The 72,089-nt window shown below is 43.7% G+C and overlaps 1 protein-coding gene across 3 annotated transcripts; it reads left to right on the forward strand.

The window, feature by feature from the left end:
- The first annotated feature begins 10,613 nt into the window (after positions 1-10,613).
- Positions 10,614-40,823, forward strand: gpr174 (G protein-coupled receptor 174). 3 transcript variants are annotated; one of them, XM_052021875.1, is made up of 4 exons: positions 10,614-10,835; positions 30,256-30,371; positions 35,439-35,581; positions 39,008-40,823. In XM_052021875.1, exon 4 carries the CDS (start codon positions 39,364-39,366, stop codon positions 40,321-40,323), a length of 960 nt encoding a protein of 319 aa, XP_051877835.1. In that variant the 5' UTR covers positions 10,614-10,835; positions 30,256-30,371; positions 35,439-35,581; positions 39,008-39,363; the 3' UTR covers positions 40,324-40,823. The 3 variants fall into 3 exon arrangements, with proteins under 3 accessions (XP_051877835.1, XP_051877833.1, XP_051877834.1); XM_052021873.1 differs by lacking the exon at positions 10,614-10,835 and adding an exon at positions 11,315-11,500; XM_052021874.1 differs by lacking the exons at positions 10,614-10,835; positions 35,439-35,581 and adding an exon at positions 11,315-11,500.
- Positions 40,824-72,089: the final 31,266 nt, after the last annotated feature.

Genomic DNA, 72,089 nt, shown 5'->3' on the forward strand with positions numbered 1-72,089 from the left:
TAATCCTGAAATTACTACCCTCAAGGTCCTGCTTTTTAAACTCTTTCCTAACCCCCTGTATTCACTCCACAGGATCTCATCCCTTTTTCTACCTATATCATTTGTGACTTCTGGTTGCTTACTCCCCTCCTTGAGAATCTTCTGCAACTACTCAGAGATATCCTCAATCCTGGCACCAAGGAGGCAACACACCATCCTGGAGTCCCTTTTGTGGCCACAAAACCTCCTATCTGCTCCCCCCCCCACCAACTATCAAGTCTCCTGTCACTATAGTCCTTTCTGCCTTCACCCTTCCGTCCTGAGTTTCAGAGCCAGTCCTGGTGCCACTGGCCTGGCTGCTGCTGCTTTCTCCTGAATGATCACCTCCCCACACCCCCCCCCCCCACACATCCCCAAGTTTCGCAGTATCCAAAACGGTATACTTGTTTTCAAGGGGAATGACTATAGGGAATCCTGCATGATCTGTCCACCCACTCACCACCCCTACCTTTCCTGCTGGTAACCCAATTACCTGAAGTCTGCATCTTAGGTGTGACCACCTCACTGAAACTCTTCCCATGATGCTCTCAGCATCCTGGATAATCTTAAGCGCATCCAGCCCCAGGTCCTTAACACAGTCAGTCAGGAACTGCAGCTGGACACATTTCTTGTAGGTGTAATCTTCAGGGACACTGGAAGTCTCCCTGATCTTCCACATCCTGCAGGACAAGCACACTATGAATTGCCATGCTAGTGCACCAAGTGTGAAGACTACAGTTGAAAGACCTTACCTGTGCTCACCTTGACTCTTACCCCTGCACAGCCTCTTCACCGAAGCCTCGCAGCCAAAACCTCAGCACTTTGACTTCAAACACTGCACTTCAAACTCAAACACAGCAACTCTCAAATAGGCCTGTGCAAAATGGCCACTCTGCTGGAGCCTGACTGCCTTTTATACCTGTGAAACAAATTGTAAATGTTGCAGGATCCTCCCTTCTGTTGCTGAGGCTGCTGGGTCTCAACAAAACGTTCCTACCTGCAAAACAAATTTTAAAATGGTAGGGTCCTGGGAAGTGTTGTGGAACTGAGGGACCTATGTAGGAGTACAAGTACATAGTTCACTGAAAGTGACGTCACAGATAGACAGGGCAGTGAAGATAGGGTTTGGCATGCTGGCCTTCATCAGTCAGAGCATTTAGTTTAGGAGTTGGGACATTATGTTGCTGTTGTATAAGTCGTTGGGGAGGTCACACCTGGAGTACAGTGCACAGTTTTGGTCACCCTGTTATAGGAAATACATCATTAAACTGGAAAAAGTGCAGAGAAGATTTATGAGAATGTTGCCCGGACTTGAGGGATTGAGTTTAGGGAGAGGTTGGGCAGGCTGGGGCTTCATTCCTTGGAACGTAGGAGACTGAGGGGTGACCTTATAAAGGTGTATAAAACCATGAGGGGGCATAGATAGGGTGAATGCCAGGTGAACACTGTCTTTTTCCCAGGAAAAGGGATCCAAAAACTAGAGGGCAGAGGTTTATGGTGAGGGAGGAAAGATTTAAAGATCTGAGTGGCAACTTCTTCACGCAGAGGATGGTGGGTGTATGGAATGAGCTGCCAGAGAAAGTAGTTGAGGAGGTACATTAATAACATTTATAAGACATTTGGATAAGTACATGGATAGGAAGGGTTTAGAGGGATATGAGCCAAACATGGGAAAATGGGACTAGCTTAGGCGGGCATCATGTTCGGCACAGACATAGTGGGCCAAAGGGCCTGTTCTGTTCTATGTTAAATGCCACCCATATTATTTTTAGCCCGGCTGAAGCAGGTATCAGTTGTGGGAAGAGAAGACTAGGCAGACAGAGGGAAGAAAATTCTAGAAAGTACTCAAAAGCTCCTTGAAGAAGCTGACTGCCTCCTGTAAATGTCTGGAGCGTGACGATTCAGACTGGAGATGCAGTATTAGGGCCATGCAGGTGAAACACATAGAAGCCCTGCATTGGTGGTGGAAGGATTGCAACTCTTCACAAACCATTGACATCCTGCTCCATCTGTGGAAGTGTCCGCAGCTCCCACATTGGTCTCAGCCACCTCAGAACTCAAAAACTGGAGCGGAAGCAGGTCATCCTCCATCCTGAGGGACTACCGCAGAAGATTAATTTGCTCATCTTTCCCTCTCCTTAACAAATATTACTTTTGTTATTTATCTGTGAAACACTTCACAGTTTTGCCTCAGTTGCTACTTTGATTTCATAATTTTATATTTTATTCATTTTCACCTGGGATCATCATATTGTTTTTGCTCTCTTCATTTCCAACAACTTATGTGTTTTTTTTAGAGTTAGCATCAGACAGCATGGAAATAGGCCATTCAGCCCAACTTCAGCTCTTCTTGCCGACCAAGATTCCCATCTAAGCTGGTCCGATTTGCCTGCATTTGGCACATATCCCTTGATATCTTTGCTATCCATGTATCTGCCCAAGTATCTCTTGAATGTTGTTAATGTACCTGCCCAACCACTTCCTCTGCATTTGGAATATTGTGTTCACTTTTGGTCACCTTGCTTTCGGAAAATGCCATTAAGCTGGAAAGAGTGCAGAGAAGATGTATAAGCTGGGACTCAAGGTACTGAGTTATGGAGAGAGGTTGAGCAGGAAATTATAGTAATTATAGTATAGACCTGATAATTATAGACCCATTAGCCTAACATCCATAGTAGGTAAGATGCTGGAAAGCATTCTGAGGGATAAGATATACTTACATTTGAAAAGGCATGGGTTGATTAGGGGTAGCTAACATGACTTCATGCGTAGGAAATCTTGTCTTATGAATTTGATTTGAGCTTTTTGATGGAGTGATGAGGAAGGCTGATGAGGGGAGGGTGGTAGATGTAGTACATATGGATTTCAGTAAGGCTTTTGATAAGGTACAGCATGGTAGGTTGCTCTGGAAGGTTAGACCGCATAGCATCCAAGGAAAGCTAGCAAACTGAATACAAAATTGGCTGGATGGTAGGAAACAGAGGGTGATGGTGGAAGGATGTTTCTCAGACTTGCTGCTCTGTGACTAGTGGTGTGCCCCAGGGGTTGGTGCTGGGCCCACTGTTATTTGTCATCTATATTAATGATTTGGATGAGAATATACAAGGAATAGTTAGTAAGTTTGCAGATGACACTAAAATAGGTGGTGTCGTAGTCAGTGAAGAGGACTATCAAGAATTGCAGCGGGATCTTGATCGGTTGAGTTGGTAGGGTGGTGGCACGGTAGTGTAGCAGTTAGTGTAATGCTATTACAGTGCCAGGAGCCCGGGTTCAATTCCAGCTGCTGTCTGTAAGGAGTTTGTACATTCTCCCTGTGTCTGCGTGGGTGTCCTCTGGGTGCTCCAGTTTCCTCCCACATTCCAAAGACGTACTGGTTAGGAAGCTGTGAGTATGCTATGTTGGCACCAGAAGTGTGGCGACACTTGCAGGCTGCCCCCAGAACATTCTACGCAAAAGGTGCATTTCACTATGTGTTTTGATGTACATGTGACTAATAAAGAAATCTTATCTTATCTTAGGTGGGCTGAGCAATCAAAATGGAACCTAGTTCAGATAAGTGTGAAGTGTTATATTTTGGAAGGACAAATCAAGGTAGGACTTTTACATTGAACAGAGGAACCTTGGAGTAGAGTTGCATAGTTCTCTTAAAGTGTAGTCACAAGTAGACAAGGTGGTGAAGAAGGATTTTGGTATGCTGGCCTTCATCAGTCAGGGCAATGAACATAGAAGTTGTGAGGTTATCTTGTGAGTGTACAAGACATTAGTGAGGCCACACCTGGAATACTGAGTTCAGTTTTGGTCACTCTGTTATAGGAAGGATGTGATTAAACTGGAAAGAGTGCAAAAAAGATTTCCAAGGATGTTGCCAGGACTCAGGGGACTGAGTTATAGGGAGAGGTTAGACAGGTTGGGCTTTTATTCCTTGGAGCACAGGAGACTGAGGAATGATCTCATAGAGGCATATAAAATCATGAGGGGCAAAGATAGGGTGAGCGGTCTTTTTTCCAGGGTTGTGGAATCAAAAAGTAGAGGACATCATTTTAAAGTTAGAGCTGAAAGGTTTACTAAGAACTGAGGGACAACTTTTTTTACACAGAAGGTGGTAGATATATGGAACCAGCTGCCAGGGGAAGTGGTTGAGGCAGGTACATTAGTTACACTTAAGAAGTATGTGGACAGGTATATGGATGACAAGAGTACAGAGGGATCTAGGCAAAGTGAACCATAGAACCATAGAACAATATGGCACAATACAGGCCCTTCGGCCCACCATGTTGTGCCGCCCTTCAAGCCACACCTAAGACTATCTAACCCCTTCCTCCCACATATCCCTCTATCTTAAATTCCTCCATATGCTTACCTAACAATCTCTTGAACATGTCCAATGTATCAGCCTCCACCACCACCCCAGGCAGCGCATTCCATGCACCAACCACTCTCTGGGTGAAAAACCTCCGTCTGACATCATCCTTGAACTTCCCACCCAATACCTTAAAGCCATGTCCTCTTGTTTTGAGCATTGGTGCCCTGGGAAAGAGGCACTGGCTGTCCACTCTATCTATTCCTCTCAATATCTTGTATACTTCTATCATGTCTCCCCTCATCCTCCTTCTCTCCACTGAGAACAGCCCTAGCTCCTTTAGTGTCTCCTCATAATGCATACTCTCTAAACCAGGCAGCATCCTGGTAAATCTCCTCTGCACCCTGTCCAACGCATCCACGTCCTTCCTATAGTGAAGCGACCAGAACTGGACATAGTACTGTAAGTGTGGCCTAACCAGAGTTTTGTAAAGCTGCATCATCACTTTGCGGCTCTTAAACTCGATCCCCCAACTTATGAAAGCTAACATCCCATAAGCTTTCTTAACTACCCTATCCATCTGTGTGGCAACTTTCAGTGATCTGTGGATATGAACACCCCAGATCCCTCTGCTCCTCTACACTGCCCAGAATCCTGCCATTTACCTTGTACTCCGCTTTGGAGTTAATCCTTCCAAAGTGTACCACCTCACACTTCTCTGGATTGAACGCCATCTGCCACTTGTCAGCCCAGCTCTGCATCCTATCAATATCCCTCTGCAAGCTTCTACAGCCATCCAAACTATCCACAAAACCACCAATCTTTGTGTCATCTGCAAACTTGCTGACCCAGCCTTCCACCCCCTCATCTAATTCGTTAATAAATATCACAAAATGTAGAGGCCCCAGAACCGATTCCTGCAGGACACCACTAGTCACAGCCCTCCAAACCGAATGCACTCCCTCCACCACAACCCTCTGCTTTCTACAGGCAAGCCAATTTTGAATCCACACAGCCAAGCTTCCCTGGATCCCTTGGCCTCTGACCTTCTGAAGGAGCCTTCCATGCGGAACATTGTCAAATGCCTTACTAAAATCCATGTAGACCACATCCACTGCACTATCCTCATCAATCTTCCTGGTCACCTCCTCAAAGAACCCTATTCAGGCTTGTGAGGCAAGATCTTCACTTCACAAAGCCATGCCATGAGAGATGAGTTGGCCCAAATTGATTGGAGGAGTAAGTTAGCTGGAGGGACGGCAGAGGAAAAATGGAAGAAATTTCTACAGGAAATAAGGACAATGCAGGACAGATATATTCCAAGAAAAAAGAAGGTTTTGAATGGAAAAAAGGCACAGATGTGGATAACGAGGGAGGTGAAGGATAAAATAAAAGCAAAAGGGGCGGCGTACAAAGTAGCAAAAATTAGTGGGAAAACAGAAGATTGGAACGATTTTAAAAATCTGCAGAGAGAAACTAAGAAGGTCATTAGGAAAGCAAAGATGAGTTACGAAAGGAAGCTGGCGGACAACATTCGGAAGGATTCTAAGAGTTTTTTTAAATACATAAGGAATAAAAGAGAGACACGGGTTGACATAGGACCAATTGATAACGGTGCAGGAGGTATTATAATGGATGATAGTGAGATGGCAAGGGAATTGAATGAATATTTTGCATCGGTCTTCACCGTGGAGGACATAAGCAATGTGCCCGTTAGTCAGGAGTCTCACGAATTGGAGCTGAGTTCAATTGAGATTAATAGGGAGAAGGTGCTTGGAAAACTAAAGGGGCTTAAGGCTGATAAGTCTCCCGGACCGGATGAGGTGCATCCCCGGGTTCTGAAGGAGGTGGCTGTGGAGATAGCGGAGGCGTTGGCGATTATTTTTCAGGAATCGATAGATTCTGGCATGGTTCCGGAGGACTGGAGGGTAGCGAATGTAGTTCCGTTATATAAGAAAGGTGGGAGGCAGCACAAAGGCAATTACAGACCTATTAGTCTGACGTCAGTGGTGGGAAAATTATTGGAGTCTATCCTCAAGGAGGAGGTTACCGAATACCTAGAGGCGCAAGGCAAGATAGGACCTAGTCAACATGGTTTTGTGAAGGGGAGGTCCTGTCTGACCAACCTATTGGAGTTTTTTGAAGAAATCACAGGTAGGGTGGATAAGGGAGAGGCGGTAGATGTTGTGTATTTAGACTTTCAAAAGGCCTTTGATAAGGTGCCTCACAAGAGACTGATTAATAAGATGAGAGGTCATGGAATTATGGGCAGGGTAGCAAAATGGGTGGAGAATTGGCTGGTTGGCAGGAAGCAAAGGGTGGAAATAAAAGGATCTCGTTCTGGTTGGTTACCGGTTACTAGTGGTGTGCCGCAGGGGTCGGTGTTGGGGCCTCTCCTTTTTACCTTGTACATCAATGATTTGGATGATGGAATAAATGGTTGTGTGGCTAAGTTTGCGGATGACACCAAGATAAGTGGAGGAGTAGGGAGCATAGAGGAAATAGAAAGAATGCAGAGGGACCTAGACAGTTTAGGAGAATGGGCAAGAAAATGGCAGATGAGATTCAATGTTGAGAAATGTGCAGTTGTACACTTTGGAAGTAGAAATAAGCGGGTAGATTATTATCTAGAAGGAGAGAAGATTGATAGTGCGGTAGTACAAAGGGACTTGGGGGTACTTATACAAGATACCTTAAAAGTTAACCACCAGGTTGGATCGGTGGTTAAGAAAGCGAATGCTATGTTGGCATTCATCTCGAGAGGTATAGTGTATAAAAGTAAGGAAGTGTTGATGAGGCTCTACGGGGCGCTAGTGAGGCCTCATTTGGAATACTGTGCGCAGTTTTGGGCCCCGCATCTTGGGAAGGATGTGCTGACGTTGGAGAGGGTTCAGAGGAGATTTACGAGAATGATTCCAGGAATGAAAGGGCTTAAGTACGATGAGCGTTTGTCGGCTCTTGGACTGTACTCGCTGGAGTACAGAAGGATGAGAGGGGACCTCGTAGCGACATTTAAAATGTTGACAGGTAAGGATAGAGTAGATGTGGCTAGGCTGTTTCCCTTGGTGGGCGTGTCCAGGACCAGAGGGCACAATCTTAGAATTAGAGGGTACAGTTTCAAGACAGAGATGAGGAGAAGTTTCTTTACCCAGAGGGTGGTGAAATTGTGGAACTCCTTGCCACGCACAGCAGTGGAGGCCAGATCAGTGGGGGTGTTCAAGGAGGAGATAGACAGATATCTAAATAGTCAGGGTATCAAGGGATATGGGGATAAGGCTGGCAAATGGGATTAGAATAGTTTTTTTTTTCTCTCTCTTTTTTTCCCACCCCATTTCTTTTTCCCTTTTCCTTGGAGCAGACTCGATGGGCCGAATGGCCTGCTTCTGCTCCCTTATCTTGTGATCTTGTGATCTTGTGATGCTGGCTGTCCCTAATCAGTCCATGTTTCTCCAAATGCTCATAGATCCTATCTCTTAGAATCCTTTCCAACAGCTTACCCACCACAGACGTAAGGCTCACTGGTCTGTAATTCCCTGGACTCTCCCCACTACCTTTTTTGAATAAGGGGATAACGTTCGCTACTCTCCAATCCTCCGGTACCATCCCCGTTGACAACGAGGACTCAAAGATCCTAACCAATGGTTCAGCAATCCCTTCCCTCGCCTCATGAAGCAGCCTGGGGAATATTCCATCAGGCCCCAGGGACTTATCAGTCCTAATATTTTCTAACAACTCCAACACATCCTCTCTCTTAATATCTACATACTCTAGAACATTACCCTCACCTACACTGTTCTCAGCATCATCAAGACCCCTCTCCTTGGTGAATACTGAGAACCCTATTCAGGCTTGTGAGGCAAGATCTTCCCTTCACAAAGCCATGCTGGCTGTCCCTAATCAGTCCATGTTTCTCATTGAGAACCTCACCCACTTCCACAGCTTCCAGGCACATCATCCCACCTTTGCCTCTAATGGGACCTACCTTTACCCTACCCATCCTTCTGCTCTTTACCTACGAGAGAAAAGCCTTGGGATTCTCCTTAACCCTACTTGCCAAAGCCTTTTCATGTCCCCTTCTCACTCTCCTCAGCCCTTTCTTAAGTTCCTTCCTTGCTACTCTATATTCCTCACGAGTCCTGTCTGATCCTTGCTTCTTGCACCTTATGTATGCTGCCCTCTTCTTCCTAACTAGTTGTTCCACCTCTCTCATCACCCACAGTTCCTTCACCCTACGATTCCTTCTCTGCCTCACCGGGACAAATTTATCCCTAACATCCTGCAAAAGATCCCTGAACATCGACCGCATCTCCATAGTACATTTCCCTTCAAAAATGTCACCCCAATTTACACTCCCAAGTTCTCGCCTCTTTGTCTCATAATTCACCTTCCCCCAATTAAATATCTTCCCGTCCTATTTGCTCCTATCCCTGTCCATGACAATGCTAAATTGTCATGGTCACTGTCCCCAAAATGCTCACTCACCGACAGATCTGTCACCTGACCCGGTTCATCACCTAAAACTAGATCTAATATGGCATTCCCTCTAGTCAGCCTGTCAACATACTGCATCAGGAATCCGTCCTGGACATACTTAATAAACTGCACCCTGTCTAAACCTTTGGCACTAAGTAGGTGCCAGTCAATATTTGGATAGTTGAAGTCTCCCACTATAATAACCCTGTTACTTTCCCATCTTTCCAAAAACTGCCTCCCAATCTGCTCCTCAGTATCCCTACTGCTACCAGGGGGCCTACAGAATACTCCCAGGAGGGTAACTGCCCCTTTCTTATTCCTAACTTCCACCCATATTGACTCTAGAGAGGATCCTTCTACATTATCTACCCTTTCTGCAACTGTAAGTGTCCCTGACCAGTACCGCCACCCATCCTCCTCTTCTCCCCCCGTCCCTATCCCTTTTAAAACACTGAAAACCAGGAATATTCAATATCCATTCCTGCTGGGAAATGGGATTATTTTGAATATACATTTAGGTTGGCATGGACACGTATGGGCCAAAGGTCCTTTTTCCGTGCTGTACATCTCTATAACTCTCTGACTTTGAGGTTGGGACTTTTTCATTGGACCGTAGGAGAATGAGGTGTGATGTATAAAATTATGAGGGGCATAGATAGGGTGAATGTGCAGTCTGTTTTCCAGGGTTGGGGAATTAGGTACTAGAGGGCATAAGGTGAGAGGGGAAAGATTTAATAGGAACCTGAGGGGCAACTTTTTCACCCAGACTGTGGTTAGTTTCTGAAATGAGCAGTTGAGGCGGATACATTAACAACATTTAAAAGGTACTTGGACAGGTACATGGATAGGGAAGGTTTAGAGGGATATGGGCCAAACATGGGCAAATGAGACTAACTGAGATGGGAATCTTGGTTGGCATGGACAAGTTGGACCGTAGGGCCTGTATCCGTGCTGTATTACTCTATGACTCTGGCAGCTCCTTCCATTTAGGCACGACCCTCTGTGTGAAGGTGCTGCCCTTCAAATCCCTTTTAAATCTTTTCCCTCTCAGTGTGTCTAATGAGGATAGAACAACACTCCCCTTCACCCATACCCACCCATACCCACACACCCATACACACACACACACACACACACACACACACACACACACACACACACACACAATCCCAGGAATTAATCGGGTGAACTTTCTGTATCACAATTATATCCTCCGTTCGATGGGGGGATCAGACCTGTAAACAATACTCCGGGTGCAGAGTCTTCAGGGCTCTACTTAATTTCAGTAAACTGCCTTTTGTGCTCAAGACCTCTCGCAATAAAAAGCCAGTACAGTTTGCTGCCCTAATTGCTTGTGTACCTGCGTGCTAACTTTTCAGGGATTCAAGAACATGTATATCCGTGTCCCTCTGAACACCAGCACCTCACATGTGGTTGTTTTTCATGTGATTATTTTCTACTGAGAGAGAAAGAATTGCACCCTTTAAAAGATGGGTGTGTTGAAGCTGGTTGAAACTTCCTGTATTTATTATTCAAATACCCAATACCTGCCTGGTAGATTTGCCTAAAAATGTCTTCTCTAATTCCCTTCCACTATTTTGTAATGGACTCTATGGACGATGGATCCCTACCCTCCAACTCGTTCTATATCTACTACCGCTCTCTTCCTGCACCAACGTGCACAGCGTTGCACCACCTACACAGCTGCACCGGCACTCCGTGCCTTCCTAAATGGGCCAGTTTTAATTGTTCGCCGATTGCAGAACTGGATCAAAATATTTAATTGTAAACGGAACCAAATCCCTGTCTTGAGATTCTCGACATTACTCCTCACTTAAAATGAACGGAGTTTAACAGAAGAGACGGAAGGCGCTGAGGGGTTTGTTGATGATCCACCTGCGGAAAACCTGCCGCCCAAACACCCCTTCCCACAGTGGACGCTACAGGTTAAACACTGGGACAAGGGAGGAATCCTCCATGGACGGGGAAGTTGCAACAAAAAGGAAGCTCAGGGCCGGCGGCACTGCCAGCAGACAACTCCTGGGTAAGTTGTCAACGTGAATTGTCCCGGGCCATCGACTAACACAGTGAGCGGCAGTGGTGCACATGGATCCCAAAAACTGCCTGCAGTGTGGGCGGGGAGTTGGTGCTGAGCAGCTGGGACCGAGTCCGGGTCTGGTATTTGGGTTCGGGTCCCGGTCTGGGTAACTCCGCCCGCCCCGGGAAGTTCCAGGACGGGGGAGTTGGAGCAGGAGCCGGGGCTGGATCTGGAGCCGGGCTCTGAGGGTGTTCTGGTGCAGAGCCGGGGCGCTGACGTTTCCTTGTGCTCTGCGAAAGCCCCGACACATTTAAACTACGCCCTTTCGAAACTGCCCGTTACCCGATTTGCAAGCAGGTAATGAGACAGCGGCCGCCTGCAGACTTAATTTACATAAAACCACAGCAAGCATCAGCCGAGGGGAAAAAAAGGAAATGTAAAATATACACGCTTCACACACACTACGCTCCGAACAGAACCACAGAGATCCGCAATTACTGTAACACCAGTTCCAGTCTCCGTCGGCAGCCCCACCGAGGGGAAGTGTCTCTGAGTGTTCGTAAACAGCGGAAAACCAGACGCTAACATACCGGCTTCATCACTGGAGATTCAGGACAATTTGAGACAAGACTCCTCCACGGACAGACGTCGGCAGTACCAAGATCTCCGGGGTAATGTGCTCAGTGGCTAACTCTGATAAGTTATGGATTTAATCATTGCCAATATTTAAACCCTTATCGTTCAGCACGTTAACTCGGGAGTCCAAGGGCCGCTGTAAAATCCCTCAGTTTCTCTTCCGGAACAGTTCCACATTCATAACTGAAAACATGGCAAAAAGTCTGTAAGGAATCATTTGATAGTCACTGAGAGTTTGTTAAAAGTTGGGAGGAAACCAGGAGGACAGGCCCGTACATCATGGAGCGATCTAATCACGGATCAATATGAAATATTCTGTATATTATCTCGATTTTATGGAGATTGGAGTTATGATTAATAGTTTACAGTAGGAAGTGAGGGAAATCAATGTGTTGATAATCAAAGGTGACAAATATTGAAATGCAACTGAGTTTCAAAACTTTAATGAGCCCACCTTTTGCAACCTTGTAGGTCTGATTGTGACACATGTAGAGAAGAGGCAAACTTCTCAGATCTGGGGTTCACAGAACTGGTTCACCTCACAATGTGACCTAGGGCAGCCTAAGATTACTCCCTCTGTGTGTATATGCGTGCGTGTGTGTCTGTGTGTGTGTTGTCCCCGATGTTTATCAAGTTATCTTTACTGCTGTGTGCTGACACCTTTTGTCATGATAACAGGATTGATCAGGATGAAATGTATTTTGCAACGCAATATTGTGCATCTTCACCACCACAAATAAAATCCGAAGTTTGAAATGCAGAGACCCTTGGTCAGACCACAGCTTGGGGTGGCACAGTGCTGCAACTAGTACAGTGCCAGATACTCAGGTTCAGTCCTGACCCTGGCTGCTGTCAGTGTGGAGTTTGCATGTTCTCCCTGAGATCATATGGGTTTCACAGGCACAGGTACAGGCCCTTTGGCCCACAATGTTTGTGCCACCCATGATACCAATCCAAACTAATCCCATCCACCTGCACACTGTCCATATCCCTCCATTCCCTGCCTGTTCATGTGCCTGTCTAAATGCCTCTTAGACTTGTTATTGTATCTGATTCCACCACCTCCCCGGCAATGAATTCCAGGCACCTACCACTCTCTGATAAAAAAAAACTTGCCTTGTAATTCTCCTTGAAACTTTACCCCCCCCCCCCCCCCAAAAGCAACATCCTCTAGTATTTGACATTTCCATCCTGGGAAAAAAGATTCTGACTGCCCACCCTCTGATAATTTTATAAACTTCTGTTAGGCCTCCCTTAAGCCTCTGACACTGCAGTGATAAGAATCCAAGTTTGTCCAACTTCTTCTTTCCTCTCACATCCCAAACACATGTAGGTTGGTAGATTAACTGGCCACTGTACGTTGCCCCTGGGTGAGTGGTAGAATCTGGAGGTGTTGATAAGAATGTGGGGAGAATAAAAAAAATGGTATGAACACAGGATTGATGTGAATGGGTAGTTGATGATCAGCACAGACCTGGTGGGCCGAAGTACTCCTCTATGAACCTTTCAATGTTTGGGCACAGATTTCCAGAACCACTGATGAAAATCAAGACACTGAAGAGGATCTGCAGAGATCTGAGATAAAAACAAAAAAAATCCTAATAACACTCAGCATCATCTGTGAAAGATCAGGCAACATCTGTGAAAGAGAAACTGAGTTCATATTTCAGGTGAAAGACCCTTCATCAGAAACTGGCAAATTTCTCGTTTTCCTAGTTGTGATGTAAGATTTCCAAGCTGAACCTTTGGTTTTCTTTTCACATGTGCTACCTGATCTGCTGAGTGTGACCGGAATAATCTCTTTTCTATTATACTTTGTACTGCCCTTGAAGAGATGGAAGGGCAAGTTTACCAGAAAGGAACAAATACAAAGACAGAAAGTGCCTTTTCCACATGAGTAGTAGAAATTTGAAGTCTGGGAAAATATTTTTGATGTTGGGACAATTGCACCTTCCAAGCCAAGAATCACTGGATGTTTCATTAGGAAATCTTATCACAGGATATGATATAACTGAATTTCAGAACGGGCTCAAGGAACTGAATGTCCTGTTTCTGTTGTGAGGTGGTACATAACTATGTGGCAGCATGGGTTACAAGGAAGATGTAGAGAAGCTTTGCTAAGGACAGAGTAAGGGAATGGGCAAGGATATGGCATATAGAACATAGAATAAACAGAAGCCTCAGCACCAATGACTTGAATGAAAATGTAGATGGGCAGGTCAGTAAGTTTGCAGATGACATAAAGGTTGGTGGTGTTGTGGATAGTGTAGAGGGCTGTCAAAGGATACAGCAGAATATAGATCAGTTACCGATATGGGAGGAGAAATGGCAGATGGAGTTTAATCCAAGTGTAAGGTCTTGCACTTTGGGAGGTCTAATGTAAGGGGAAAGTATACAGTAAATGGCAGGATGCTTAACAACATTGATGTACAAAGGGACATTGCGGTCCAAGTCTATAGCTCCTCAAAAGTGGCCAAGCAAGTAGATTGGGTGGTCAAAGACATGCTTGCCTTCATTGGTCAGGGCATTGAATATAAGAGTAAGAAAGTCATGTTGCAGCTATATAAAACTTTGGTTAGGCCACACTTGGAGTATTGTGTACAATTCTGGTCACCCCATTACAGGAAGGATGTGGAAGCTTTGGAAAGGGTGCAGAAGAAGTTCACCAGGATGCTGACTGCATTAGAGGGCATGTGCTATAAGGAAAGGTTAGAAAAACTTGGGTCATTTTCTTTGGAGCGACTGAGGGTGAGGGGAGACCTGATCGAAGTTTATAAAATTATGAGAGCCATAGATGGGTTGGACAGTCAGAATCTTTTTCCAGAGTAGAAACGTCAAATACTAGAGGATATGCATTTAAGGTGAGAGGGGGAAAGCTTAAAGTAGATATGCGGAGCAAGTTGTTTTGCACAGAGTGTTAGGTTCCTGGAACGGACTGTGGGTGGTGGTGGTGGAGAGGAGATTTAGTTTAATTTGGCATTGTGTTTGATGCCAAAGGGCCTATTCATGTTCTATCTGCCCTTCTAGCTTCATCATCCTTTCCATTAGACATACTCTGATCCACCTAAACTATCTAATAACACTTGCTCCTGGTTAAGGAAAGGAAATTCAATGTTTTACATCCATTTCAAATCCTTCTGTGATTTTGCCCTCCCCACCTCTGAAATCTCCTCTGGTCTTACAATCTTTTTAGATATCTGCACGCCTCTAACTCATCAAATCAAATAAAGGTTATGGATGAAGGATTATCATCACATATACCAAACAGTCTTTCAAATGCACCTAGTTCATTATTGTTGCTTTAACAGAATAAGTAATATATGGAACACTAATTACTAACATTACTAAATTGATAAATAATAGTATATTCATACAAAAGCAGGAAAGGAATTGAGTCAATATAAATAACTTTTGGATTGAATAGAACACCCTCGTAAAAGTAGTGAAAACTGGGTGGTCATCAATCTAATACATTCTACTTAAAATATTTGGCGCCATAAAGACATTTTGGAACTAAGTTACAGCAGTGTCCAGCAGCTGACCACCACCAGATATGCTTTCTTATTGCAAAGGAATGATTGCAAAGAAGATTATTAACTGGAATTCAACTAATGAGGACAGTGACACAAAAAATATTAGTTACAAAGATGGTTGGAAGGGACTTTTAGATGGAGCTGAATGAACTTCTGAACCACCAAAAATGTATCATCATTAACATTAGAACCCAAGAGGATGAGTAAATTGAGTTGCAAATGCAAGTTACAGTTCAAAAGGTTAACGGAGGAACATATAAAATTAGATTTTTTTTTCATTTAGTATCTGATCTCAGGCATGCTGTCAATGGAGGGCAGAAAACTGAGACTGTGCACTTCCATAGTACAACCAAGGGATGGAGGGGAAAGTTCTCCTGAATCACCTTGCAATGTTCAGCAGCTATTTTTATTATTGGCTAATTACAGAATGATATTCATAAAGATATCAGTGTAGATCTTCAAAAGAAAATATAGTGGAAAATATTGTAGTGGTGTGGAAACTTCAGTTCAAATGTGTTCAATCAAACTATGTTGGCCGACATAAAAAGTTTCAAGTACCGATTGTGACACGATTCTTATCACTAGGTGATTGCTTTCTCTTTGCTTCCTTCAGAAGTCCCTCAGGATGGAGGATGACTTGCTTCCACTCTGTGTTTGTGTGTTCTGAGACCAATGTGAGAACGACAGACTCTTCCATAGATGGGGTGGCTGACAGTATGGGTGGGTGATTTAGTTTGTGAGGTGGTCTGCTCCTTCACTGTCTACACAGGGCTTCTGTGTGCTCCCAGTGGATGGCCTCGGGATCGTCAATACCATCCCAAATGCTCCTTTCCATTTTGAGCAGTCTTGAGCCAAAGGTTCCGAGAAGTCAGTGCGGACATTCTCAGGGTGGCTTCCAGCACATTCTTGAATCTTTTCCTTTGTGCACCTTATAATTTCTCACCATGTCAGAGGTTCAAACAAAGTGTCCATTTTGATAGTTTGTTGCCGAGCACCCAAACAACATACCCTGCCCAATGTCACTGACTGAGTGTACCTTGGGCCACAGTGCTAGGAATGCTGCTCTGGGCAACCACTCTGATGTTGATCCAATTGTCCTTCCAGTGAATCTGGAGTATTTTGCAGAGGAACAGTAGTATTTTTCCACTGCCTTGAGATGTCTACTGTAGGTAATACAGGTCTCATACCAGGGTCACTACAGCCCAGTCGACCTGAGTTTTAGACCAGGTCTGAGATTGTGATCTTCAAATATCTTCTTTTTCAATGAATCAAAGACTATATTGGCAATTTGAAGGAAATGGAGAATTTCATCATTGATGTCTGCCTTTGACGAGTGGTGGCTTCTGAGATATGGGAAGTGGTCCAAGAGAGTTTTGTTGTGAACCTTTTTTGTTGCAGAGCAGAGAGTTCCATTAGGGGCAAGTTAGTAGAGGACCTTGGTCATGCAAGTGTCAAGTGCAAGGGCCATCCTCTCATATATCTTGTAGGACAAGTTGATAATGTCTTGGTGCTCAGCCTCCAAGCTTGTCTACTGAAGTTCATGTGACTTTGTGGCTCTGTTAGTTCATGTTAGCCTTATCATTGATCAAAAAAGAACTTGGAACTATTGGATATACTCCATATAAATTCCTTGAAGATGTATGAGTGCTCCACCTTCATTTAATCTGGAAGAGTATCTGGGGCATTGCATCAGAATTTCACCCTGTACACCTCATATGGCACAGCAAGAGCCATGTTTGCTAAATGCCCTTCAAAGTTCAGGAGAACGAAAGTGATTAATCCTGTGTGAATTTGCTGCCTTTTGACTACACCCGTATTGTTTCTTACTGGGGAGAAAGTGTCTTGGACTTCAGATGCATCTTTTAGTGCGTCAGGGCACCGACCCAGGTTTCTAATCAAAGCAGATTAATTGCCCCAGTCGCAGTTTAGAGGTAAATATTGGCCACTGCAGTGATGAAATAAAACTGACCATTCTGGAAACATTCAACAGTTCAGCCTGTAAGGCAGCACCAGGTAATGAGCCCGTCTTTGTTTTTTTTGGGATAAGTGCTCAAGATCTGACCAGTTGTCTGACACAAGTCCTATCCAACTCCATCTGAGATAGAGCACGAGCCCAGCAAACTTGGACTCAGTGTGGCCAACTCATATCCATTAGATCTTCTGGGTAGTTTCAGATCATAAGAGCCAGTTTCAGTCAGGAGCTATGTTGATACCAACAGGGCAAACAAAAACAATGCCTAACCTCACGTAGTTTGCTCTCTTTCAGTTAATGTTGAAAAGATATTGATAGTTCAAAATATAGAAATTTGTCCTCAGATGATTTTTAATTCTTTGTGTCAAGTGTGGTCCAGTGGTGCAGCTAACAGAGCTGTCACCTCACAACCTCCTGACCTCAGTTGCTGTCTGTATGGAACTTGTACATTCTCCCTGTGACTGCAGGAGTTTCCTCTGGGTGCTCCGGCTTCCTTGCATATCCTAAAACTTGCCTGTTGGTAGGTTAATTGGTGAGTGGTTGAATCTATGATTGGAATGTGGTGAGTATAAAGTGGGATTAGTGTAGTATTGGTGTAAATCTGTGCTTGATGGTTGGTGTGATTGTGGTTGGATGTAGGGCCACTTTCTGTGCTGTATGACTCTGACATCATACAATGCCAACAAAATTAAGCGGCAATTTTGCAAAAGACCAAGTTGCCTTTATGTTGCATTTAGCTCAAATTTAGCATGTTCCTAATATGCTTCACAGCCAATTAAATGCATATGAACAATAAGCTTATGCAAACCCAGTAAAAATAGAAAATGCTGGTAAAAGTCAGCAAACTCCTCCAAGCCACAACATGATAATGATTAGACCATCTGTTGTAATGATTTTGAATGAGGGACAAACAGTGGCCAGGATATTGGTGTAACCTCTGTTTTGCTTGGAAATAGTGCTACACAATTTACTATATCCTACAGGTCTGAGTGCAGTTTGGTTATGTATCTCCACTGACTCAATTCTGGGTATTTGGTGAAGAAGTGAGAAGCAGAGACCTTAAACAATCCAAGCTTTTCTTGGCTTCTATCACAGTTCACAACATTTCAGCTTTATGACAGGTCAGGCTGTCTGAGGAGAGAAAGAATAGAGCTATGGTTTGAGGAAGACGTTAAAGCGTCAGCTTGGGTATGACATGGCAATTGTTCAAAGATCAAAGAGGATGTTTGTCTCACACTACTGTAGGATATAGATCATATGCAAGGTTGAGAGGAACGTTGGAAAGTGGAATTTAATCCAGACAGGTGCGAGGTGATGTATTGTGGGAAGTCAAATAGTATTAGGACATGTACGGTAAATGGTAGGACACAGGGGAATGTCGATGAACAGAGAGACCATGTTCAAAGTTCCTTGAAAGTGGCAACAGGGGTTGATAGGGTGGTGAAGAAGGGATATGGCATGCTTGCCTTCATAGGAAGGTGCACAGAATGTGAGAGTTGGAATGTTATATTGCAACTTTACAAAACGCTGGTTACGTCACACTTGGAGTATTGTGAGGTTCTGTGGGAAGGGTGTGGTTGCCCTGGAGAGGGTGCAGAAAAGATTCGCCAGGATGTTGACTGGACTGGAGAAATTTAGTTATGAGTAGAGATTGGATAGGCTGGGCTTGTTTCCCTTGGAGAGAAGGAGGCTGAGTGATGGAAGTAAATAAGATTATGAAAGGCAGGGTAGATAGTCCAAATCTTTTTCCCATGGTAGGGATATCAGAAACAAGAGGCCATAGCTTTAAGGTGAGAGAAAGGAATTTTAAAAGGGATCTGACAGGTCTGACATGTAGATATTAGAAAAGAGGTGGTGCTGAAACTTTTGGAAAGAATCAAGTTAGATAAGTCGTTGGGACCGGATGAGATATACCCCAGGTTGCTGTGGGAGGTGAGGGAGGAGATTGCGGAACCTCTGACGATGATCTTTGTGTTGTCCATGGAGACGGGAGAGGTTCCGGAGGATTGGAGGGTTGCGGATGTTGTTCCCTTATTCAAGAGGGGGAGTAGGGTTAGCCCAGGAAATTATAGACCGGTGAGTCTTACCTCAGTGGTTGGTAAGCTGATGGAGAAGATCCTGAGAGGCAGGATTTATGAACATTTGGAATAGTCATCATGGCTTTGTTAAGGCCAGGTCCTGCCTTACGAGCCTGATTGAATTTTTTGAAGATGTGACTAAACACATTGATGAAGAGAGAGCAGTAGATGTAGTGTATATGGATTTCAGCAAGGTGTTTGATAAGGTACCCCATGCGAGGCTTATGGAGAAGGTGAGGAGAAATGGGATCCAAGGGGACATTGCAGTGTGGATCCAGAACTGGCTGGCCCACAGAAGGCAAAGAGTGGTTGTTGAAGGGTCGTATTCTGAGTGGTGTACCTCAGGGATCTGTACTGGGACCCTTACTATTTGTGATTTTTATAAATGACCTGGATGAGGAAGTGGAGGGGTGGGTTAGTAAGTTTGCGGATGACACGAAGATTGGGGGTGTTGTGGATAGTTTGGAGGGCTGTCAGAGGTTACAGAGGGACATAGATAGGATGCAAAGTTGGGCTGAGAAGTGGCAGATGTAGTTCAACCCAGATAAGTGTGAAGTGGTTCATTTTAGTAGGTCAAATATGATGGCAGAATATAGTGTTAATGGTAGGACTCTTGGCAGTGTGGAGGATCAGAGGGATCTTGGGGTCCAAGTCCCTAGGATGCTCAAAGCGGCTGCGCATGTTGACTCTGTGGTTAAGAAGACATATGGTGTATTGTCCTTCATCAATCAGGGAATTGAATTTAGGAGCCAAGAGGTATTGTTGCAGCTATATAGGTCCCTGGTCAGACCCCACTTGGAGTACTATGCTCAGTTCTGGTCGCCTCACTACAGGTAAGATGTGGAAGCCATAGAGAGGGTGCAGAGGAGATTTACAAGGATGCTGCCTGGAATGCGGAGCATGCCTTATGAATGCGGAGCATGTGGAGCAGGTTGAGGGAAGTCAGCCTTTTCTCCTTGGAGAGACGGAGGATGAGGGGGGACCTGATAGAGGTGTATAAGATGATGAGAGGTATTGATAGGTTAGATAGTTAGAGGCTTTTCCCCAGGGCTGAATTGGTGGCCACAAGAGGACATAGGCTTAAGGTGCTGGGGAGTAGATATAGAGGAGATATCAGGGGTAAGTTTTTTACTCAGAGAGTGGTGAGTGTGTGGAATGGGCTGCTGGAAACGGTGGTGGAGGCTGATACGATAGCGTCTTTCAAGAGTCTGTTAGATAGGTACATGGAGCTGAGTAAAACAGAGGGCTATGGGTAAGCCTAGTAATTTCTAGGGTAGGGACGTGTTCAGCACAGCTTTGTGGGCCAAAGAGCCTGAAGTGTGCTGTAATTGTTCTATGTTCTATGTTCTAAGTATTTTTTGCATAGAAAGTGGTTGATATCTGGAATGTGCTGCCAGAGAAGGTGGTGAAATCAGATGCAATTACATTTAAGAGGTTTTTAGACAGTCATTTAAATAAGCAGGATACGGTCCCTATGCAAACAAATAGAGCAAAAAAGTCGGCCTGCACAAGGTGGGCTGAAGGGTCTGTTTCTGTGTGTACAACTCTGTTTCACTGTAATTACTCAGCAAAAAGTATTTATTTTTCAAAACAACAATTTCTCCTTCTTCAGGTATACCATGCCCAAAACCAGGGTTTTCTCACATTTTCGTTTAAGGAAAATGAACAATATTTTGAAATGATATTTACTTCCAAGTTAGGGAAACATACTTTCAATTTAAAATGCAGACATCTGACGTACAACTAGAATATAAGAGATTAAGTAAAAAATATCTGCTAGCTGATAAGTCTGTTTCCATACATGAGTGCAACATTTATGTACTATGGAGAATGTGTGTAGCTACTGAGATATAATGTGATATCACAGTTTGTTTTAGATGTTTTGTGTTTAACAGTCTAGAGAAACATTGTGAAAAAAATGTTCTTGGACTGTGAAAAATATAATGGATCTATCTGTTTTCAAGATAAAGTGAAAAATGTGAACACTGCCTTTGCAAAACAAGTGTCTTTTTGTATATTGCAGCATAACTGTATATTTGAACTGTTGCAACATAGTTGTGATTACAATATAGCCGCTGAACCTTTCATAATATAGGTACATTCACTTGTCAGCATATGCAGTTTTATCAACACAGTGGTGCACACAGACCCTATTCTTTTTAGTTCATTTTTCAGGATCTGGGCATCCCTGGCAAGTCAGCCTTAGAATATGAAACAGTAGCATAGGAATAGGCCCTTCAGCCCACCATGTCTGTGCCGACCATGATGCCAATCTGAATAAGTCTCATCTGCCTGTACATGGTCTATATACCTCTATTCCCTGTGTGATAATATGACTGTCTAAATGCTTCTTAAACATTGCTATCATATCTGCCTCCACCACTTCCCCCAGCAGCATGTTCCAATCACCTACCACTCTCTGTGTAAAAAAACTTATCTCATAAAACTCCTTTAAACTTTCCTCCTCTCAGCTTAAACATACGCCGTATCGTATTTGACATTTCCACCCTGGGATAAAGAATCCATCTACCTATCTATGCCTCTCCTAATTTTATATACTTTCAGTGGGAGAACATTTTGGGAACAGTAATCATAACTCTGTAAGTTTTCAGATAGTTATGGATAAGGATAAAACTAGATTGGGGAAGGCTAATTACAACTGTATTAAGCAGGAGCTGGGAAGAGTAGATTGGGAGTGGCTGTTATTGGCTAGGTCCACATCTGACGTGTGAATTATTTAAAGGTCAGCTGGTCAGAATTCAGGACCAAGATGTTCCCGTGAGGAAGAAAGACAAGGATTTCAAGGTTTGGGAACCTTGGATGATGAGAGATATTGTACATTTAGAAAACAAAAGGAAGCATATATAAGGTTTAGGAAGCTGAAGTCAGACAGGGCTTTTGAGGAATATTAAGGAAGCTGGAGTAATTTAAACAGGGAATCAGGTGGGCTAAAAGGGGCCATGAAATGTCTTAAGAATCCCAAAGCATTTTAAACATACATTAAAATCAAGAAGGTAACTAAGGAGGGGGTAGGACCACTCAAGGACAAAGGAGGGTATTTATTCCTGGAGCCAGAGGAAGCAGGCAAGGTACTAAATGAGTACTTTGCATAGGTATTCACCAAGGTGTGGGACATGGCTGCTAGTGAGATCAGGGAGGGGTATGTTGATATTCTAGGGCTTATTGATATCTAGAAGAAGGAGGTGTTAGATCTCTTGAAGAACATTAAGGTGGATAAGTCCCCAGGGCCTTATAGGATTTATCCCAGGTTATTGAGAGAAGTAAGAGAGGAAATTGCTGGGGCCTTGACAGAGATCTTTGTATCCTCTTTAGCCACAGATGAGGTCCCGGAGGATTGCAGAATAGTCAATTGTTATTCTTCTGTTTAAGAAGGGCAGTGGAGAAAAACCAGGAAAATATAGGCCAATGAGCCTTACATCAGTGGTATGGAAATTATTGGAAAAGATTCTTAAAGATAAGATCTAATCACATCTGGAACAGTATGGACGTATTAGGGATAGTCAGCATGGTTTTGTGGATGGGAGATCTTGCTTACAAAGTTGATTGTTTTTTTGAGGAGGTGATGAAGGTGACTGATGAGGGTAGGGCAGTGGATGTTATATACCTGGACTTTGTAAAGGTCCTTCATGGTAGGCTGATCCAAAAGATTAAGGTACATGAGATCCATGGAGATTTGGTAGATTGTCTTCTATGGCCAGGCAAATTTTGAATCCAAAGGGTAGTAGTGGAGGGGTGTCATTCTGACTGGAGGTCTGTGACCACTAGTGTTCCGCAAGAAGTCATGTTGCAGTTGTAGAAAATTTTGGTTAGGCTGCACTTGGGGTATTGTGTGCAGTTGTGGTTGCCCCATTACAGGAAGGATGTGGAGGCTCTGGAGAGGGTGCACAAGAGATTCACCAAGGCATTACCTGGATTAGAGAGTATTAGCTATAAGGAGAGGTTAGACAAACTTAGATTGTTTACTTTGGACTGTCAGAGGCTGAAGGACAACTTGATAGAAGTATCTAGAGTTATGAGAGACATAGATTGGGTAGATAGTCAGGGCCTTTACCCCAGGGTGGAAATGTATGATACTAGAAGGTATAGTTTTAATGTGAGGGGGGAAAGTCTAAAGGAGCTTTGTGAAGTAAGTTTTTACACAAGGAGTGATAGGAGCCTGGAATGCAGTGGAAGTAGATACAATAGCACTGTTTAAGAGGTATTTAGACAGGCACATGAACAGGCAGCGAATGGAGGGATATAGACCACATACAGGCAGATGTGCAGTTAAATTGGCATCACAGTCGGCAAAGACATCTGGGGCTGAAGGGCCTATTCCTGTGCAGTACTGTTCTATGTTCTATGTTCCATGTGTACTTCTATCAGGTCACCCTTCAGCCTCTGATGCTCCAGAGAAAACAAGCCAAGTTTAGCTAACCTCTCCTTATAGCCAATACTCTCTAATCAAGGCAACATCTTTTTTTTGAATTTACTCCCATATGCACAAGTACGCGTATGTACAGGTGCAATGAAAAACTTACGCAACAGCATCACAGACACATAACATGAGAGACACAACGTTCACAAGAAAAACATAAACATAAATTCTACACAGTTTTAACAAGGAAGAACACAATTGGAACAAAAAAAACAAAGTCCATTGTAGCGATCTTTGATAGATGTTGCCTTCTTGAGGCAACGCCTCATGTAGACAATACCGATGGTGGGGAGGGAGATGCCCGTGATGTGTTGGGCTGAGTCTACTACCCTTTGCAGCTTGTTACATTCCTGCACATTCAAGTTACCGTACCACACCATGATGCAGCCAGTCAGGGTACTTTCAACAGTACATCTTGCAGAAGTTTGTTGGAGTGTTCAGTGCCTTCCTTGCAATTGTATCTATGTGCTGGGCCCAGGACAGGTCATCTGATATGTTAATGCCCAGGAATTTAAAGCTGCTGACTCTCTCCACCATTGATCCCCCAATGTAGATAGACATATGTTCACTCTCTTCCCCTTCCTGAAGTCAACAATCAGCTCCTTAGTTTTACTGACATTGAGTGAGAGGTTGTTGTTGCGGCACCACTCAACCAGGTGGTGATTAATCCAACAGCAGTGGTGTCATTGGCAAATTTGTATATGGCATTGGAGCTATGCTTAGCCACACAGTCATGTGTGTAGAGAGAGTAGAGCAGGGGGCTAAGCACACAGCTCTGAGGTGCACCTATGTTGATAATCAGCGAGGAGGAGATGTTGTTACCAGTTCTCACTGATTGAGGTCTGCCAATGAGGAAATTGAGGACCCAGTTGCAGAGGGAGGTACAGAGGCTCAGGTCTTGAAGCTTGATGATGAATTTGGATGGGAACACCCGGGTAAATCTCCTCTGCATCCTCTCTTGCTGAATCACATCTTGTTATATGGCGACTTCACTCAAAAGTGTGACAGGGATTTGTGTGAAAATGTACCCGTCAGATCCACTTTAAACCCCCTCTCTCACCTTTAATACCACTTCCTAAGTTGCCTTTCATTACAGAGCTTTGCAGCAGAGAAACAGGTCTTTCAGCCCACCAAGTCTCTGCTGTCCATCATGCCTATCTATACTAATCCCATTTGCCTGCATTAATTCCATATCCCTCCATGCCTTGCTCATTCAAGTACCTGTCCAGATGCTTCTTAAATGTTGTTACTGTTCCAGTGCCACCACCTCCTCTGGCAGCTCATTCCAGATATGCCCCCTGGTTTTAGACACCCCTACCCTATCTATGTTTCTCGTAATTTTATATACCTTTATCCTGTCACGATAAAGTACGAAAGTACGAGATATAAGTATGAGAGGACACGGCTTTAGGGTGAAAGGGGAAAGGTTTAGGGGGAACATTAGAGGGAACTTCTTCACTCAAAGAGTGGTGGGAGTGTGGAATGGGCTGCCATCTGATGTGGTAAATGCGGGCTCGCTCTTAACTTTTAAGAGTAAATTGGATGGATACATGGACGAGAGAGGTCTGGAGGGGTATGGGCTGGCGGCAGGTAAATGGAAATAGCAGAATAATGTTTCGGCACAGACTAGAAGGGCCGAATGGCCTGTTTTCTGTGCTGTAGTTTTCTATGGTTCACCTCTCAGCCTCCTTTGCTCCAGGGATAACAAACCCAGCTTATCCAATCTCCACTTATTATTCAAATCCTTGAATGCTGGCAACATCCTAGTGAATCTTTTCTGCACCCTCTCCAACTTAATCACATCCTTCCTGTCATGTGACAACCAGAAATGCACACAATACTCCAAGTGTGGCCTAACCAATGGCTTGTACAGCCGTCTCATGATGTCCCAACTCATGCATTCAATGCCTTACTCAATGAATACAAACATGCCAAACACCTTCTTCACCACCCTGTCTACTTGTGTTATCAGTTTCAGGAAACTATGTATTGTACCCAAAGTATTTCTGTTCAACAACACTCCCTCAGGCACTGCCATTCACTGTGTAGGTATTGCCCTGGTTTAACTTCCAAAAATGCATCACTTGTGATTTGTCTGAGTTAAATTTCATCTCTATTCCTTTGCCCACTTTCCCAGTTGATCTAGATTCTGTTGTAACCTTGGACAACCTTCTTCACTGTCCACCACACTACCAATCTTAGTGTCATCTGTAAACATACTAATCATGCCAGCTACATTCTCGTCCAAATTGTTAATATATATGATAAACAACAGAGGATCCAGCACTGATCGCCCTGACACACCACTGCTCACAGGTCTCGAGTCTGAAAAACAACCCTCCACTATTACCCTCTGACTCTTTCCACTGAGCCAATTTTGAATCTAATTGGCTAGCTCACCCTGTATCCCATGCTATCTAACTTCTGGACTTAACCAGCCTTCCATGCAGGACCTTGCTTAACCTGCTGCTTAGCCCTCATCAATCCTTTTGGTTGTCCTTTCAAAAAACTCAAATTCATGAGACACGATTTCCCACACACAATGCCATGCTGAAGATCCCTAATCAGTCCTTGCCTTTGCCTCTCAGAATCCCTTTCCCACCACCGATGTTAGGCTCACTGGCCTGTGGTTCCTTGGCTTATCCCTGCTGCCCTTCTTAAACAGAGGTACAACATAAGCCACCCTCAAGTTCTATGGTACCTCACCCATGGCTGAAGAAGATACAAAAATTTCTGTCAGTGCCCCAGCAATCTCCTTTCTTGCTTCCCATAGCCTCCAAAGCTACAGCTGGTCAAGTGCTGGGGATTTATCCACCTTTATGCATTTCAAGATCTCCAACACCCCTTCCTTGGGAATGTTGATGTGCTCCAGGATATCACTGTTCCCTCCCCTGAGCTCATTTGCTTCCACATCCTTCACAGTAAATACAGACAAGCTGTATTTTTTTAAGCTCTCATGCATTTCCTGTGGCTCCACAAATACTACCTTCTGGAATTGCTTAAGTCCTTCTGGTAAAGAATTCCCACAGTGCTGTTGAGTAGGGAGCTGCAGGGTTTAGAGCCAGAGTGAATAACGATATATTTTCAAATAATGATAGAATTTGGAACAGTACAACACAGGAACAGGCCCTTCAGCCCATGATGTTCTACCAAACTAATTAAGCTAATGATGCTTAATTACACTAATCCCTTCTGCCTGCACATGGTCCACATTCCTCCATTCTCTGCATATTTGTGTGTCTATCTAAGCCTCCATTATTTCTGCCTCCACCACCACCCCTGGCTGCACATTCCATGCATACACCCTTCTCTCTATAAAAAGTCTTGCCCCGCACATCTCCTTTGAACATTGCACACCATGGTGTGTGACTTGCAGGAGAAACTGCAGAGGATGACATTCCCATGTGCCTACCATCCTTCTCCTGAGGTATGTCAGAGGAGCCTTGGTGAGGAACTGCAATGTAGTTTGTAAGTAGCACACATTGCAGTCACACTCTATCAGTAATGGAGGGAATGGATGGTGGATGTTGGGTTGTCAATCAAGTGGCTGCTTTGTTCTTGCTGCACTCATCCACACAATAGGAGAGTATTCCACCACACTCTGGAGTTGTGTCTTGTAGGTGGTAGAAATGATCTGGGGTGTCAGGAGGTGAGTCACCTGTTACAAGATAGCTAAAATATGTAGGTGGCTTTGTGATGATAATGACTTTAAATATCAAGGGTGGGTGGTTAAACTCTCTTGTGAGACATGTGTTGCAAATATTATCTGCCAATTATCAGGCCGTGCCTGAATGTTGTGTAGGTATTGCTGTGTGCAGATATGAATTGGTTCATCTTGCTGAGAAGCTGCAAATGGAATTGAACATTGTGCAATCATCAGTGAACACCTCCACTGTTGACCTAATGACAGAAGGAAGGTCATTAGTGAATTAACTGAAGATGCCTGGTCCTTGGACGCTTCCCTGAGGTGAGGTCAGTAATTGAATTTAAGTGGAAATTGTCTGGTAGAATGGGCAGAGAAGCAGGAAGATTATTCTGTCTACCAAACCAAGAGAATAGAAACTAGGGGACATAATTACAAAAAGGATAATTTGATGGAAGTGACAGGGAAGATGAAAGAACTGGTTTAACCGGCATGCAGGATCTGTAGTGTTATACACAGAGGCACAGAGTATAAATTAAATTAAATTTTATTTACAGCGTGGTAACAGGCCCTTCTGGCCCAACGAGTCTGCGCCGCCCATTTTAAACCCAAATTAACCTACCCGTACGTCTTTGCAATGTGGGAGGAAACCGAAGCACCTGGAGGAAACCCACGCAGACATGGGAGAACGTACAAACTCCTTACAGACAGCGACGGGAATCGAACCCCGATCGCTTGCGCTGTAATAGCGTCGCACTAACCGCTATGCTACCGTGCCACCCCCTAAGGAAGTTATGATGAATCTTTATAAGACATTGGTTCAGTCTGGAGTATTCTAGTTATGAATACTACACTTTAGGAAAGATGCAAAGGCTTTAGATGGTGCAGAAGAGATTCACTAAAATGATTTCAGGGATGAGGGACTTTTAATAGACTGAGACTTTAATATGCAGGGAATGTTCTCCTTGGAATAGAGAAGATTAAGAGAAATCTGATAAAGGGTTTAAAATAATGAATATAGCCAGAACAGGTAGAGAAACTGATCCCTTTGGCAAAGGGATCAAGAGTCCAAGGGAAAGAGAAACAGAAAATGCTGGAAATCCTCAGCAATTGAGGCATCACCTGTGGGGATATAACAAATGGCCCATTCTGATATCAGCAGGAGAGGCTGATGATCTGAAATTGTAGAATTCCACATTGAGCCCTGGGCACTGTAACATCTCTTCTCAGGAGATGAGGTGCTGGCCCTCATGCTTACATTGGGTTTCACTTGAACAATGCCAGGGGCCAAAGACAAAGGTTAAAGGATCCAATGGAAGTGAGAAGTAAAGTGATAGGCAACAGTAAGTTTGTGCAGCTGGAACAGAGGTATTCAGAACCTGTGTTTGACTGCTCCAATGAAGAGGAGCCCATGTTTCAAGCATCGGATACGTGCTCAAAACTGGAGGAGATTAAAGCTGCTTCATAGCAGGAGTGTTCAGGTGCCTAGATGATGGGAAGGGAAGAGGTCAAAGGGCATGCTTCAATTTCCTGCAGCTGCATGAAAAACTGCCATGACACAGAGTGAGAAGAGTGAAGCAGAGACCTGTGGAGGCACTGATTCCCTTGGAATGCTGAAAGAGACAGGGTGGGGATGTGTCTGGTGGTCACATCAATGAAGGTGGCAGAAGTTACAGAGGCTGATTACTGAAAGTGGGGGCTGGCTGGGTAGATAGTGAGGGAAACCTTAGTTGGACAGGATGAGAGGTGGAGATAGCAGAATATGGGCAATAGAATAGACCCTGTCAACAAAGGTGGAGAAGCAGCTCTGGTTAAGGAAAAACCTTTTTTTATGTGATGAATGTTCAAGAGTTCAGATGGAATACCAGAGGTGGTGTTGAAAACAAACTCAATGAATGTACTCGGAAGGGAGAAGGTATTTGTAAGGGAAGAGCTAGTAGGACAATGGAGAAAATGTTGGGGATTGGAACTCACTGGAGTCTGCTCACATACAGCTGGGATGCACTCAATGGCTTCCTTCTGCGTAACCATCCTGCGATTACATGGATCGGTCCAGAAATAATAGATAAAAGAAAAAAATCTCTACATCAGTGAGAAGAGGAAGTTGGAGACACTAGAGACTGCTGATGCTGGAATGTGGAGCAACACACAAACTGTTGGAGGAACACAATAAGTCAGGCAGCATCTATGGAGGGAAATGGGCAATCGACATTTTGGGTTGAGACCCTTCATCTGTATTGAAAGATAGAGGGAAGATGGCCAGCATAAAGAGGTGGAGGGAAGGGGTGGAGCGAGAGTTGCTTGGTGATAGGTAGTTCCAGGTTAGGAGAGGAGATAGGCAGATGGAAGAGTGGAAATGGCAACAGAGGCTAGAAGGTGATAGGTGGAGGTGATGGAATCTGATAGGAGAGGAAGGTAGAGCATGGAACCAAATAAGGGAAGTTAGGGAGGGTAGAGGGGAACAGTGGGGGAGGGGACCCAATGGGGAGAGTGGGTGATGGACAAATGGAGTGGGTGTAGGAGGGGAAAGAGACAGTAATGGGGACTGGGGTAAGTGTAGGAAGAACTGAGTAGATAAGGAGGAGACAGAAAGGGGGTAGAGGGGGAGCAGGTTAACTGAAGTTTGAGAATCCAATGTTCCAACTGTTGGGTTATAGACTACGCAGGCACTGGTGCTGTTCCTCCAGTAGAAGGGGAATGCTAACACATGGAGTGGCTGCAGCAGATAATGATGATTCATTTAAGGAAAGGCACGATGCATAATGAGTGGAAAGTGACCAAAGGAGAAGGTAAAGGTGGAGAGTGGGGAGAGAGGAGATAAGAGTGGTTGGAACCAAGTGTTGCAGGAGGTTTTGTATGGAATAGGATGACCAACAATGGTGATCCCACTGTCCTATTCCATACCTTTTAAACAAATCATTATTTGTAACAAGAACACCAGTTGTAAGATCGCACAACTGACAAATTCACATAAAAATAGAGCCTTGGAAAAACAGTCAAAATGAATCATCACTGATAATTGGGTGACAGGAACGTAGCCAAATAATATAAAGTTGTTTATGTTATGATCCAAAGTACATATCTTTTAAATAGTAAGTCATTGTTTTTTTACCTGCTGTCCTGTAGATAACTAGGCCCAGCAAAAACTACACTGTGAAATCAAGCCTGAAATTCTTTCATGAGGACAAAGTAAAATGAGACAACAGTCTGCATCAGGGCCAACAAATGCAAATCGATACCAAGTAAGTTGTGTCAACAAATGAAATTTCTCATATCTCTGATTTTATTTTATATATATTTTACCTGACTATATTTTACCAGTACTTGTAAAGTTATAAATTGGCAACACAAGTAGATAGGGTGGTAAAACTGGGGAAGAGCAAACTTGCCTTCTTCATTTGGGGCATTGAGTAGAAAAGTCAGAAAGTCATGTTGCAGCTGTACAAAACTTTGGTAAGGCCAAGCTGAGAGTATCATGTGCAGTTCTGGTCATTGTGTTACAGGAAGGATGTGGCAGCTTTGGAGAGGGCACAGAAGGTTCATCAAGATGTTGACTGGATTAGAGAGTATTAGCTAGAAGGAAGTGTTGGACAAACCTGGATTGTTTTCTCTGGAGCATTGGAGGTTGAGAGGGTGACCTGATAGAAGTTTATAAATTTATGAGAGGCATAGATAGGGGTAATAATCGGAATCTTTTTCAGAAAAGTCAAATACTAAAGGGCAGAGGGTTAAAGTGAGGGTAAAAGTTCAAAGGAGATTTACATACAAGGTAAGTTTTTTTTACACAGAGGGTGGTAAGTGTTTGGAATGCACTGCCAAAGGAGGTGGTGGAAGCAGATATGATAGCAACGTAAAAGGCATGCAGATAGGCACAGGAATAGGCAGGGAATGGAGGGATATAGACCATGTGTAGGCAGATGGGATTAGTTTAAACTGACATCATGGTTGGCACAGATGTCGTGAGCTGAAGGGCCTGTTCCTGTGCTGTACTGTTCTATGGTCTATAAATTATGGATTAAAGATCCAGGTAATGATTTCCATTGCATATTGTTCTTAAACTTGATAAAAATGGTGAAATTTTCACCATTATTATCATAAAGTAAACTGCTTGCAATTTATTTTATCAAATGTAAAATCTGAGTAGGTCAGAGGAAGAAGGGGATGGGGAAAAGTCAGATCCAACAGGCAGAGAGGCTTTGAGGAAGGAGAAGCAGAGTACAGGCTATAAAAGTGGTAAGGTGGATGGGCTAAAGTGCCTTTACTTAAATGCAAGAAGCATCAGGAATAAGGGAGATGAGCTGAGAGCTTGGATAAGTACAAGGGATCACGATATTGTGACTATTACAGAGACATGTAAGATTGGTTTGTAAGAGAAGCTTTTCACTGTACCTCGGTACAAGTGACAACAATAAACCAATACCAATACCAATAAATGCCCCATTCCCCCAGGGCAGTGGACTACACCTGAACAAGTTGTGGGTGACGAAGGTGATAAAATTCTGATAATCCGGCACTCTCGGGGATTTAGGTGGTGCTGGACCTGTGGATTTTCCAGACTATTCTTCCTATTAATACCCCAACCCACTTTTAACTTACTTAAAAGATTTTACGCACCATAGAAAGCATCCTATCTGGATGCACCACGGCTTGGTATGGCAACTGCTCTGCCCAGGATCACAAGAAACTGCAGAGAGTGGTGGACACAGCCCAGTACATCACGGAAACCAGCCTCCCCTCCTAGGACTCTGTCTTTACCTCTCACTGCCTTGGTGAAGCAGCCAGCATAATCAAAGACCCCACCCACCCGGGTCATTCTCTCTTCTCTCCTCTTCCATCAGGTAGAAGATACAGGAGCCTGAGGGCATGTACCACCAGGCTCAAGGACAGCTTCTATCCCACTGTGATAAGACTATTGAACAGTTCCCTTGTACGATGAGATGGACTCTGACCTCACGATCTATCTTGTTGTGACCTTGCACCTTATTGCACTGCACTTCCTCTGTAGCTGTGACACTTTACTCTGTACTGTTATTGTTTTTACCCTGTACTACCTCAATGCACTGTGTAATGAATTGACCTGTACAATTGGTATACAAGACAAGTTTTTCACTATACCTCGGTACAAGTGACAATAATAAACCAATACCAATACATGGCTAACACCAGGGCAGGAATGGATATTGAATATTCCTGGTTTTCAGTGTTTTAAAAGGAATAGGGAGGGGAGGACAAGAGGGGGAAGGGTGGCGATACTGGTCAGGGACACTATTACAGCTGCAGAAAGGGTGGATAATGTAGAAGGATCCTCTCTAGATTCAGTATGGGTGGAAGTTAGGAACAAGAAAGGAGCAGTTACTCTACTGGGAGCATTCTATAGGCCCCCTGGTAGCAGTAGGGATACTGAGGAGTGAATTGGGAGGCAGATTTTGGAAAGATGTAAAAAAATAACAGGGTTATTATCGTGGGAGACTTCAGCTTCCCAAATATTGATTGGCACCTACTTAGTGCCAAAGGCTTAGACGGGGCGGAGTTTGTTAAATATGTCCAGGATGGATTCCTGTCACAGCATGTTGACAGGCCGACTAGAGGGGATGCTATTACTAGATCTAGTGTTAGGTAATGAACTGGGTCAGATGACAGATCTATCGGTGGGTGAGCATCTGGGGGACAGCGACCACTGCTCAATAACCTTTAGCATTGTCGTAGACAGGGATAGGAGCAAAGAGGATGGGAAGATATTTAATTGGGGAAAGGCAAATTATGAGGCTATAAGGCAATAACTTGAGAGTGTAAATTGAGATGACATATTTGAAGGGAAATGTACTGTGGAGATGTGGTCATTGTTCAGGGATCTCTTGGAGGATGTTAGGGATAAATTTGTCCCAGTGAGGCAGAGAAGGAATGGCAGGGTGAAGGAACCATGGGTGACAAGGGAGGTGGAACAACTAGTTTAGAAGAAGAAGGCAGCATACATAAAGTGTAAGCAGCAAGGATCAGATAGGGCTCGTGAGGAATATAGGAACTTAATAGGAAGGAACTTAAGAAGGGGCTGAGGAGAGCAAGAAGGGGACATGAAAAGGCTTTGCCGAGTAGGGTTAAGGAGAATCCCAAGGCTTTTTACTCATACGTGAAGAGCAGAAGGGTGGCTAGAGTAAAGGTAGGTCCGATTAAAGACAAAGGTGGGAAGGTGTGCTTGAGAGCTGTGGAAGTGGGTGAGGTTCTCAATGAACACTTCTCTTCAGTATTTCCCAAGGAGAGGGGTCTTGATGACACTGAACCGCTGGCTAGGATCTTTGAATCCTCATTGTCCACGGGGATGGTACCGGAGGATTGGAGGGTGGCGAATGTTGTCCCCTTATTCAAAACCAGTGACTTATTACAGACCAGTGAGCCTTACATCTGTGATGGGTAAGCTGCTAGAAAGGATTCTAAGAGATAGGATCTATGATCATTTAGAGAATCATGGACTGATTAGGGACAGCCAGCATGATTTTGTGAAGGGAAGATCTTGCCTCACTAGCCTGATCGGGTTCTTTGAGGAGGTGACCAGGAAGATTGATGAGGGTAGTGCAGTAGATGTGGTCTACATGGATTTTAGTAAGGCGTTTGACAAGGTTCCCCATGGTAGTCTTCTTCAAAAGGTCAGAGGCCAAGGGATCCTGGGAGGCTTGGCCGTGTGGATTCAGAATTTGCTTGCCTGTAAGAAAGTAGAGGGTTGTGGTAGAGGGAGTGCATTCGGATTGGAGGGCTGTGACTAGTGGGGTCCCACAGGGATTGGTTCTGGGACCTCTACTTTTTGTGATATTTATTAATGATTTAGATGAGGGGGTGGAAGGCTGGGTTAGCAAGTTTGCAGATGACACAAAAATCGGTGGTGTTGTGGATAGTGTGGAGGGCTGTCAAAGCTTACAGAGGGATATTGATAGGATGCAGAGCTGGGCAGATGGAGTTCAATCCAGAGAAGTGTGAGGTGGTACACTTTGGAAGGACAAACTCCAAAGCGGAATACAAGGTAAATGGCAGGATTCTGGGCAGTGTGGAGGAGCAGAGGGATCTGGGGATTCATATCCACAGATCCCTGAAAGTTGCCACACAGGTGGATAGGGTAGTTAAGGAAGCTTATGGGATCTTAGCTTTCATAAATTGTGGGATAGAGCTTAAGAGCCGCGAAGTAATGATGCAGCTTTACAAAACTCTGGTTAGACCACACTTAGAGTACTGTGTCCAGTTCTGGTCGCCTCATTATAGGAAGGATATGGAAGTGTTGGAAAGGGTGCAGAGGAGATTTACCAGGATGTTGCCTGGATTAGAGACTATGGATTATGAGGAGAGACTAAAGGAGCTAAGGCTTTACTCATTGGAGAGAAGGAGGATGAGCGGAGACATGATAGAGGTATACAAAATATTAAGAGGAATAGATAGAATGGACAGCCAGCACCTCTTTCCCAGGGCACCAATGCACAATACAAGAGGACATGGCAGTAAGGTAATGGGTGGGAAGTTCAAGGGAGATGTCAGAGGGAGGTTTTTCACCCAGAGAGTGGTTGGTGTGTGGAATGTGCTGGCCTGGGGTGGTGGTGGAGGCTGATACATTGGTCAAGTTCAAGACATTGTTAGATAAGCATGTGGAGAAATTTAAGATAGAGGGATATGTGGGAGGAAGGGGTAAGATAGTCTTAGGAGTGGTTTGAAGGTCGGCTCAACATGGCGGGCCAAAGGGCCTGTATTGTGCTGCATTGTTTTATGGTTTAAATGACAACAATTTGTTATTCTTTAAGGGACTCTCCCTAAAACTCCCCATGTATAAAGGAAAGTGAAGCCTAAACAACAATGTTCAGTTTTTGATACTACTTGTTTTGCATAATAATAATTCAAGAACCCTGGTGAAAACCAGTGCAGGACAAAACCCAACATAAACTTTGGTCAGAGGCTGGTTCATTGCATAGGATGCAAAGTTAGCTGTTGTGTAATGATTTTATTTTTGCAAAGATAATCTTTCAATATCTTTTTCAATGTGTGACATTTCGGTTCTGCACAATTATGTTCTTACAATTCCATGTCAACTACACTTCAAATGTACTTAAGCAAAATATTGCAGATGCTGGCAGTTTGAAACCCAGAAAATGCTAGATGGAAAGGGAAGGAAAAGTTGTCAGCATGATCTTTGGAGAAAAGTTAGTGGAAGTGTCAGCTTTCAAATTCACTACCCTTTGGCTTTCAGCAACTTTTGTGAATGTACACACAAACGTGAGTGTCTGGAGATTTCTGCAGGCAGGTAACACTACAATCTGACTGTTACCTCTTCATAGATCTCAGCACAGGAGCTGTAGCTTGCTGCTTCCTATACAACTTTAAAACTCACTGAACAATTGTACATCTGTAAAAAGGAGCAGACACAACTTTATTTTTCCTCCTGAGCTGGAATGGAAGGGAGTAGCTTTATGAGACTTGGGTAAGTATTAATATAAAAATAATATTATAGGTTCTTAGCATAGAATAATATTATAATCTTTTTAAGATTTAAAATCTTAATTCATTTAGATTTTTTTAATGTCATAAGTTCTTAAACATTTAGTGAATGTTTCTTGAATTTCTCAGGAATATTCTGAAACATTCAGAGTATTTTTGTGTTTGGTTTCATGATGTTTGAAAGATCAGGCTGAGGGCCTTGAGTTAGCTGGCAGTCCAAGTTTCTTGAACCTTTCATGGCTTTGTTTGTTTTTATCAGGTTCTCCCTTGGAAAGATTGCCAGAAGCAAGTCGAGTTTTTTTGAAAGCCAGTAGTGATCTGAGAGTGCTCACTGCTAAATCAACCCCATGTGTTAGGCAGTGACCCTGCATCTCTCACCTTTTAGGGTTCTGATGAAACCATTAAAGACTTTATGTGCTTAAGATAGAATTCAACAATTTCAAAGGTTAAACACCAACCTCATTTTTCAGGATTGTTTATTTCTTTCTATAATCTACTTCTTCTAATCACCATCATCATTTTATCATTTCATCACTTCTGACTTCCTGGGTACTTCCTTGAAAAATACTGCATCTCCAGCCTTCAGCTGTTAATTCTGTTACTCACTGTGCAGACAGCACCTGCCCTGGAAAGTATTTCCAGCATTTATTCTTTCTAGTTCAGATCATGGAGTCATAGAGTTATACAGCACGGAAACAAGCCCTTTGGCCCAACTCGTCCAGGCCAACCAAGCTGTCCACTTGTGCTCGTCCATTTGTCTGTGTTTGGCCCATATCCCTCTAATCCTTTCTAATCCATGTATCCTTGCAACTGTCCTTTAAACATTGTAATTATACCCACCTCTACCACTTCCTCTGATTGCTCATTCCATGTACGTACCACCCTCTGTGTGGAAAATTTTGCCCCTTAGATCTTTCCCCTCTCACCTCTAGTTTTAGACTTCCCTACCCTGGGATAAAGATTGTGACCATTCACCTTATCTATGCCCCTCATGATGCTATAAATCTCTATAGGGTCACCCTTCAGCCACCTATGCTCCAGGGAAAAAAGTTCCAGCCCATCCAGTCTCTCCTTGTACCTCAAGCTCTCCAGTCCCAGTAACAACTTCATGAATCTTTTCTGCCCTTCCCAGCTTAACAACATCCTTCCTATAGCTGGGTGACTAGAACTGCATACCATATTCCAAGTGAGATCTCACTGGTGTCTTGCACAGGATGTCTCAACTCCTGTACTCAATATCCTGCCCGATGAAGGAAAGCATGTCAACTGCCTTCTTCACCACCCTGTCTACTTGTGTTGCTACTTTCAGGGAACTATGTGCCTGTAGCCCTTGGTCTATCTGTTCTACAACACTCCCCAGGGCCTGACCATTTACTATGTAAGTCTGCCCTGGTTTAACTTACCAAAATGCAAATCTTTGCACTTGTCCCAGTTAAATTCCATTTGGCATTCTCTGGCCCACTTTCCCAGTTGATCTAGATCACCTTGTAAACTTCGATAACCCTCTTCACTGTCTACTACACCACCATCTCTGGCGACATCTGCAAACTTACTAGTCATGTTAACAATATTGTCATTCAAGTCATTTATTTACAGGACAAACAACAGAGGACACAGCACCAATCCCTGCGGCACACCACTGATCACAGGCCTCCAATCTGAACCCTCTACTACCACCTTCTGCCTCGTTCCACCAAGCCAGTTTTGGATCCATGTGATCTAACCTTCCAGACCAGCCTTTCATGTGGGACCTCATCAAATGCCTTGCTCAATTCGACGTAGAGAATGTCTACTGCCCTGCTCTCATCAATTTTCTTGGTCCTGCTTCAAATAACTCAATCAAATTCGTGAGACACAAGGTCTCACATACAAAGACATGCTGACTATCCATAATCAGTCCTTGCTTTTCCAAATGCTGATAGATCATGTTCCTCAGGATCCCCTCCAGTAACCTTCCCACCACTGATTTTAGGCTCACCGGCCTATAGCTCCCTAGCTTGTCCTTGCAGAATTTCTCAAATAAAGGCACAACATTAGTCACCCTCCAGTCCTCCAGTTCCTCACCTGTGGCTAAGGTAGATACAAGTGTCTCTTCCATGGCCCCTGTAATTTCTTCAAGTGTACTTTCCACAAGAAATCAAGTGTATTTCATTTGTTATAAATCTCATTGTGATGTTCCATAATGGTGAAAGACAAAGCATAAGTGCCATAGAATCCAGGAAACAAGGGCAAATTATTCCAAATTTGGTTGAGTGGCAGGGAACAGAGGGTGTTAATTGATGGGTGTTTGTTGTGATTATAAGGCTGTTATCATCTGGGTCCAACAGGGCTCTCCATTTGGTCTAGATGTTAAATTTTAGACCTAAATATGAGAACATACAACATGGAACAGTACAGAGCAGGAACAGGCCCTTTGGCCTGCACTGAACATGATGCCAAATTAATCTAAATTTCTCCTGTCTGCACATGATCGATGTCCCTCCATTCCTTGCATATTCATGTGTCTGTCTAACACCTTCTTAAACTCCACTATCAAATCTGCTTCCAGCACTTGCCCTGGCAGCCCGTTCCAGGCAGCAACCACTTACTATGTAAAAATACTTGCCTCACACGTCTCCTTTAAACTTACCCCTCTCACCCTAAATGCATGTCCTCTAGTATTTGATATTTGTACCCAGGGAAAAAGATTTTGACTCTCCATCCTTTCTATGCCTCTCATAATTTTATATCCTCCTATCATGTCTCCCCTTACCCTCCGATGGTCCAGAGAGGTTAGACAATTCATGTTTGTCTAACCTCTCCTAATAGCACATGCCCTCTAATCCAGGCAGCATCCTGATAAATCTCTCCTGCACCCTCGCCAAAAGCTCCACATCCTTCCTGTAATGGGGCAACCAGAACAGGATACAAAACAGCTTTGAGATGATTTCAAAAATAGGTTGACAGAAGGAGAAAAGTTTTGAACTGGAGGAGATTATAAGCAGTCTGGTGAGTTGGCAGGAACATAGCAAATGGAGTTTCGACCAGAGAACTGTTAAGTAATGTATTTGGTGGTAAGCAAGGGAGGATACTCAGAGTAAATGGGGGATATTAAGTGGTGTGGAGGAACAGAGGGATCTTGGGTGCATTTCCATAGATCTTAAAGGTGGAAAAGCAGGTCAATAAAGAGATTGCAAATAGCATATGTAATCTCATCCAATATTAAAACAGCAAATATAAGAGCAGGGAAGTTGTACTAGAACTGTACACAACACCAGTTGTGTCACAGATCAAGCGTTGCATACAGTTCAGGGAAGATCTGATGGCACTGGAGATGGTGCAGAGATTTCTCTGAGTGTAACTTCTGTTCAGGAAAGCAATTTTTATTGGACTTCCATTTAATCTTGGTTATTTGTCTGATATTTTCCAGAAGGCCAGCTGCAGCAGGACCTCCAGCTCAGAGATACACTTACTGATCAGATGGCAAGAACCTTACCTGTTAAAGTCGGTGTGCCTATCCTAATTCTGGATTTTCAGTCCTTTTACATCAACAATGTCCGCAACCTGAAGCCAGCTTTGGATCAACGTTTAATCCTGAGATCAACCTTAATGGTTGAGAAGTACCCCAGCAAATTAAAAACTCGCTACTCAGACATCTTTAAAATATCTTCATAATATATTCCAGCAATTTTTAATCTTTTTCTAATCACAGGGAATATTCTTCAAATTTTCTTCTCTTTTTTCCAGTTCAGTCGCGTTTATTCTCAGTTAGAAGGCAATTGGAAAATGACAAACAATTCATCGAACTGCACTGATGAACGGTCTGCTGCTGATTTCCTCTATGCCATCATGTATGTTATAATATTTATACCAGGCCTAATATCCAATGTTCTAGCCCTTTGGGTGTTCCATGCCTATATTAAGGAGACAAAACGGGCAGTGATATTCATGATTAACTTGGCCATTGCAGACTTGGCACAAGTCATGTCCTTGCCACTCCGGATTTTCTACTACCTGAACCATGATTGGCCTTTCGGCAGGTTTTTGTGCATGTTTTGTTTCTACCTTAAATACGTGAACATGTATGCAAGTATATTCTTTCTGGTGTGCATCAGTATCCGACGGTGCCTCTTTCTTATTCAGCCCTTCAAGTACAATGACTGCAAACGAAGGTATGATGTCTATGCGAGTATCATCGGCTGGGTCATTGTGGGTTTGGCTTGCCTGCCCTTCCCCCTAATGAGGATTGATACGAGAAACAACTCCAGCAATTTCAATAGCTGCTTTACAGCTCTTCCTATAATACAAATTGGTATCCCTACCTCTGTTGCCATGTTTACACTGGCCGAACTAACAGGATTTGTGCTACCTCTCATCATTACTATGATCTGCTCTTGGAAAACCATGATGTCCCTGCGGGAGAAAAATTCAGTCTTGCAGGACAGTGGGGAAAAAAAGAAAGCCTTAAAGATGGTGTTGACCTGCACCATGGTCTTCCTGGTTTGCTTTGCACCGTATCACATCACCTTCCCTTTGCATTTTCTGGCCTTGTCAGGGCACATTCAAGATTGTGCAGCCAGGAAGTTCATACTTAAATTTCACCCAGTTGCACTCTGTCTAGCCAGTCTGAACTGTTGTCTGGACCCAGTCATATACTACTTCACGACAGACGAGTTCAAAAGAAGACTATCGCGGCAAGAAATCAGTGAAAACAGTATTCAGCTCCAATTAATGGAATGTAGATGAATAATTCATCATCATTACAAGTTTTAAGCATTCAGCTTCTTTATAAATAGAGATATGGAAAAGATGTTGTTCAACTGTTAATGCCTCTGGCTTTGTTACAGATTTCTTTTCAGTAATTTAGTATATTTATATAAAATATTTGTATATGTTGTACCTTAAGAAAAAAAAACATTTTACAATGGTGAATAGCTCAAAAATGCTTGTTTCAAGTGTTCTATTTTGAGAGTTGTGCACTGCAGTGTTGAACATGTAAGGATTGCTCCATTGCACAATGATGTGCCTTAAATAGATCTGCAGAGTGCTGTTTTGGTTCCTTTCTGATAACCCCACTTCCTATTTCAATCATGGTGGTAATTGTGTGGGAGTCTATCCTGTTAGTGCCAACTATAGATGGAAAGATGTGCTGGCTAGTTTGAAGCTTGTCATAAATTTGTCATACAGCAACAGCAAAGGGATCTGGACTGCATTAGAACAATAATCCAAATCAAATTTAGAAGAGTTCAAATAATCTTCTCAGTGCAGATAACTCCATAAAAGTGACTCATCTTGTCATATTAAAATGTTGTTTTGTTCTTTATAACTTTAAATGTTCTCTTTTACAGTACATTGCTTTACAAAGCAATGAACATAGAACAGTGCAGAACAGGAGGAAGTCCTTCAGCCCATTATATCTGTGCCAAACATGATGTCAAATTAAACTAATCCCTTCTATGTACATGATCCATATCCCTCCATTCCCTGCATGTTTATTTGCCTACCTAAAAGTCTCTTAAACTCCACTATTGTATTTGCCTCCACCACCACCTCAGCAGCACATTCCAAGCACCCGTCACTCTCTGTGTGTAAAAAAAAAACTTGCCTTGCAAATCTCCTTTAAACTTTCCCCCCTAAAGCGATGTCCTCTAGCATTTGACATTTCTACCATGGAAAAAAGACTCTGACTATCTACCCTATCTTTGGCTTTCATAATTTTATGTACTTCTATCAGGTCTCCCCTCAGCCTCTGAAGTTCCAGAGAAAACAACCTGAGTTTGTCCAACAACTACTTATAGCTAATTCCCTCTAATCCAGGCAACATCCTCATGAACCTCTTCTGCACCCTCTCCAAAGCCTTCCTGTAATCAGGTGACCAGAACTTCACACAATACTCCAAGTATGGATTAAACAAAGTTTTATACAGCTGCAACATGACTTGCTGACTCAAACTCAGTGGCCCAACTGATGAAGGCAAATATGCTGGGTACCTTCTTTACCACCCTATTTACTTGGCAACCACTTTTAGGGAGCCATGGACTTTGTCCCCAAGATCCCTCTGTACATCAATGGTTTTGCAGAAGGCTTTAAATTATCAGCTGAACAATAAACACTATTATGTTCCAAATTAAATATGAAAATATTTAGAGAATAGTGCTACAACTGCTTATGTCATCCAGCACAGAAACAGGCCCTTCAGCCCACCATGTCCATGTCAACCCATTTATGCTAATCCCATTTACCAGCGCTTGGTCCATTGCCTTCTATGTTTTGGTGATTCAAGTGCTCATCCATCTACTTGCTAAAGTGTTGTAACTACTAGGTTTCACCACCTTCTCAGGCAGTATATTCCAGATTGCAGGGTAAAAAAAAATTCTGAAGATTCCCTCCATTCCTCTTACTTCTCCCTTTAAACCTATGTCGTCTACTTTTGCACGCCCCTGTTGTGGGGAAAAGGTTCTCCCTATCATCTCAATCTATGCTTCTCATAATATTGTGCAGCTCCATTAGATGCCCCCTCAGCCTCTTCCTCCTAGCCCAGCTTATACAGTCTGAAATGTTCTATCCTAGGCAAGATTCTGGTAAATCTCCTCTGCATCCTTTCCAGTGCATTCACAGCCTTGAGTGCTTATACCTGAGAATAAATATATCTGTAAAAGGTTAGCTGGTTTAAAAAATTCCAAAAAATTTCAGATTTTGGATCTCTGAAATGAAAACAGTAAATGCTGGAAACACTCAGCAAGTCTGGCAACATTTGTGGAGGGACAAACAATTCATCTTTCAGGCTGATGACCTTTCAAGATCAATGAAAGGTCATTGATCTGAAACATGAACTATGTTCATCTCTCTGTAGATATTGCCTGACCCACTGAGTGCTTCCAGCATTTACTGTTTAATTAATGGTCAAGTGGTGTTTAAGCTTGAGGGAAAAATTTCTCCTCCTTTCATTTTTCCCAGATATCTAAAGTATCCAATGTTCCTTGAAGATGAATCAGTGTGAACAAAGTTAAGCTGAGATCTGTCTTTCATTCAGTCAAAGTAAGAACATACATGAATTTCCAAAATGCCTTTATGTAACCTTAATGTGTCCCAAAAGATTCACTATCAGTGTGGGAATGTGTTTTTTTCTGTAATAATACTTTAAATGTCAAAATTGTTTTGAAGATCAGTGGCTCAGGGAGCATTAGAATCAAGAAAGTTAAAGGGTCAAATTATGTGAAATGGTTTCATAAACAGTATTTTCCCAAGGAGGACTGAGGAATGAATTGAAAAGGGAGTGAAATCGAGAAACTATCATTTAAAAATTTTCTCATCCATCCATGACAGAAATTAGGAAGCAGTCATTTCCAGATCAAAAAACCTAAAATACTATATTCCAGAATGCAGTAGGATACTGGGTCAGCTGGAGCTTTCTGACTGTAAGAGCTGTAAGAGGAAGATAAACAGCAGTCTTGGAGCAGCTGCAGAATATTCTCAAGGGGGAGGGTGTGGAGCCAGAGGTCAAGGTGCATATTGGTACCAACGATGCAGGTAGAAAGAGGGATGAGGTCCTGCGCAGTGACTATCAGGAGTTAAGAGAGAACCTAAAAAGCAGACCTCAAGGGTAATCTTGGGGTTACTCCCAGCACCATGTGATAGGGTAGAAATAGAAAGATAGTTCAGATGAATGTGTGGCTGAAGAGCTGATGCAGGGGCAGGGATTCAAATTCTTAGATTATTGGGATCTCTTCTGAGGTAGGGGTGACCTATACAAGAGAGATGGGTTGCACCTGAACTGGAGGGAGACCAATATCTTGGCTTGGATAGTTGCTAGTTCCACTTGGGAGGGTTTAAATAGAGTGGCAGGGAGGTGGGGACCTGAGCAGTAGAGTAGCTGATGAGAAATCAGGATAATACTTTAACCAATGAGAGCAAGTTGAGTCATCAGGATAGACATGAGCACAGTAAAGAGAGATGAAAGACAAGTGGTTTAAGCTGCATTCAGTTCAATGCAAGAGGCTTAAGAGGTACAGTGGATGAACTCAGGGCATGGATTGACTCTGGGAACTGGGATATCATAGCCCATAACAGAAGCATGAAAGAAGAGCTGGACTGGCAGCTCATTTTTCCAGGATACAAATGCTACAGGTGTGATGGAGATGCAGGTAAGAGAGGAGAGGGAGTTACCCTCTTGGGGAAAGAGGACATAACAATGGTACTTAGGGAGGATATTCTTGGGAGATCATCCAGTTAGGCCATATTGGTAAAACTTAGAAACAAGAATGGAATGGTCACTCTGATGGGATTGTATTTTAGGCCCCACAATAGTCAGTGGTGATTTGGAGGAGGCAGCTATGTAGAGAGATTTCAGCTAGTTGTAAGCATAATAGGATAGTATTAGTGGGAGACTTTAACTTCCCTAATATTGACTGGGCCAACCTTCATGTAAAAGGCTTGGATGGAGTGGAATTTGTGAAATGTGTCCAATAAAGCTTCCTATATCAATATATAGAGGGACCTACCAGAGATGGTACAACATTGGGCCTCCTCCTGAGAAATGAGATAGGGCAAGTGGCGGAAGTGTCTGTCAGCAAGCACTTTGGCTCCAGTGTCCATAATTCTATTAGTTTTAAAATAGTTATGGAGAATGATATGATCAGTTCACAGGTTAAGCTCCTAAACTGGGGCAGAGAATTTTGGAACCATTAGGCGTGATCTTGCAGAGGTCGATTGGGTGAGATTGTTTGCAGGGAAAGGAGCGTCTGCCAAATGGGAGCCTTTTAAAACTGTGGTGTCAAGAGTTCAGGGCATGCATGTTCTGTTAGGGTAAAGGGCAAGGCTGGCAGGTTTCGGGTTAAGGTTCGAGGGCTTGGTTAAGAAAAAGAGGGGGGCATACATTGTGCATAAGCAATTGGGAATGATTAAATCTCTTGATGACTATGAAAGGTGTAGGAGCGTACTTAAGAGAGAAGTTAAGAGGGCAAAAAGAAGATATGAGAGGTATCTGGTAGGTAAGGTAAGGCAAAATCCCAAGAGTATGTTAAGAGTATATTAAGAGGTATATTATAACAGGTATATTAAGAGTAAAAGGGTTGGCGAGGGAGAGAATAGGTCTCCTTAAAGATCAGGATGGTTGTCTGTGTGTGGAAGCAAAGGAAATGGATGAGATTTTTAATGAGTATTTCTCTTCAGTGTTTACTGTGGAGAAGACGATGGAAGCTAAGGATATGGGGGAATTAAGTGGTGATGTCTTGGATCACATACGAATTAGAAGGGAGGAGGTACTGGAGGTCATAAGGTGCATTAAGGTGGGTAGATCTACAGGACCTGAACTGGTGCATTCTTGGACCTTGTGGGAAGCTAGAGAAGAAATTGCTGTGGCCCTTGCAGAGACATTTGCTTCATTTCTGGCCACAGGTGAGGTTCCAGAGGACTGGAGAATGGCTAATGTGGAACTATTATTTAAACAATGTTGCAAAAACAAGTCTGGAAACTACAGGCTGGTGAGTCTGACATCAGTAGTGGGTAAATTGCTGGAGGGAAAGGATCTACCAATATTTGGAGAGACAGGCTCTAATTCAAGACAGTTCTTTGAACAGATAATTGAGTGTAACTAAGTCGGTAGGGCATCTATATGGATGTTGTCTATATGGACTTCAGTAAGGCCTTTGAGAAGGTCCCTCATGGCAAGCTAATCTGGAAGGTTAGATCAGATGGGATCCAGGGAGGGATAAATGATTGAATTCATAATAGGGTCAGTGGTAGGAAGCAGAGGGTGATGGTCGAGGGTTGTTTCTCAGACTGGAGACCTGTGTCCAGTGGTGCGCCACAGGGGTTGATTCTGGGACCTTTGTTGTCTATAATTTATATAAGTGAATAGGATGTGAATGTGCAAGGCATGGTTAGCAACTTTGCAAATGATACTAAAATAGGTGATGTTGTTGACTGTGTAGAAGATTATGAAAAATTACAGGGGGATCTCGACCAGCTTCGTATGTGTGCTGCGGAATGGCAAATGGCTTTCAATCCAGATAAATGTGAAGTATTGCAATTTGGGAGATCAAACCCTAGTAGGACTTATACAGTGAATGGTAGGTTCCTGGGGTGTGTTTTGACCTAGGAGTGCAAGTGCATAATTCGCTGAAAGCAGCGTTACAGGTAGATAGGATGGTGAAGAAGGTTTGGCACACTGACCAGGCACAGATGGAGAATGTTTCACCTGCACATTCAGAATCGGGAACTTGTAAACTATTATATTTTAATAAATATATGGGTCCTCCTCAGGTTATGACAGAGTACTTCCATTCCTGAGAACTGTTTGTAACCCAAACAGTTCGCAAGTTGGAAATGAACCAAACCGGTGTGGGAGAGGATCACAGAAACAGCAGTGATGGGGGAGCAAGCAGGTGCAGGAATAATTGGCAGCCAGCCAGCCTCACTGACTCGGTGAGTGAACAAATGTGTGGGGTGGGGGGAGGGAGAGATGGTGGGGAGAGAAGGCATGATGAGATGCCTTCAGCTCCGCAGCAGCCAGCAAATCCTTTCCTGTCCATCCCAGCAGTCTCCCAAACACTCATTTGTATGTACGGGGTGTCCATAAATCAGGTGTTCGTAACAGGGGAAGGGACCTGTACTTAATGAAAGTTGCCAAATCTTTTTAATTCTTTAGCCTGCTGATAAAGGGGATCTGTAAATTCAAGATAAGACCGTCGTTCCCATTACAGTTCAACTTCTGCTTTCTGCACCCTGTATGCTAAAAGAAGACCCATTTCTTCAGAGTATCATCTTTCCATTTCACCAAACTTTCCAAATTGTACAGCTGAATTATTTGATTCCATTATGTTACCAATTTATTCTCTCCAGTTTGATATCCAAATGTTGAAGTATTGGAATACTGGAATACCCCTTCTGGAACAAAGACACATGATTCTGTGAGCTAGTGATAGAGCCCTGTGCACATCCTTCATTCTTAATTTTTAAAAATTTTTTTTTTAATTTTAAATTTTATTTTACAACGTGGTAACAGGCCCTTCCAGCTCAATGAGTCCGCACCGCCTATTTTAAACCCAAATTAACCTTCCCATACGTCTTTGCAATGTGGGAGGAAACCGGAGCACCTGGAGGAAACCCACGCAGACATGGGAGAATGTACAAACTCCTTACAGACAGCGACGGGAATCGAACCCCGATCGCTGGCACTGTAATAACGTCACGCTAACCGCTTAGTGGTTAGCGCTTAGCGGTCAATCTGATTGGACCCTGTTGTTCCAAGTCATCATTAATCCTGTCCCTGAGAATTTTCTCCAATAATCTCTGTCCTACAGATGTAAGGCTCACAGATCTGTAATTACAGGACTTCTCCCAGCTCCCATTCTTGAAAAGGGGGACTACATTTGTCATCCTCCAGTCTGGTACCTCTTCTTCTAGTGAGGATTTAAAAATCTCTGTTAAAGCCCCAGAAACCTCTTCCCTCACCACCCACAGCAACCTGAGATAGATCCCATTTGGCCCTAGGGACTTTTCCATCTTTAAGCCCACCAAGACATTGAGTACCTCCTCGTTACTTATGGAGACTTGCACTAGACTTTCACCTTCTCCTTCACTGTGTTCACCAGCTACAAAGCCTGTTTCCTTTGTGAAGACCAACAAAAAGTGTTTATTTAGGACCTCACCTATGCATACTGGCTCCACAGAGAGTTTGACCCTGTTGTCCCTAACGGGCCCTGCTCTTTCCTGGTTATTCTTTTGCCCTTCATACATACTTATATCGGATCTGATTAACCAGATTATATTGGATTAATCTTAGTCCTGTCTGCCACTGATGTTTTGTGACCCTTCTTTGCTTTCATAATTTCCTTTCTAAGTGTCTCCATTCACTTTATATACTATTGACAGCCCTCTCCCATCTATAGTTGCCTATACCTATCGTATCCATTTTTTTACTCTTTATCCAACCTTCAATATCTCTCGACATCCAGGGTTCCCTTTAATTGTTACCCTTGGCTTTCACCATTACAGAGACATATTAGCCCTGATCTCTCAGTATTTCTTCTTCTAATGCTTCCCACTGTGCAGATGTAGACTTACCTGCAAATAGATGCTCCCAGTCAACCTTAGCTAGGTCCTATCTTATTCTAATGGAATTAGCCTTCCCCCAATTTAAGACATTTCTGGTCCATCCCTACCTTTTTTCCATAACCACTGTGAAATATGTGAAATTATGGTCACTATTCCCAAAACGTTCCCTCATTGACACTTCCTCCACTTGACCAGCTTCATTTCCCAAGATAAGGTCCAGAAGTTCTCCTTCCCTCTTTCCTCTACCTATATATATGTCAAAAATCTCTCCTGAACATATCTAAAATATTCTGCCAGCTCCAAGCCTTTAGTTATAAGGCAATCCCAATTAATATTAAGGAAATTAAAAGCCCCTGGTACTTTAACACTTCTAGCATTGCATCTCTCTGATATCTGCCTAAACATAATCAATACTTATATAAACAATTTGGATGAGAATGTACCAGGCATGATTAGTAAGTTTGCAGATGACACTAATATATGTGGTATCACAGACAGTGAAGAGGGTTATCTAAAATTAAGTGGGATCTTGATCAGCTGAGTAGGTAGGCCAAGGAATGACAAGTGATGTTCAATCACGATAAATGCAAGATCTTGCATTTTGGGAATCAAACTAGGGTAGGACATTCACCGTGAATGGTAGGGCCCTAGGGACTGTTATGAAGGACCTATGAGTACAAATACATAGTTTGCTGAAAGTAGTGTCACAGGTAGAGAGGGTGGTGAAGAAGGTGTTTGGAGTGCTGATCTTCATTAGTTATGCCATAGAGTAGAGGAGTTGGGGTGTTCTACTGCAGTTGTACATACGTTGCTGAGGCTGCACTTGGAGTATTGCGCATAGCTTTGGCTACCTTGTTAGAAGAAAGACATCATTAAACTGGAAAGAGTGCAAAGAAGATTTATGGGTATGTTGCCAAGACATGAAAGCCTGAGTTATACGGAAAGATTGGGCAGCCTAGAACTTCAGTCCTTGGAGCAAAGGAGACTGAGAGGTGTCCTTATAGACATGTATAAAATCACTAGAGAGGGTGAATGCACACAGTCTTTTTCACAGGGAAAAGGAATCAAAAACAGGTGGGCATAAGATTAAGGTGAGATGAGAAGGATTTAAAAAGGAACTGAGGGGTAACTTCTTAGGCAGAGGGGCAGAGGAAGTGGTTGAGGCAAGTACAGTAATAACATTTACCATAGAACAATACAGCACAATACAGGCCCTTCAGCCCACTATGTTGTGCCAACCTTTAAACCACGCCTAAGACTATGTAACCCCTTACTCCCACAAATCCCTCTACTTTAAATTCCTCCATATGCTTATCTAACAATCTCTAGAACTTGACCAACATATCAGCCTCCACCATCAACCCAGACAGCGCATTCCATGCACCAACCACTCTCTAGGTGAAACACTTCCCTCTGATATATCCCTTGAACGTCCCAGCCATTACCTTAAAGCCATGCCTTCTTGTATTGAGCATTGGTGCCCTGGGAAAGAGGCGCTGGCTGTCAATTCTATCTATTCCTCTTAATATTTTGTATACCTCTATCATGTCTCCCCTCATCCTCCTTCTCTCCAATGAGTAAAGCCCTAGCTCCTTTAGTCTCTCCTCATAATCTATACTCTCTAATCCAGGCAGCATCCTGGTAAATTTCCTCTGTACTCTTTCCAACGCTTCCACATCCTTCCTATAATGAGGCGACCAGAATTGGACACAGTACTCCAAGTGTGGTCAAACCAGAGTTTTATACAGCTGCATCATTACCTCGTGACTCTTAAACTCGATCCCATGATTTATGAAAGCTAACATCCCATAAGCTTTCTTAACTACACTATCCACCTGTGAGGCAACTTTCAGTGATCTGAGGATATGAATCCCCAAATCCCACTACTCCTCCACACTACCCAGAATCCTGCCATTAACCTTGTACTCCACCTTGGAGTTAGTCCTTTCAAAGTGTACCACCTCACACTTCTCTGGATTGAACTCCATCTGCCACGTCAGCCCAGCTCTGCATCCTATCAATATCCCTCTGTAAGCTTTAACAGCCCTCTGTAAGCTTCAAAAGTCCTCCACACTATCCACAACACCTTTGTGTTGTCTGCAAACTTGCTAACCTGCCCTTCCACCCCCTCATCCAAGTCATTAATAAATATCACAAAAAGTAGAGGTCCCAGAACTGATCCCTGTGGGACACCACTAGTCACAGCCCTCCAATCTGAATGCACTCCCTCCACCACAACCCTCTGCTTTCTACAGGCAAGCCATTTCTGAATCCACACGGTCAAGCCTCCCTGGATCCCTTGTCTTCTGACCTTCTGAAGAAGCCTACCATGTGGAACATTGTCAAACGCCTTACTAAAATCCATGTAGACCACACCTACTGCACTATCCTCATCAATCTTCCTGGTCACCTTCTCAAAGAACTCTAACAGGCTTGTGAGGCAAGATCTTCCCTTCACAAAGCCATGCTGGCTGTCCCTAATTAGTCCATGATTCTCTAAGTGCTCATAGATCCTATCTCTTAGGATCCTTTATAACAGCTTGCCCACCACAGATGTAAGGCTCACTGGTCTGTAATTCCCTAGACTATCCCTACTACCTTTTTTGAATAAGGGAACAACACTTGCCACCCTCCTATCCCCCGCTAGCATTCCCGTGGACAACAGGGACTCAAAGATCCTAGCCAACGGTTCAGCAATCTCCTCCCTCACCTCACGAAGCAGCCTGGGGAATATTCCGTCAGGCTCCAGGGACTTATCTGTCCTAATATTTTCTAACAACTCCAACACATCCTCTCTCTTGATATCAACATGCTCCAGAACACTAACCTTACCAACACTGTCCTCAGCGTCATCAAGACCCCTCTCCTTGGTGAATACTGAAGAGAAGTATTCATTGAGAACCTCACCCACTTCCACAGCTTCCAGGCACATCCTCCCACCTTTGCCTCTAATGGGACCTACCTTTACTCTAGCCATCCTTTTGCTCTTCATGTATGAGAAAAAAGCCTTGGGATTCTCCTTAACCCTACTCACCAAAGCCTTTTCATGCCCTCTTCTCGCTCTCCTCGGCCCCTTCTTAAGTTCCCTCCTTGCTACTCTATATTCCGCACAAGCCCTGTCTGATCCTTGCTGCTTACACCTTATGTATGCTGCCTTCTTCTTCCAAACTAGTTGTTCCACCTCTCTTGTCACCCATGGTTCCTTCATCCTGCTGTTCTTTCTCTGCCTCACCTGGACAAATTTATCCCTAACATCCTGCAAGAAATCCCTGAATATCGACCACTACTCCATAATACATTTCCCTTCAAAAATGTCATCCCAATTTACACTCTCAAGTTCTAGCCTTATAGCCTCATAATATGCCTTTCCCCAATTAAATATCTTCCCGCCCTCTTTGCTTCCGTCCCTGTCCATGACAATGCTAAAGGTTATGGAGCAGTGGTCGCTGTCCCCCAAATGCTCACCCACTGAGAGATCTGTCACCTGACCCAGTTCATTACCTAAAACTGAATCTAATATGGCATTCCCTCTAGTCGGTCTGTCAACATACTGTGACAGGAATCCGTCCTGGACACACTTAACAAACTCTGCCCCATCTGAACCTTTGGCACTAAGCAGGTGCCAATCAATATTTGGGAAGTTGAAATCTCCCATGATAACAACCCTGTTATTTTCGCATCTTTCCAAAATCTGCCTCCTAATCTGCTCCTCAGTATCCCTGCTGCTACCGGGGGGCCTATAGAATACTCCCAGTAGAGTAACTGCTCCTTTCTTGTTCCTAACTTCCAACCCATACTGAATCTAGAGAGGATCCTTCTACATTATCCACCCTTTCTGCAGCTGTAATTGTATCCCTGACCAGTATCGCCACCACTCCCCCTCTTCTCCTCCCCTCCCTTTCCCTTTTTAAATACTGAAAACCAGGAATATTCAATATCCATTCCTGCCCTGGTGACAGCTAAGTCTCTGCAAGAGCCACAATATCATTGTCCCAGGTACTTATCCAAGCTCTCAGTTCATCACCCTTATTCCTGATACTTCTTGCATTTAAGTAAATGCACTTTAGCCCATCTACCTTTTATACCCTGTACTCTGCTTCTCCTTCCTCAAAGCCTCTCTGCCTGTTAGATCTGACTTTTCTCCATCCACTTTTTCCTCTGACTTACCCCTCTGGTTCCCATCCCCCTCGCAAACTAGTTTAAACCCTCCCGAACCACCCTAGCAAACCTGGCTGCAAGGATATTGGCTCCCCTCGGGTTCAGGCATAACCCGCCCTCTCTGTACAGGTCCTACCTTCCCCAGAACAGATCCCAATGAACCAAAAATCTAAAACCTTCCCTCCTGCACCAACTTCTCAGCCATGCATTCATTTGCCATCTCCTCCTATTCCTACCTTCACTACCGCGTGGCACTGGCAGCAATCCCGAGATTGCTACCCTTGAGGTCCTGTTCTTCAGCCTTCTGCCTAGCTCCCTAAATTCACTTTTCAGGACCTCATCCCTCTTCCTACCTATGTCATTGGTACCAACATGAACCACGAGTTCTGGCTGTTCTCCCTGCCGCTCAAGAATCCTGTGGACCCAATCAGAGACATCCCGGACCCTGGCACCTGGGAGGCAACATACCATCCAGGATTCATGCTCTCTGCCACAGAACCTCCTATCTGTTTCCCTGACTATCGAGTCCCCTATCACTACCGCCTTCCTCTTCTCCCTTCCCTTCTGAGCAGCAGGACCGGTCCCAGTGCCAGAGACCTGGCTACTGCTGCTTGATCCCCCTCAACAGCCTCCAAAGCGGATAACCTGTTATTGAGGGGAGCAGCCTCTGGGGTCCTCTGCACTATCTGCCTGTTCATTTTCTTTTTCCTTTTCTCTCCCCTGACAGTCACCCTACTTCCTGGACCCCAGAAGACATCGATCGAGGAAGTTTTGAGGGATATGGGCCAAATGTGGGGAAAGAGCACTAGCTTATATGGGCATCTTGGTCGGCACGGACCAGTCAGGCTGAAGGGTCTATTTCTATGCTGTATGACTCTATGATTCTAAAACTCTGCCTGTTCCTCTATTTCTGGTTCGGTGTTGAAGGGTCTGTTATATACACCCAGCAAAATGACACCATCATTATTGTTCCTTTGAATTCCCTTATCTGCACTTACCCATTTGTTCTACCTCTTGTATCTCCCCATCTGAACAATTACTCTGAGCCCCATTCTCCTGCCAACTGAGTTTACACCTTCCCCACCAGTGCTAGCAAACCTCCCAGCAAGGCTGTTAGTCCTATTTTCTCTCTTCAATCTGATTATATTGTTTATCTCAATGAGCTTTCTTCAGTTTATCTGTAGAATGTTCTCCATTTGTTGTAAAGTCCCTTGTGTCTGGGCCTGTTGCTTCTCAGGATATTCTCCACTAACATCTTTATTTTATCTTCAAAGTTCTGATTCAAAATTCTGATATATAGGAACATATATAATCTTGAGTCACACAGTAGAAACAAGGAAAATGTGGCTGAAAAATTGAATCAAACGCAATAAACATGGATTTATAGACATTTATAGTTCACAAATTTTCATGAACATGAATGAGACCGACAGCAAAAAAAGTACTATCTATACCGGAAGAGCATGATTAAGATGAGTTAAATAAACATTAAATATTTCAATCTTTTTCTATCTTTGGAATATAGTGCTAGTAAGGGTAAAATTAGAAAGATAGCTCAGATGAATGCATGGCTGAGGATCTGGTGCAGGGGGCAGGGATTGAAGTTCTTGGATCATCAGCATCTCTTTTGGGGTAGGGTGACCTGCACAAGAGAGACGGGTTGCACCTGAACTGGATGAGGACCAATATGCTGGTGTGGAGATTGGCTAGTACTGCTACGGAGGGATTAAACTGGAGTGACAGGGGTTTGGGGACCTAAGCAGTAGAGTGCCTGGTGAGAAATCAGAGGATAGTATGGCTCCCTGGATCTGGTCAAGAAAAAAAGGAAGCATACATTAAGTTTAGGAGGACAGGGACGAGTGAATCCCTTGATGACTATTAAGAGATTAAGAATACAGTTAAGGGGGAAATCAGGAGTGCAAAGAGAGGGTATGAGATGGATCTGGCAAGTAAGGTTCAGGAAAATCCCAAGGTTCTACAGCAATATTAAGAGGAAGAAGGTGGCCAGGGAGAGAGTGGGGCCCTTAGAAATCAGCAGAGCCACCTCTGTATTGAGCTGCAGGAGGTGCGTGAGATTTTTAATGAATATTTCTCCTCTGTGTTTACTGAGGAGAAAATTAAACTTGCTCAAGAGATAAGGGAAACAAGTGGAGATGTTTTGGAGAACATTCACATTACCAGGGAGAAGATATTTGCAGCCTTACAGTACAATAAGGTGGATAAATTCCCAGAGCCTGACTGAGTGCATCATAGGAGGCTAGAGAAGAAATTGTGGAGGCCTTTGCAGAGATTTTTGCTTCATCATTATCCACTGGTGAAGTTCCCGAAGACTGCAAGATGGCTAATGTTGTTCTATTGTTTTAGAAAGTTAGCAAGGACAAGTCAGAACTACAGGCCAGTCAGCCTGACATCAGTAGTGGGGAAGTTACTGGAGGGAATTCTGAGGGACAGGATCTACCAGCATTTGGATAGACAGCTTAAGAGGAGTCAGCATAGCTTTGTGTGTGAAAAGTCATATTAGATGAAACTTTTAGTTTTTGAAGAAGTAACCAAAAAGGTAGATGAGGGTAGGGCAATGGATGTTGTCTATCTGGACATTAACAAAGCCTTCAGCAAGGTCCTGCATGGTAGGCTGGTCTGGAAGGTTAGGTCCCATGGAATCCAGGGAGAGCTCTTTAGGTGGATTCAAAATTGGGTAGGAGGTGGGTAACAAAGAGTGGTGATTGAAGGTTTTTTTCTCGGAATGGAGGCCAGTGACTAGTTGTGTTCCACAGGGGTCAGTGCTGGGCTCTTTGTTGTTCATTATTTATAAAAATAATTTGGATGCAAATACACAAGGCTTGATCAGTAAATTTGTGGATGACATGAAACTATGAGGTGTTGTTGATAGTGAAGAAGGACATCGTAGATTACGGGGGGATCTTGATCAGTTAGGGAAGTGGGCCGAGGGGTGGCAAATGGATTTCAATACAGTTAAGTGTGAGGTGATGAATTTTAGAAACATAGAAACATAGAAAAACTACAGCACAGTTCAGGCCCTTCAGCCCACAAAGCTGTGCCCAACATGTCCCTACCCTAGAAATTGCTAGGCTTACCCATAGCCCTCTATTTTTCTCAGCTCCATGTACCTATCCAACAGTCTCTTAAAAGACCCTATCGTATCCACCTCCACCATCGCTGCCGGCAGCCCATTCCACGCACTCACCACTCTCTGAGTAAAAAACTTACCCCGACATCTCCTCTATACCTGCTCCCCAGCACCTTAAACCTATGTCCTCCTGTAGCCACCATTTCAACCCTGGGGAAAAGCCTCTCATCATCTTATATACCTCTATCAGGTCCCCCCTCAACCTCCGTCGCTCCAAGGAGAAAAGGCCAAGTTCCCTCAAACTGCTTTCATAAGGCTTGCTCCGCATTCCAGGCAGCATCCTTGTAAATCTCCTCTGCACCCTCTCTATGGCTTCCACATCTTTCCTGTAGTGAGGCGACCAGAACTGAGCACAGTACTCCAAGTGGGGTCTGACCAGGGACCTATATAGCTGCAACAATATCTCTCGGCTCCTAAATTCAATTCCCTGATTGATGAAGGACAATACACCATATGCCTTCTTAACCACAGAGTCAACCTGTGCAGCCGCTTTGAGCGTCCTATGGACTTGGACCCCAAGATCCCTCTGATCCTCCACACTGTCAAGAGTCCTACCATTAATACTATATTCTGCCATCATATTTGACCTCCTAAAATGAACCACTTCACACTTATCTGGGTTGAACTGCATCTGCCACTTCTCAGCCCAACTTTGCATCCTATCTATGTCCCTCTGTAACCTCTGACAGCCCTCCAAACTATCCACAACACCCCCAACCTTTGTGTCGTCGGCAAACATACTAACCCACCCCTCCACTTCCTCATCCAGGTTGTTCATAAAAATCACAAGAGCAAGGGTCCCAGTACAGATCCCTGAGGTACACCACTGGTCACCGACCTCCACGCAGAATACGACCCTTCATCAACCACTCTTTGCCTTCTGTGGGCCAACCACTTCTGGATCCACATTGCAATGTCCCCTTGGATCCCATGCCTCCTTACTTTCTCAATAAGCCTTGCATGGGGTACCTTATCAAACGTCTTGCTGAAATCCATATACATTACATCTACTACTCTTCCTTCATCGATGTGTTTCGTCACATCCACAAAAAATTCAATCAGGCTCGTAAGGCAGGACCTGCCCTTATCAAAGCCATGCTGACTATTCCTAATCATATTATACCTCTCCAAATGTTCATAAATCCTGCCTCTCAGGATCTTCTCCATTAGCTTACCAACCACTGAGGTAAGACTCACTGGTCTATAATTCCCTGGGCTATCCCTACTCCCCTTCTTGAATAAGGGAACAACATCCACAACCTTCCAATCTTCTGGAACCTCTCCCGTCTCCATGGACGATGCAAATATCATCGTCAGAGGCTCCGCAATCTCTTCCCTCGCCTCCCACAGCAGCCTGGGGTACATCTCATCCGGTCCTAGCGACTTATCAAACTTGATGCTTTCCAAAAGTTCCAGCACCTCCTCTTTCCTAATATCTACATGCTCAAGCTTTTCAGGCCGCTGCAAGTCCCCACTACAATCCCCCAGATCTTTTTCCGTAGTGAATACTGACGTAAAGTATTCATTAAGTACCTCCGCTATTTCTTCCAGATCCATACACACTTTCCCACTGCTGCACTTGATAGGCCCTATTCTTTCGCATCTTATCCTCTTGCTCTTCACATACTTGTAGAATGCCTTGGGGTTTTCCTTAATCCTGCCTGCCAAGGCCTTCTCATGCCCCCTTCTGTCTCTCCTAATCTCCTTCTTAAACTCCTTCCTATTAGGCTTATGCTCTTCCAGATCTTTAACATTACCTAGCTCTCTGTACCTTTTGTAAGCTTTTCTCTTCCTTTTGACTAGATTTATTATAGCCTTTGTACATCATGGTTTCTGTATCCTCTCGTGACTCCCTTGTCTCATTGAAACATGCCTATGCAGTACTCCACACAAATATCCCCTGAATATTTGCCACATTTCTTCCGTATTTTTCCCTGAGAGCATCTGTTCCCAATTTAATCTTCCAATTTCCTGCCTGAGAGCCTCATAATTCCCTTTACCCCAAGTAAACGCCTTTCTAGTCTGTCTGTTCCTATCTCTCTCCCGTGCTAACATAAAGGAGATAGAATTATGATCACTATCACCAAAATGTTCACCCACTGAGAGATCTGACACCTGACCAGGTTCATTTCCCAATACCAAATCAAGCACAGCCTCTCCTCTTGTAGGCCTATCTACATATTGTGTCAAGAATCCTTCCTGAACACACTTAACAAACTCCACCCCATCTAAACCCTTCACTGTCTGGAGATGCCAATCGAATTTTAGAAAGTTAAACCAGCATAGGACTTTTGCTACGAATGGTAGGGCACTAGGGAGTGTAATGGAACAGAGGGACCCAGGAGTAGAAGTGCATGGTTGGTTGAAAGCGGCATCACAGGTAGAGAGGGTGGTGAAAAAGGCATTTAGCATGCTGGCTTTCATCATTCAGGGCACTGAGTATAAGAGTTGGGACATTATGTTGCAGTTGGTGAGGCCACACTTCGGGTACTGTGTACAGTTTTGGTCACCCTGTTATAGAAAAGAGATGGTTTAACTGGAAAAAGTGCAGAAAAGATTTATGAGGATGTTGCCAGGACTAGGGGGCCTGAGTTGCAGGGAAACGTTGGCCAGGCTAGGTCTTTATTCATTGGAGTGTAGGAGAATGAGGGGTGATGTTATAGAGGTTTATAAAATCATGAGGGGCATAGATAAGGTGGATGGTAGCAGTCTTTTCCCCACAGTAGGGCAGTTCAAAACTAGGGGGCATAGATTTAGGCTGAGAGGGGAAAGATTTAAAAGGGACTTAAGGGGCAACTTTTTCACACAGTGGGTGTAGAGTATATGGAACGAGCTGCCAGAGGAAGTGGTTGAAGCAGGTACAATAGTATCATTTAAGAAGCACTTGGATAGGTACATGCAGGGGTGGGAGTCAGAAGGATATGGGGTGAATGCAGGAAATTGGGACTAGATGGGTGGGCATCATGGTTGGTATGGATTTGTTGGACCGAAGGGCCTGTATCCATGGCGTTTGACCCTATGACTCTATGACTCTATAATACTGCAGCAAATGACAGCAAGTTCAGTCTTCAGAATAGATATGAGCACAGTACAGGGAGAGGAAAAACCATTGGTGCCAACTGCATTTATTTGAATGCAAGAGGCTTGAGAGGTAAAGAGGATGAACTCAGGTATGGATTATATCTGGGGACTGGGATATCATAGCCATAACAGAAACATGGTTGAGGGAGGGATAGGACTGGCAGCTCAATGTTCTAGGATACAGATGCTACAGGCGTGACAGAGGTACAGGTGAGAGAGGAGGGGGTGTTGCCTTCTTGATGAAAAGGGACATAAGTATGGTCCTTTGAGAAGATATTCTTGGTGGATCACCTAGTGAGGCCATATGGGTAGAACTTAGAAACAAGAAGAGGATGGTCACACTGATGGGATTGTATTATAGGCTCCCCAATAGTCAGTGGGAATTGGAGGAACAGATATGTAGAGAAATTGCAATAGGGTAGAATTAGCGGGAGATTTTAACTTTCCTAATATTGACTGGGCCAACTATCATGTACAAGGCTTGGACAGAGTGGAATTTGTGAAATGTGTCCAAGAAAGCTTCCTCTCTCAATATATAGCAGGACCTATTAGAGATGGACCTCCACCTGGGAAAAAAGATAGGGCTAGTGGCAGAAGTGTCTATCGGCAAGCATTTTGGCTCTAGAACCATAGAACCATAGAACAATACAGCACAATAAGGCCCTTCAGCCCACCATGTTGTGCCAACCTTCAAACCACTCCTAAGACTATCTAACCCCTTTCTCCCACCTATCCCTCTATCTTAAATTCCTCCATATGCTTATCTAACAATCTCTTGAACTTGACCAACATACCAGCCTCCACCACCACCCCAGGCAGTGCATTCCATGCACCAACCACTCTCTGGGTGAAAAACCTCCCTCTGATGTCTCCCTTGAACTTCCCACCCATTACCTTAAAGCCATACTTAGTGACCATAGTTTTAAAAAAGTTATGCAAAAAGATGCCTCCAGTGCACAGGTTAAGGTCCTGAACTTGGGCAGAGCATTCTGGAGCCATTAAGTGGGACCTTGCAGAGGTTGATTGGGTGAGATTGTTTGCAGGAAAAGCAGCATCTGCCAAATTGGAGCCTTTTAACACTGTGATGTCAAGAGTTTAGGGCATGCATGTTTTGTTGGGGTGAAGGCTGGCAGGTTTCGGGAACCCTGGTTGATGAAAGATATTGAGGGTCTGGTTAAGAAAAAGAGGGAGGCATACGCTGCGCATAAGCAATTGGGAACTATTGTATCTCTTGATGACTACAAGAAGTATGGGAGTGCACTTGAGAGAGAAGTTAGGAGGGCAAAAAGATGATATGAGAGGGATCTGGCAGGCAATTTTGAAGCAAAATCCCAAGAGATCCTATAGATATATTAAGAGTAAAAGGGTGACGAGGGAGAAAATAGGTCTCCTTAAGATCAGTGTGTGTGTGGAACCAAAAGAAATGGGAGAGGTTTCTAATAAATATTTCTCTTCAGTTTTTACTGTGGAGAAAATGATGGAAGTTAAGGAAATGGGGGAAATGAGTGATGATATCTTGGAACACATACTAATTAGCAGGGAAGCATTGGTGGCCTTATGGTGCAATAAGGTGGATAAATCCTGAGTGCCTGATCTAATGCATTCTTGGACGTTGTGGGAAGCGAGAGAAGAAATTGCAGAGGTTCTTGCAGAGGTGTTTTATTCATCTCTGGCCACAGGTGAGGTTCTGGAGAACTGGAAAGTGGCTAATGTGGTAAAGCCTGTAAAAGGTTTTGTTTAAGAAATGTAACAAAACAAGCCTGGAAACTACAGGATGGTGAGTCTGATATCAGTGGTGGGTAAATTGCTGGAAGACATTCTGAGAGACAGGATCTACCAATATTTGGAGAAGGATCTTAATCAGCTAGGAATGTGGGCTGGGGATTGGCAAATGGCTCTCAATCCAGATAAGTGTGAGGCATTGCATTTTGGGAGAGCAAACCAGGGTAGGACTTATACAGTGAATGGTCGGGCCCTGGGGAGCATTATGGAGGGGGACCTAGGAGTACAGGTACATAGTTCACTGAAAGCGGCACCACAGGTTGAGAGGGTGGTGAAGAAGATCTTCGGCATGCTGGCCTTCATCAGTCAAGGCATTGTGTACAGGAGTTGGGAATTTCTCTTGCAGTTATATAAGACATTGGTGAGGCCACACTTGGAATATTTATTACAGTTTTGTTCAACCTATTAGAGGAAAGATATTATTAAACTAGGAAGAGTGCAGGAAAGATTTACCAGGATGTTGCCTGGAGTTGGGGGCCTAAATTACAAAGAGATCTTGCGTAGACTGGGAATTTATTCCCAGGGATTTAGGAGATTGAGGAGTGACCTGATAGAGGTATATAAGATCATGAGGGGCATAGACAAGGTGAAAACATATGGTCTTTTTCCCAGGGAAGGGATGCATAAAACAAGAGGGCATAGGTTTAAGATCAGAGGTGAGAGATTTAAAAGGGACATCAGGGGCAGCCTTTTCACGCAAAGGGTGATGCGTATTTAGAGTGAGCTGCCAGAAATAGTGGGTGAGGCGGACACATTAGCAACATTTAAAAGCCATCTAGATAAGTACATGGATAGGAGAGATTTAGAGGGCTATGGGCCAAATGCGAGCAGATGGGACTAGCTCACTGGGCAACACAGTCGGCATGGATGAGTTGGGCCAAAGGGCCTGTTTCCATGCTGTATGACTCTATACAAGACATGCATTGATCAAATGTTACTGAATCTCAAGTTTATGACATTATGACAATATAAAAGAGTTCAAATTTCTCCCAATAATATGTTCAATGCTTGGGTAGACACCCCTCTAACATGGTATTACTCTGCTACCTGGAATTGATATCTTTATATTCCTTTGTTAATAGTTCACCAGAGTCATACTGTCATAGAGTCATAGAGCACGGAAATGGGCCCTACGGCCCAACTGGTCCATGCTGACCAAGATTCCCGTCTTAGCTGGTCCTATATGTTCACGTTTGACCTATATCCAACTCAATCTTTCCTATCTATGTACCTGTCCATATGCCTTTTAAATGTTGTTAATGTACCTGCCTCAACCACTTCCTCTGGCAGCTCACTCCACCTACTAACCACCCTCAGGCTCCTATTAAATCACTCCCCTCTCACCTTAAACCTATGCCCAATAGTTCTTGATTCCAGAACCCTTAACCCTATCTATGATCCTCATGGTTTTATACACCTCCATAAGATCACCTCTCAGTCTCCTACACTCCAATGAATAAAGTCCCAACCAGTCAACCTCTCTTCATAACTCAGTCCCTCAAGTCCCGGCAACATCCTCATAAATTTCCTCTGAACTCTTTCCAGCTTAATGAAATCTTTCCAAAAGCAGGGTGACCAAACTGAACACAATGTTCCAAATGCAACCTCACCAACGTCTTGTACAACTGCAACATAACATACCTACTTCTGTACTCATTGCCCTGACTGATGAAGGTCAACATGCCAAAAGCCTTCCTCACCACTTGTACTTGTACCCTCTTTTTTACAACACTCCCCAGGGCCCTACCGTTCAGTGTGAAAATCCTACTCTTCCCATGATGCAACTTATCCAAATAAAACTTCATTTGCCATTCCTCAGCCCACTTATCCAGCTGATCAAAATCCCTCTGGAAATCCTGATAAACATCTTCACTGTCAACGACACCACCTATTTTAGTGTCATCTACAAAACTTATTAATCATACCTTGTACATTCTCATCCAAATCGTTGATATAGATGACAAATAATAATGGGCCCAGCACTGATCCCTGGGGAACACCACTAGCCATGGATCTCAAGTCTGATAAATAACCTTCCACTATCACCCTCTGCTTCCTCCCATTAAACCAATCAGAGAGCAGATGATCCTTCCTACTAAAACTAATTAATAGTGGTTGAGACAGACACATTAGCAATGTTTAAAAGCCATGCAAATAAGTACATGGATAGGAGAGGTTTAGAGGGCTATGGGGTAAATGTCAGCAGATGGTACTAGCTTGCTGGGCACTACAGTCGGCATGGGTGAGTTGGGCCTTTCATTCTGTAAGATGCTATGAATCTATAACTTCTATCTCCATTGCCTCATAATACATATATTTAAATGTTTCATAACGTGACTTTAAATAATGGAAAATGCAAATTGTCTGGATACTGTGCATGTGTGTTCTGTGAGGCACAGGAGTCATAGAGCGATACAACATGGAGAAATGCCATTCAGCCCACTGAGTCCACAATGACGATCGATCACCCATTTACACAAATCCTACGTTACTCTAATGCTTCCCCACAGATTATACTACTTATCTCATTCTATATTTTCTTATTTTGGCAATTTACAGTGGCCAATAACCAATGCGGGAGGAAACTGGATGATTCAGAGGAAACCCACAGGGTCACAGACAGAAAGTGTAAACTCCGTAAGGACAGCACCCAAGGATAGGATTGTACCCAAGCCTCTGATGCAAGGTAATATCTCTGCTGGCTACACCACTGTGCCATCCAAATTCTAATAATGACATAACAATGGAAGAGACAGGGAAAGGACAAAGATAGGTGGAAGGTGATGACAATGAGAAGGATTATAATTCCAAGTGGCATGCTTGCATTCGTCATTTGTTGTTTTGGACTGATTTTGTACATGGAATTTTGTTTCTCACTTATGCCCAGATCTTTTACATTAATACAACAAAAATAACATTGATCAACTTCAACTTAACTAAGAGTTGCTTCTAGCAAGACAACCAGTCCAAACTGGAACCCCACCAAACTGGAAACACATCAAAATTTCAATCATTTTAGAATTACTTTCCACAATGGATTCTTTTCCATGAGATAATTAATTAATCCAATCCTTTTTATGCACTGCTAGATATAAAAATGTCACTTCCTTCATTGGTTCTCAGGGAAGGTATTTCAGATGCATTCTTTGAATGACCTTCAAGCTACATTCACCAATTCTGTTTCTTTCATCTATCCAAGGATTAATTCTCCCATCATTACCAAGCACACGTAAAAACAGGAAATTTAGAGGAGCATTTATATTCTAACACCACAAAAACTACTATAGGGGCACCCTGGGTTATGGAAGACCTGACTTATGGAAATACCATTGAATGCAAATTCTCCCATAAATTTTTAAAGAATTTTTCAAGATAGTAATAATAATACTAATAAAATGTTTCATGGATACAGTATATATTCCATGAGGTTAATTATGCAAGGGTGAATATTTGATGAAATGAAAGAATTATGGCAAGTGTACGTACAGCGATACGATATGAGTTACTACAGAAAATGGACATTTCAGACATATGGAGAAGTCAGTTTACAGAGAGTTCTCAGGAACGGAACCCTTGCATAACCTGGGACTGCCTGTGTAGGGAGCTTATGATCTTCTACCACCAGTATTTTCCATATCTTAAGATTTCTGGGCCTAAAGATCCTTTGTCACAATAGCCTTTATTATCAGAAGCATGTTTTCTTCTACTGGAGGTAGGTGACAATTGGGAATAAAGAAATGGATGAAAAGTTTGCTTATTTTAAATGTAGAAAACATAAAGAAGATATTGTATCTTTTTGTGTACATGCTTTCTAAAACTGGTTTCCATGAAATATTTAGCTTCTAAATTTGATCATTCTGCAACCAAGTTTTAGGAAGAGCAACTAAATCAAGCCCTTTCACCTTTTACTCAAGACTCAAGGGACTGAGTTGTGGAGAGAGGTTGGACAGGCTATGACATTATTCATTGGAGTGTAGGAGAATGAGGGGTGATCTTATAGAAGTTTATAAAATCATGAGGGGCATAAATAGGGTGAATTCACTCAGTGCTTTTCTGAGGGTCAGGGAATGAAGAACCAGAAGGCAGAAGTTTAAGGTGAGAGGGGAGAGATTTAATAAGGGGCAACTTTTTCACCCAGAGGGTGGTCAGTATTTGGAATAATCTGCCAGAGGAAGTAGTTGAGGCAGGTTGAGGTTGAGCTACTTGGACAGGTATTTGGAAAGGAAAGGTTGAGAGGGATATGGGCCAAACACGAGCAAATGGGAATACCTTATGGGAATGGGAATCCTGGTCAGCATGGACCAGTTATGCCAAAGGGCCCGTTTTCAGAGCTTTATTACTCAATGAGTCTATGACTTTTATTTCTACTGACTATTCTGCTGCTGAAAACTAAGCCAAATAATTGCAGGAATTCCATTCCATTACACAAGAGTATACTGTTATTTATCTTTGAGTTATGGAATGGAGGCTGAAGATTTTCCCATTTGTCCTGTAGCTTAACTTTGTTGCAGTGGGAGCTTGCTGGAGTGGAGGTGCAGCACTGGCATAAGAAATAATTCAGATAATTGTTGAGCAACAATCTGCTGGAGAAACTCAGTGGGTTGAGCAGCATCTGTGGAGAGAAAGGAGTTGTCGGTGTTACGGGTCGAAACCCTGCATCAGGACCCAGACATTTGTTGAGCCCTGCTTGACAACTGTCTGCACAAGATTGGGTGTGTTGTGGACCGACTTGTTAAGATCTTTGTTTTAATGCCATCTTGAAACAAATTTCTGCAGGTAACCAAAATTGACAAGAAAGCTCCATAGTCCTCAATTGAAAAAAATTAAAGAATTTTGAGAGGTCAAGTGAAGGCCATGTGGTTTAAGCTGCTCCCTGCCTCTCTCTGGAAGTTTTTGTGGGTGTTCAAGTCCATTGTGCTTCTAAATGGAAGGATCCACAGTGTAACTTGGGGGCAGGTGTCTGAGGAGGACCCTGGTGATAACTGCTCATGGTAGACAGCAGGGGACAACACTACTGCTGTAGGTCGTGTCTCCTTTTTTGAAGATGGTCACAATTACTGTGCTGAGTTACCCAGCATGTCCTCCTCTTCCCAGAGAGGGAAAATGAGGCTGTGAAGTTGTGACTGAAGTTCCTGTCTAACAAAGTTTAGAGCTTCAGGTTTGATGGCAATGCTGGACCATCAAGTTTGTCATGGAATATTCACCTCAAGGACACAGTCACAGTTCAAGAGATCTGCAATGTGTTCTTCCAGTAGGCGTTGTCTGCTTTCTGCCCTTAATATGTCCTCCTCAGCTCTTGGCTATCAGTAGGTTGGGCCTTGGGTCTTCTAGCCATAGATAGCCTTGACAATGCTAAAGAATCCATAAATTGGCCCTTCTGTGCTCTTTCTGTTGAACCTCAGCCTTTGGGTACCCAGAGAGTTATTTCCTTTCCCTTGAGTTGTCATGGTTTCCAATTCGAGGACAATATGTAACTGCACTGTGTAATGAATTGACCTGTATGATGGGTTTGTAAGACAAGCTTTTCACTGTACCTTGGTACAAGTGACAGTAATAAACCAATACCAATACTTGTATTTGCAGTTAATTACCTCCTGAAACTCTATGTTTTCTGGTAAAGTAGCCAAGAATCTCTTTACAGGTTTAAATTTTACTGGACATGAAGCCAGTCCAGGTACTGTGGGCACTCTGTGGCGCCTGTTGTCTGGAAGTCATCAGGTTGTCCATGAGGCACTACTTGCAAACTCAGAAGCCAAACTCCACGTCATCATCATTTACTTAAACATATGAGAAAATGGGATTTACACTTAACATCAGCAAAACAAAAATTCACCAACCTGCTTTGGTTCAAGTCATGACCCTGAAAAATAAGGATGGCTTTCCATATCTTGGGAAGCAGTATATGACAACGATGAGGTCATCTGAGGAAGAGAGTATTTGAAGATCAAGACCTAAAGCCCAAAATAAAACTTATGAGGTAGCAGTGATCCTGAGCTTCCTGGGCATGTCTGTGGCATGGGATACCTAAAACAGACATGTCCAGGCACTGAAGAGAAAGCACCAACAATGTCAAGGACCCAGTTACACTCAGTCAGCTCTGTCGAGCAGGTCACATCATTTGCTCCAGATCTCTGCAGCACACATCCTGTTCTGATCTCCTTCATGGATACACAGACGTCCATTGTAAATGGCAGAAAGAGTACTTCATCTCCCAGACTAACAGCCTGCCTGCCCCATCAGATACAGTACCCCTTGCCCCACCCATGGCAAAGATGCAGGGTTAACACTGGCATAATCCGCCACCCCAGAATCCACAGAACTGGAGCACAGGCAAGTCCTCCTCGATCATGAGAGACAGAAAAAGCTAGAATGACCCAAGGGCCGCCACAGATGGGCAATGGTCCAAATCGTCACAAACACCAAAATCCCAAAATGAATTCACACAGGTTGGTACAAAGATGCTTGGCTCAATCACATAAGAGCCTTTGATCAGTTGAAGGAGTGGCACACACCAGTGATGCAGAGGAACACTTGAGTGAGGACAAGAAAGAGGTTACCCAGCCCCTCAAGCCTTCTCCACCATTCAGAGTCATAGTGAGATACAACACAGAAACAAGCCCTTTGGCCCACTCAGCCCTCGCCCATTTTTACCCATTTTATTCTCCCCATATTTCCAATATCTCCCCCAAGAACCTACCACTCACCACATGAGGGGCAACCTATAGCAGCCAATTAACCTGCCAATTCCCACATCTCTGGGAAATGGAAGGAAACCGAAGTACCCAGTTGAAACTCACGTGTTTGCAAGAAGAACATGCAAACTTCACTAGAGCTGTAAGGCAGCAGCTCTGCCAGCTGCACTACACTGCAGCTGATCGTGGCTGATCTGATATTAATCTCAACCCAGGTTCCCCTTACCCCCAGTAACCTTATCAAAACATAGTACTAAAAATATCCAATGACTCTGCTTCCACCACCCTTTAAACAAGAGAACGCCAAAGATTCATGACCCTCTGAGAACATTTTGCACATTTCTTTTTAAAATGGTTTTCAATCAGTGTCCCCTGGTTCTATGCCGGAGTATATTTTAATTTGTTTGTTCCTTGATGTTTGTCCATCCAGCATTATTACCCATTCCTGAATGCTTCACAAATTGAGTGAGTTGTTTGGTCATTACTGTGGGTTGGTATCACACACAAATAGACCAGATCAGCTCTTGTTCATTCCCTAAATGGCATCAGTAAACTAGATGGGTTTTAATGTCAATTCAGTCATTTCACAGTCACCATGAAATATGAGCAATTGTAAAAATTCTGATTTATTAATTATCTCGACTTTAAATTCTACAGTTACCACAATGGGATTTGAACCACAAGATTATCTTTGTTTTCCCCTTCTCATTGCAGTTCCTCCAAAAAAGACAAGCTGTGGTTTTCCTGTCTTGTTAGCCTTTGCTTGGTCACTCAGGTAACATTGAATGTCTTTGCTAATGCATACGGGCATGAGTTCAAAAAGCAGAATCCTAACCACTGGGGCACCAGATCCTGTGTAGCACCACTTTACTCAGCACATAAAAAAATTGTTGAACCCAAGACCATTATGAACTTGAATACAATCTAGACCAAACTATACCCATGATACTGAGGGAAGACTTGTTTTAATATTGACTTTCAGATAATGTTAAATCATGGCCCTGCCTGCTTATTCTGGTGAAAATTCAAAGATCTTTCAACAAGATTTTCAGAAAAGCATGAGAAAAGAGTTGGGACCTTTTATGTCATCCCAAACATTTTATTGCAATTCAGTCCAATCTTTGTTGTGATGTAGCAGACACAGCAGGCAATTTGCACATAACATGTCTTTAAATGGCATTGTGGTAAAGTATTAATAATGATGATTGGTCTGGACAGCAAGGCCAAGTCTCCTGCTCTTTTTGAAATACTGCCCTGGGATCTTTAAAAATCACATCAGAAAGTAAACAGATTAATTTTTTTCTTCACTTTTCTCATTTTGTTTAAGGGTCTTTGACATGAAATGTTAACTCTTTCCACAAATGTAGCCTGATGTGCCAAGCATTTCCCCTTAGTGTCTTATCCAAAAATCCCTTGTCTCTTCCAACAAAACAGTACTCAAAATAACTACACTGCAGTGTCGGTCAGAGGTAAGTACTGCAAACTAAACCACCACTTTTCTGTAGGAAGAATGTCAAGAATATAACATACTGTATATAGGTTCAGACGAGAGGGTCAGAAGTCTCACAATATTTGTGCAGACCCTGAGAGTCACTGCCTAGAATACATACATTAATACCCAAGGTTCACAAAAACGTATTTTTCTCAGAATGTAAAATTACTGTTTGAGCTTGATTGTGGAGGAAATGCTATCCATGTCTGGAGAAGTTTTTCCAACTTCACTCTTGAATGTTGATTTGATTTTAAACGTTATATATGCATGTCCAAGCCTTGCAACCTACCAAGAACATATTTCCTTTATCTGTTATTCGTGATTTTTATTAATGACTTGGATGAGGGGATAGAAGGGTGGGTTGGCAAGTTTGCAGACAACACAAAGATCGGTGGTGTTGTGGATAGTGTGGACGGTTGTCGAATATTGCAGAGGGACATTGATAGGATGCAGAGCTGGGCTGACAAGTGGCAGATGGAGTTCAATCCGGAGAAGTGTGAGGTGGTACACTTTGAAAGGACAAACCAAGGCAGAGTACAAAGTTAATGGCAGGATTCTGGGTAGTGTGGAGGAGCAGAAGGATCTGGGGGTTCATATCCACAGATCCCTGAAAGTTGCCTCACAGGTGGATAGGGTAGTTAAGAAAGCGTATGGGATGCTAGCATTCATGTGATTGAGTTTAGGAGCAGCAAAGTAATAATGCAGCTCTACAAAACTCTGGTTAGACCACACTTAGAGTACTGTGTCCAGTTCTGGTCACCTCATTATAAGAAGGATGTAGAAGCATTGGAAAGGGTACAGAGGAGATTTACCAGGATGCTGCCTGGTTTGGAGAGTATGCATTATGAGGAGAGACTAAGGGAGCTAGGACTTTACTCTTTGGAGAGAAGGAGGATGAGAGGAGACATGATAGAGCTGTACAAAATATTAAGAGGAATAGATAGAATGGACAGCCAGCGCCTTTTTCCCAGGGCACCAGTGCTCAATACAAGAGGGCATAGCTTTAAAGTAATGGGTGGGAAGTTCAAGGGAGATATCAGAGGAAGGTTTTTTAACCAGAGAGTGGTTGGGGCATGGAATGCACTGCCTGGAGTGGTGGTGGAGGCAGGTACATTGGTCAAATTCAGAAGATTGCTAGATAAGCATATGGAGGAATTTAAAATAGAGGGATATGGGGGAGGTAGAGGTTAGATAGTCTTAGGGGAGGTTTAAAGGTCGGCACAACATTGTGGGCCGAAAGGCCTGTATTGTGCTGTACTGTTCTATGATTCTATGATTCTATGTTAAAACATAGAACAGTGCAGCACAGGAACAGACCCTTTGGCCCATGATGTCTATGCCATGATGCCAATCTAAACTCATTTGCCTGTACAAGATCCACATCCTCCTATTCCCTGCCTGCTCAAGTGTCTAAATCCTTCTTAAATATTGCTATCTTATCACTTCCACCAACTCTCCTGGAAAGACATTCCAGGCATCTACCATGGTCTCTGTCAAGAAACCTGCTTTTTAAATCTCTTTTAAAAACTTTTTCCCTCTCACATTAATGTTGTGTCTTCTGGCATTTGATATTTCCAACTTGGGATAAACATACTGACCATCTACCCTATCTGTGCATCTCATAATTTTATAAACTTCTATCAGGTCACCCCTCAGCCTCTGATGCTCCAGAGAAAGCAATCCAAGTTTGTCCAACCTCTCCTTATAGCTAATACTCTCTAAACCAAGCACGCTCCTGGTGAAGCTAATGACACCCAACTCTTTCTTCGCTACACTGACAACTGCATTGGGGCTGCTTCCTGCACCTGTGCCGAGCTCGTCAATTTCATCAATTTTGCCTCCAACTTCCACCCCACCCTCAAATTCACTTGGTCCATCTCCGACATCTCTCTCCCCTTTCTGGATCTTTCTGTCTCCATCTCCAGAGACAGATTAGCCACAGATATCTTCTACAAACCCACTGACTCCCACAGTTACCTTGACTACACCTCTTCCCACCCTGTCACTTGTAAGGATGCCATCCCCTTCTCCCAGTTCCTCCACCTCCACTGCATCTGTTCCCATGACGAGGCTTTCCATTCTAGGACATCAGAGATGTTCTCCTTTTTCAGTAACCAGGATTTCCCTTCCATCACCATCAATGCTGCCCTTACCCGTATCTCCTCCACTTCCCACATGTCTGCCCTCACCCCCTCCCCCCGCTGACATAACAGGGACAGGGTTCCCCTTGTCCTCACCTACCATCCAGTGAGCCTCTGTATCCAACAAATCAGTCTCCGTAACTTCTAGCTGCTCCAACAGGATCCTACAACCAGGCACATCTACCACTCACCACCTCTCTCTGCTTTCCAAAGGGACCACTCTCTCCGTGACTCCCTGTCCACTCATCCCTCCCCACTGATAACCGCCCCCCCCCCCCCCCCGGCACTTATGCCAGCAACCACACTAAGTGTTACACCTATCCCTACACCTCTTCCATCACCACCACTCAGGGCCTTAGACAATCCTTCCAGGTGAGGCAACGCTCCACCTGTGAGTCCAAGGGTGTCATTTATTGCATCCGGTGCTCCTGGTGCAGCCTCCGGTACATCAGTGAGACCCAATGCAGATTGGATGATCGCTTCATCAAGCACCTTCGCATCGTCTGCCGCAACAGCCAGGTCCTCCCAGTGGCCACCCATTTCAATTCCACATCCCATTCCCTTGCTGACATGTCTATCCATGGCCTCCCCTACTGCCACGTTGAGGCCAGGTGCAGGTTGGAGGAACAACACCTCATATTCCATCTTGGGAGTCTCCAACCTGATAGCCTTAACATTGATTTCTCTAACTTCCAGTAACCCCTCTGCTTCTTTTTCTCCCCCCCTTCCTCTGCCTTGATGACCTGCCTATCTCCTCGCCTTCCCTCCCCCAACCTCTATTCCATGGTCCACTGCCCTCTCCTACCGGATTCCTTCTCCTTCAGCCCTTGACCTCTTCTACCTATCACCTCTCATCTTCTCCCCCTTCCCCACCCACCTATCTTCCCCCTCTCACCTGGACTCGCCCATCACCTGAACTCACCTATTACCTGCCAGCTTGTGCTCCTCCCCCTCCCCCACCTTCTTACTCTGGCTTCTGCCCTCTTCCTTTCCAGTTCTGATGATGGGTCTCAGCCTGAAATGTCGACTGTTTATTTCCCTCCATGGATGGTGCCTGACCTGCTGAGTTCCTCCAGCACTTTCCGAGTATTGCTACAGATTGCAGCACCTGCAGAATTTCTTGTGTCTCCATCATGGGACACTTGCTGCCTTTTTTTTATAGAATCAGCCTGGGAGACGTTGGAGCAGTGGGTCCCTCACAGGTACGGTGAGAGTATTTGAAAGGCTTGTGTGTTTCCGCGGGCTTTTCTTTTACAGAATCGGACTGGCAGATGTTGGAGCGCAGAGTGGGGACTCGGGATAGTGTGATCGCTGGACCGTAGCAGAAGGAGGAGGAGCAAGGGGCTCGGGAGAGTGCTGATTGCTGGGAAGCAGCTGAGGTGAGTGTGCTCCAAAAGGAGAGTAGAGAGCAACTGAAGGGTTAAACAGAGTGTTGATTGGTTGATTAGGGGGAGTGATTACTTGAGATAATTGGCAGGGTCAAATATAAGGAGGGGTAACCGAAGAGGAGTGGCAAGTGAGTGAGTGGCTCAGGGTAGGTGTGGAGCTTTGGTGAGCAGGGGTGGAGGAGAAGCTTGCTCCAGTAAGGTGGGGCTGGGTAAGTTTCTTTAATTAACTTAGGAGTAGGTAATGAAGGCAGCAGTTAGGGCAGTTGTGTGCTCTGTATGTGGGAAGTCAGGGACAGCATTCTTGTCCCTGATGATTATACCTGTAAAGGGTGCATCCAGCTGCAGATCCTGACAAACTGAGTTAGGGAACTGAGGCTGGATGAACTTTGGATCATTTGTGAGGCAGAAATAGACAGGTGTTTCAGGGAGATAGTCACACTTAAAAGTCATGAGGCAGGTAGCTGTGTGACTGTCACGAGAAGGAAGGGGTATAGATAGAAAGAGCAGAGCAGTCCTGTGGCTGTTCCCATCAACAATAAGTGTACTGTTTTGGCTACTGTTGGTGGGGATGAC

The sequence above is a fragment of the Pristis pectinata genome, chromosome 8 (assembly GCF_009764475.1).
Source record: "Pristis pectinata isolate sPriPec2 chromosome 8, sPriPec2.1.pri, whole genome shotgun sequence".
NCBI lineage: Eukaryota > Metazoa > Chordata > Chondrichthyes > Rhinopristiformes > Pristidae > Pristis > Pristis pectinata.

Bases quoted from the DNA above. Each gene is read 5' to 3' on its own strand.
- gpr174 (XM_052021875.1), top strand. From the start codon at position 39,364: ATGACAAACAATTCATCGAACTGCACTGATGAACGGTCTGCTGCTGAT.